This window comes from Solanum dulcamara, chromosome 9 (genome assembly GCF_947179165.1).
Source record: "Solanum dulcamara chromosome 9, daSolDulc1.2, whole genome shotgun sequence".
Lineage (NCBI taxonomy): Eukaryota > Viridiplantae > Streptophyta > Magnoliopsida > Solanales > Solanaceae > Solanum > Solanum dulcamara.
Genome location: NC_077245.1, coordinates 28,146,463 through 28,218,551, shown reverse-complemented (window position 1 = coordinate 28,218,551; position 72,089 = coordinate 28,146,463).

Sequence of the window (72,089 nt, the reverse complement as noted above, 5' to 3'; positions counted from 1 at the left end):
GTTGGGTTTGACTCACCCTCCATAATTTGCTACCTTGAACCATTGACAGGAGACTTATTTACTGCTCGATTTATAGATTGTCGATTTGATGAAACAACTTTCCAGTAGTTAGGGGTAGAGAAAAAGGAACCCAAAAGAGAAATTACATGAAAAGTTTTATCACTATCTCATTTTGATCCACGTACCTGCACATGTGAGCAGGGGGTCCAGAAGCTCATCCACGTAAAGAAAATAGCAAATCAAATGCCAGATGCATTTACTAATTTGCAACGAATAATTAGGTCACATATCCCTACAGTGAATGTGCCTGTCCATATTGATATCCCAAAGGGATCATCTACTAGTATCATAGCTTCTGAATCCCAAACATGCCTGAAGTGTGGTAGATCATTGGGTTCAAAGGATAAAAATCCTAGAAAGAGAAGCGTGAGAAATAATAAAGTTGATACTACAAAAGAACCTCCTGAAGAAGGACAATATTTGAGTAATCCTAATATTTCTGAAGAAATCAGTGAACCCGAGACTCAAGTGAATGAAGAACTTTCAATAAGTTCTAACAGTGATAAGATAAATTTAGATCGATCGAAAATTACGATGGATAATATTTTTGCATATAATGTTGTACTTGATCTCATGCAAAATAGTGAAAGTCTTGAGCCTAAATCCGTTGAAGAATATTGACGTAGATGTGATTGGCCAGAATGACAAAAGACAATTTGATCAGAATTAGACTCACTTGCTAAATGTGAGGTTTTTGGACCTGTAGTACAAATCCCTGAAGGTGTAAAACCATTTGGCTATAAATGGATTTTTGTACGAAAACAAAATGAGAGAAATAAAATTGTAAGATACAAGGCACGTCTTGTTACACAAGGATTCTCTCAAAGACCCGGGGTCAACTATGAATTCATCTGTTATGGATGGAATAACTTTTAGATATTTCATCAGTTTAACTGTACAGAAAAATTCTGAAATACATCTAATGGATGTAGTTATAGTTTACCTTTATAGTTTACTAGATAATGAAATTTACATAAAAATACCAGAAGGATTAAAATTGCTTAAAGCAAGTATTAAGTCTCGGGAGATGTGCTCAATCAAATTGCAAAGATCATTATATGGTCTGAAACAATCAGAGCGTATGTGGTATAATCGCCTTAGTGAGTACTTGATAAATGAATATTATATAAATCATGTCATTTATGTTGATGACATAAATCTCATTGGAACCCCTAAAGAGGTCTAAAAGGCGATTGAATATCTAAAGAAAGAATTTGAGATGAAAGACCTTGGAAAGACAAAATTTTGTCTGAGTCTACAAATTAAACATTTAGCAGATGTGGTCTTTATCCACCAATCTGCCTACACTGAAAAAATCTTAAAATGATTTTACATGGACAAAGCATATCCATTAAGTACTCCAATGGTTGTTCGATCACTTGAAGTGTATAAAGATCCATTTCAATCTCCAGAAGAGAATGAAGAACTTCTTGGTTCTGAAGTACCATATCTCAGTGCTATTGGTGCACTTATATATCTTGCTAACGCAATCAGACCTGATATAATATTTTCTATTTATTTGCTGGTAAGGTATAGTTCATCCCCAATGCGAAGATATTGAAATGGTATCAAGTATATTTTGCGATACCTAAAGGGTATCATTGATATAGGTTTGTTTTATACTAACAAAGGTTGTAAATACCTTATTGGTTATGCAAATGTAAGTTATTTATCAGACCTACATAAAGCTCGATCTCAGACAAGCTATCTATTTACACATGAAGGAACTACTATATCATGGCAATCTACAAAACAGTCTATTGTTGCTACTTCTTCAAATCATGCTGAAATAATAGCAATTCATAAAGCAAGTAGAGAATGTGTGCGGTTGAGATCGATGATACAGTTCATCAAAGAAAGATGCGGCCTGTAAAATGATGTCAAAGTACCCATAGTTATATTCGAAGACAATGCTGCGTGCATAGCTCAATTGAATGGCGGCTTCATAAAATGAGACAGAATAAAATATATTTCATCAAAATTATTGTACACATATGATCTCCAGAAGAATGGTGATATTGATGTACAAAAAGTTCGTTCAAGTGATAATCTTGTAGATTTATTCACAAAGGCATTCCAACATCAACTTTTGAGAAGCGAAGATATAAGATTGGAATGCGTTGTCTCTAAACTATCAATGAAGTTTTCATCAGGGGGAGTAAAATACACGCTGTACTATTTTTCCCTTATCCAAGGTTTTCTCCTACTGGATTTTTCTGGTAAGATTTTTAATGAGGCATCACTCAAGGCGTATTACCAAATGCGTGTACTATTTTTCCTTCACTAGGCTTTTTCCCACTGGGTTTTTCTTAGTAAGGTTTTAACGAGGCAAAATATCTATGGGTGTTCAAATTAACTATGTATATTATTTCTTGTAAAGTTTTTAATGAGACACATTTCACGTGAACATTCAAGGGAGAGTGTTATGAAAGGATACATAGACAAAATGTAGTGGATGCATATGTTGTGGGACCTACTTTAAAAGAAAATTTGTACCCTCCCCCCTTATCCCCTTATTTCTTCAGGCTATAAATAGCTTTACGCATAAGAAATAAATGATATTGAAAATTCTCTCTGATCTCTTTTTTTTTTACTATATTCTTTTTATTAATTTGCTAAATTAGTTTGTTTTATAACAAAAAGGAAGTGGTAAAATAACATGTTTGACTTGTTTATAAGCATCAGCCCATCTCCTTTGAGTAAAGACATTTAACAAGTGGCCAACAAGGTCAAAGTACAACAGCATGCATAAGCAATTATTTTCTGGCAAGTCATTTTTTCTACTCAAATCTACGGGAAGGGAGGACCCAACCAGAAATTTCAATTATATAACTAAAGTGACTTCTTATCTTGTACTCCCACTAATCCAATATAAATGAATTATTGGGGTGTAACACACATCTAAGATATTTAGAGACATTAATCAAAAGATAATTCGTTAATGTTACTCTTTAATTTGATTTTGAATTTATAAATGCTTCCTAAAAATAGAGATAGTCCTAATTTGGAATTTAAAAGTAGCTGAAATTCCCATTAAAAAGAAGGATATTATGGGGAAAAATTAATATATTTTTGAACTTTGAAATATTAATTCATTTTGGACCATAAAGAAACAACAATTCATTTATATTAGACTAGAGGAACTACCATTATTCTCACTACACTTCTCTTAGATCTGCCAATTGTAATTTAATTACTTCTTCCATTTCATTTTACTTGTTCATTTCAACAAATTAGGAGAGTTTTAATTTTTTTTTTCTTCATATTATCCTTAATATTAAATAGCTACATGAAATAATAATAATAGTTAAATTTAGAATTTCAAAACATCATTAATATACTTAATTTAGTAAAATATACTTCTAATTAAAACTTTTTAATAATAGATCAGCAAAAACAAAATAATATGAAAGGGAAGGAGTACCCAAATCTCATGCACTCCAACATAGATCTTTTGGTGGATTAGAAAATTGTTTGATACTCCAATAACTAGTCTCATTTTTCAATATTTCATGCGAAACATCAGTTTGGAACTCTTTCCAGTGTGGAAGTTATTAAAATTTGTAAGGAAAAACAACTTATGTTATGACAACGAATCATTGTGTTTATTGTATGTGCTTGAACTAACAATTAATTTTAACTTTTGGATACATTTTTGTCATAGGTTGGTACCCACCAAATTTCACTGATTTTGTTGGCAAGCAACAACCCCACAATAATATGTAAGACAGTGCTTTCCAAGCTAGCTATATTGTAGGATATCTAATTTTCACATGGGGAAATTAATTTGATCACAGGATACAAATGGGCACAATGTTATGTCTCTGTTGATTTTAAAAATATCTTACGATACTTCCACACCAAATTAAAAGAAATAAAAAACTATTGTGCCGGATTATATTGTGGGTAGTTGGCTTCTTTCAAATTTTTAACTGTTCTACTTTTATTTTAAGTTTGCTCGAAATTATCCACTTTCCTAAGAGAAAATTCAATTGATATATATATATATATATGAGTTTTTACGACCAACATTTTATATAAATGTAGCTAAAAGCTTTAGCGACTTTAGATGCAATGACATTAACTCACTTGCCCTAAATATATGTTCAACAAATAAAAGCTTTAGCGACTTTTATTGTAGTGCAAATAGAGAATAAAATGCATAAATTAAAACAAATAAACGTGCTTTGCACATTACTCCTTATCAATTATCATATAAAAAAGAACTCAGATGACTAATTCAGAGTCCCATGCCAACACTTGACTCAGGACTTGACCCCGACATCCGACCTCGACATCCAACACCTAAATCGGGACTCTACGTCCGAACCAAGACTTGTCCCCGACATCCAAACTCGACCTAAGATTCGACCTTGTACCCAACTTTCAAATCGGAATCTGACCACACCCAACCCTAACATCTGACACGAGACCAACCCCGACTTTCGACTCCTGACTCAGCTCGACTTTTGACTCGAGATTCGATCCTGATATCAGACCCTGGATCTGATTTGCAAAAGGAATCTTCGAGATTCGATCCTGACATTAGACCCTGTATCTGAGTTGCGAACAGGAATCTGATCTCAAATCTGACCTAGGTTCTGATCCTGGCTTCTAACATAGGACCTGACTCCAACTTTTGATTCGGGACCTGACTTCTAAATCAGGACCTGACCACTAGATTCGACTTTTGAATAGGATCTAATCCCCAATACTCGATCGATTAAGGACCCACTCTGATACTTGACTTGGGACCTGACCTCAACTCTTGATCTGAAACACGACTCTAAAACCCGACACGAAATTCCAACCTGACACCTAACTTGGGACCTAACTATGACACCCTAAAGTCTTTCCTCGATTTCTAACTTGGGATTCGACACTCAAATTGAGATCCGACCCTGATCCAACCCAAAATCCAGTAGTTGGGTCTTGAATCATCTTGAATTTAGGAAAAAAGGTTAATGACGGAATGTTGTATCAAATTGAATTGTTAATTGAACATTGCCTTTATTGAAAGACTCTATAATAGATAAAATTATCATTTACTATTTTTCTACAATAGACTAAATTGTCATTTACTATTTTCTTAATTATTATGCAAATATGTAGGACTTTGAAATTAATTAAGGTAATAACTATTAAATATTTACTCCTTAAGGATATAAAAGTTGCTCAACATTAAATGGATATTTTGGTCGACCAATATTATTAAACGTGTATAAATTCTCTACCCATAGTTTACTTGAAATAGATTTAATGTTAAGCTCATAGTATTAATAGGATAATATGTATCCTACAATATACTTAATTCTAATAGAAATATGTTTTGTTTAGTCCTAGTACAAAATTACATTTATACCCATTAACAATTTTTTAGATGAAGAAAATTTTAACTTAAAAGGGCAAATAAGTAAATTAACTTTTAGTGGATATTTTGGTCAATCAATATTTATATTCGTACTTTTATAATATATATATATATACAAATATTTAAATTATTATGATTTGTAATATTTTTTTCATCATTTTGAAAAATGTATGTTCCTCCTTATGTCCTTATTTGTCACGATTCGATTTCCAGGTCATGATGGTGCCTACTACGATCCACCAGTAGGCAAATAAACCCATATTCCTGAACTGCGAGTAATGGGATGTCAAGGTAGAAGACTAGCAATACAATCTAAAGCAGTAAAGAAATAATAGGAGCATACATGAACGGGCAGAAGCAACTAAATATATACAAACCAAAAAATCCCTCCCAGAACCTGAAAGTCACATGTACAGAGCTACTAGTAAAAAGAGTACAAGTCCCAAAAGTGAACCACGGAAACAGGGTTATCTCAAAAAGCACAAGACAGTCAAAATGTATATACAGAGGGAGACAGTTAAATCTAGGACGCAATGTGCTCACCCTTGCCTCCGATCACGACCGCAGTTGGCTCGAATCAGCATTGGTAGCTAGTACTCTAACCTGCATCATTAAAATAAATGCAGAGTGTAGTATGAGTACCAAAACAATAGGTACTCAATAAGCATCATAGGCCGACTGAGCAAGATAAGCAAAAGTAAACTGAAGTGGAGTAAAAGATAACAACCAAAGACAGGGCAAGAATTAAATATAGGTATGTACACGAGCGTACTAACAAATAAAGAGAAAGAATCTAACTAAATCCATCGGAATTCCATAAACCCAACGGGTATACTCATGCACAAGTAAAGAGTAACCACTTGCACGGACTCCTATAAGTCCGACAGATACAAGAATAGTTGAAGGAAAATGAACTGAGCCAAAAGGATTCCAATAATATCACCATTTTTTGGACTTGAACCAAACCATTTCCAAATCTATTATTATCACGACCCAAAATTTGGGTGTGATGGCACTAATCCTTTCTCACTGGACAAGTCAGCCTAACCCAATAATTGCAAATATAAAAGCGAAAACAGTTCAAAAACAAGTAATTTAAAGATAAAAGCGGAAGTCTTAGTCAACTACAAAATCCCCCATGAACTGGTTGTCACATGTACAAGCCTCTAAATACAAAGATATTGAAATAAATACGAGTTTCAAAACTCTGTCTCTCGAATAGAACAAAGTAAAAGTAAAAAGGAACAAGAAGGATCACCGGTATTAACAGCTACCTCTCAAATCACCTCTAAAAGCCTAGGATAAAAAGAAAACGGAGTCACAGTCCGGGCTATAAACCTACACAAGTGTAGTTATCAAGGAGTGAGTACCAACAATGCAGTACCTAGCAAGTAAACAACTAAGACTAAGCAAAGCTAATAAAATGCAAGTACTCACGTCATACAAACCGAACCCCTCAGACTACAACCTGCGCAAAAATCAGCCTAGTCTAACAACACAAGTATATATATATATCAATAACAGTACAACTCAAGTCTCAGTCAAGTCACACCAATAATTAGTATGAATCACGGGAATATTAGGGGTAATCACCTCCACAAATGGAAAAAGATGTATGATGCAATGCAGTGTAATGCAATGTCACATATAGTGATGCGTGCCTGTCCTAATGATACATATCCGCAGACTAGCAAGCTGGAACCAATAGGGGCCACACATGGACCATGTATCAATCGAAACCATTTCCCTTCAGCATAAATCATCTCTCACTAGAATTATTTCCCTTCGGCATTGCTGGAATGATTTCCCTTTGATATAAATCATCTCTCGCGTGTACCATTTCCCTTCGGCATAATCCTCGAATCAAATTCCATTTCAAAGTATCGCCAATGCAAATAGGTAATGTCCATGTAAAATACAATGATGGAATGATAATATCAACAAGTCACAACTTATATCACAACAACATATTCAAGTATTCACAGTAAGCCTAGTATCACTCATATCGAACACAACATGTTAAATCATCTCATTTGCCATCTATTACCCCCCATATTTATTATCATGTCTGATTAAACATCAAATAATCCTCAAAATTTCTTTATATTACTTCCAAACACGTAAAACACGAATGCATGATCTTACAAACTTAAACAATGGTTTTAAAATTCACTTGCCTCGATTTCAATCTCAAACTACTCCGAATTTTGAGCTTTACCCTTACGTCGATGTTTTGAATCAAAATAATCTATTTAAATATGAATTCCAACAAGAACACTAGTCTAACGATACCCAAATCAATATTTTTGAAAATCGGACCGAATTTGACTTGAAACACCCGAAAAAACCCAATTTCGTAAACAAATATAAAATCAAGAAATATTTACATAAAAATGATCCTTGAAGTATTTAGAAACTAATGTTGAAAATTAATTTGAATTTGGAGTTGAAATCAACCCTCAAACACCAAATTTTACTAAAATCCATGTTTTTGAGAAAACTTCCAATATTCGGATCTGAAATCCCAATTCAAATCTAAAATATTTCTTAAAAAATATCTTATCCATGTTTAGGAAAGTTCAAATATGAAATTTCGTCAAAAATAGAGTTAAAATCGATCTTGAAATTCTCAATTTAGCAAACTTTAACTTTATTAGGAAAATCCAAATTATTTGCAGTTAATATAATGAAAATAATCTATGAATCAATAAATTTATGCCAAAATCAGGTTACCCATAACAAAGGAATCCTGAATATACCTTTTTTCATCAAAAATGGAGTCCAAATCAATAAAGTCCCAATTTTCTCCAAGAAATTTGCGGATAAGGAAAGAAAACTACATGAAGAAATAATGACTAAATGTTTAATTGAGAAGAAATCTACAAGAATCACTCTATTCCGATCTCTGTAATTCTCAATATACTTAAAATACCAAATGAACACAGTATAAAATTTATATACCTCTACAACTATTATTGCACAAGAAAATTTGTAATTTATATTTTCACTAAAAGAGCCGTAAATCAATCATATGATAGAGAAATGACCCTATTCTTTTTTCTAACTGTCTTAAATAATAATATGGACCTGCTCCTTCAATCAAAACTCAATTTTGAACTAGTTTGCCCAGTCAAATATCATTTCTACTTAGTACACAATTATTTCATATTTTGCAATAAAAGTCCAATCTCGACTGAGCAAAAATGCACTAAACTTTGTAGATAAGTCCTACAATTCATGATCAAAAATTTAAAAGTTTTGTAATAATTTTTTGATATTTAAAACTAATAAGTAACTTTTTATTTGCCACAATTTGCTGAAACAGTGCCAAAGCACCCAAGAAGTTTAAAAACTCACCAAAAACTCATCCGGAACTTTTTAAACACAAACCAAATATGCTACTAGCATGGAAATGATATTTTGGACTCAACAAAACTAACGAATTTGAAATTCGAGGTCTTCTTGACTTGAAACTCGAAACGTCGCAACTAAACTAACTTACGCCTCCAAAATATCAAAACGAGCTTGAAACTTTTAAAAATTATAACGAAGCCCTTTGTAGGTTAAAATTACCTCATGAAATGATTGGAACCATCAGAAATCCAATCTGAGCACCCGAACCCCACATGTTGACCAAAGTCAAACTTGGATCAAACTCTAACTCAATTTCCAACTTCGGACCTAAATTCCACGTTTCAACTCCAAATTTGATTCCGACAACTCTCCTAGACGAATTTCCATATTTTGGAACTAATGGAATTGATAGAATTCCATTTCGAGACTCAAAAATCCATATGACTTCGAAAACCAAAATTTGACAACTTAAGCATTTAAAACTCATTTCTCTAGCAAAACCTCAATTTTCATAAGATTTTCGAAAATCAACTTTCAAACCCAATCTAAAATGGCTTGGGGCAATGAAGAGAGGGGTAAAATAATAATTTTATTGAAAATATCAAAAATGACTTTCAGGAACATTACAATTACCTCAATCAAAAGCTGAGAGAAGATAAAGACATTGAACCAAAGATTCATCAGGGAATCAGGAATTGAACCACATGTAAGCTGGACCACAGACTTCGATCGGATAACTGTACCTAATGAGTCGACACGAGTAAGCTAGACCACAGACTTTTATTGGGTAACTGTAGCCAAGGTTTGTACACGGGTAAGCTACACCACGGACTTCAACTGAGTAACTATAGCTAAGGAGCCTGATCCCGAGTAAGCTAGACCATGGACTTCAATCGGGTAACTGTAGCTAAGGAGTCGAACACAAGTAAGTTGGACCACGGACTTTAACATGGTAACTGTTGCAAGGTGAGTGAATCGAATTAGAATCAGCGACCAATCGTGAGTCATGAGGAGTACCCTCAAATCGAGTGCCATTAAAGCACCACTCCAGCCCCAACCAAATATAACCTGAATCATCAAGTAGACTCCCAAGAATCAAGAATCAAGCGATACAGGACCAATAGATGAATAGAGCATTATGAAGGTGAGGTTACAAGCTGTGTTACCACCTAGCTAAATCTAAGACTATCAGACTCAAGTCTGCTATATCAGTCTACTGGATCCTAACCATCCGAAATGACGTCGGAGAAGTTCTAAGGCCCGGCAGCACAAAAACGCACAAGTCTAAGGAAATCACTAGTCTAAGCCTAGACTAAGACCCTACATGCTTCCAAACATATAATCATATGCACCATATTCACCATAAGGCTTGGATGATCAGCATTAATAGGAGTCATGCTTACACAGTGCAACAATTTCTCGAAAATAACATCTAGGGCATCAAATCTTGGAAGTTAGCATGGTCGACACCGAAACCTCTCCAAACTCATATAATTCAAAATATAATTGCCTAAACATGCTCAGTATAAATAGCCTACCTGTAGGCCGACCGTGCATGCTCCAACTCATGAAATTGGAGCTTTTCCCTTCCGAACGGCTTCCAAATGCTGCCACACTATCAACAACAGAATAATAATGTTAATACGATCGTTATGAAAATAAAATTATCAAATTCAGAGACGGGCCAATTTTGGAGTAAAAAATCAGGGATTGTGGGATCAGCTTCATAATTCACGGAACTATCTCTGAGAATAGGATATAACTACTACCCCAGCTCATGTTCCACAAGGAAACACAATTCACACACCAAATCAAACCCAAACGTAACATGTACAAGTGATTAACTATCAAGCTCAATACATTAGGAACATAGGAAAAAGGGAAATAACCTCAAAACAAGCCTTAACTCCTAATTCTGGACATACAACAGGGTTCCACTAAAAAAAAACACAAGTTAGCCTTTTGAATAGCCCAAATCGCCCAAGAATTGATGGAGAAAACAAGGTTTGAAATTTGAAATGAAAATTGGAAAATGAGTCTTAAGAATAACCCTCAAGTGTCGCTTAAGAGACCACCTGGCGATTGCTTAAGTGACACCTACCTAAAAGGAAGGCATCACTTTATCGGCGACTAGTCGCTTTAGCGATAAGTCCTATTGCTTAAGCGACACATGTCCAAAAGGGCTGGTCGCTTTAGAGAGCTCCTGGACACTTAAGCGGCAATCGCTTTAGCGGTTAGGGGTCACTTAAGCGATGGCACCAGACATAGCTAGTACAAGAATGAGCTTACCATGCTAAATTCTTTGATGGAGTGTTCAGAATTTATTCGGAACCTCGTGCGTGCAAACGAGATATGCTACCCCACAAAATTCAATGTTTTAGACTTAATAGGGCTTTCAAAATTCCCATATGAGATCAATTTAATAAAAAGTGGGTCCCACACCCAAGTGTCATTTGATCCTATTTCCAAAATAGGCCTCAAGATTAGATCGGAAGCCTCAAGAAGCAAACGAAGGGTCATTCTAGACCAAAATTGACATTCTAGAGATAACCGTACTGTCAGAATTTTTATTTGAGTGCGTTTTCCAAGAATGTAGACCAAAGTCAACTATAGGCCAAATTTCCAAGGTAAAAGCGCCAAATGGTCTTAAACTCGTACCGATTGCCTCAGTACCAATGCCGACCATGCTACAAGCCTAATTTGGCCATTCTGGAGCTAATGGAACTGTTAGAATTTCATTTTGAGGTCATTTTACTATGGTTATGACCGAAGTCAACTTTTTAAGTTATAATGTTCCAAAACAGGAAAACGGGCCTAAAATCAAACGAACAATCAGGTGACTGAATAGTCAGTGCCAACAAGTCATAAATGAGTTGGGGTCACTACAAAAATGCTCTAAACAGCAAAATAAATGCTTAACTTAAAAAATGACCCGAAGGGTCATTATACTATTTATGTGGCACAAATGTAGCTTAAGAGAGTCGATCAAAATATTTGAATGATTTTAAATATTTTAAATTGTTAGTAGTTGTAAATTATAGTACTTTTATGTAATTTTTAAATAACATATATTATTCCTCATCCCAATTTATGTGGCAACGATAACATTTCTAAAGTATTGTTATATTGTGATTTCATTTTTAAATATATAACCGAATATTTAAAATTGTTACGTTGTGATGTGTAGTCCTTTTAACCTTATTTTTTTGTGTATATAATTAAATATTTTAAAATATTAATTATTATAATTTATAATATTTTAAACATAATTTTCAAATATATAATGAATTAAAAAGAAAAGTAAAATAAAGAAATATTGAGAGAGAGGAACTACAAGCACATAGCTCAAAAGACACGTCGTCTACCAACTATGTGCTTATAGCCTCTTATATATAAGAGAAGTAATATATCCCACCCTGTTAGTTTTTCTAAATTTTGTAATGATATATATGCCTAAATTGAAATAATAAGTTGGGTTCAAACGTCCTTATGAATTTTCACATCACAGTGCACGTCTTTTTTTTTCTTGGTAGGAAATATATTTTATATAATATATTAAAGCAAAAAGGAGTTGTTGTGAGCAACAACAATGTTAATATTATGGGCAGGGGCGGATTCAGGATTTTAAATTTCTGGGTACCACGTTGCTTTAAGCAGTAATCTATAGCAAAAACTCTAGCGTAGAGCAAGATAATACTTATTTATTAGCAAATTTGCACACAAAATTTAGATTTGTTCTGTTGGTCTAGTTAAGATTTTTACTTACAAGAGGTCCAGAATTCTAATCTACTTATTAACAATTCCTTTTTCAATAAAATCACTACCTATGTCTTGCATGATAAAAAAAGTTTTAAAAAAATACACCCACAACAGGGCTTGAACTTGTAATCCTATGGCAGTAAACCTAAGCTTTAACCACTGGCACCATAAGTCTCATTATTTCTAAGAGTGACATGTTTAATATTTATACTTTTCTTATAAATATATATACAAATATACATGTATATATAAATTTTCAATCGATACCAGGGGGTAGCGTGGTTGTAACACCCTGTATTATCCTAAGCTAAACTAGACTCAACGGCAATGAGAAAAGTTGAGGAAAATGGACTGTACCAGTTTCTATGAGTCAACCTATAACTCATAGAAGATTCTACAAATCATAGGATAGACTCGTAGGGTTGGTACTGAGGAGGAGGAATTTTATCAAGAGAGAAGGAAAGTAACTCGTAAGAATGAGTCATATAGCCTTTGTCTAAAACTCTGAAAATATAAGCCTCTGTACTTTTATTACAAGTCAACAGGACGACCCATTTATGAGTCGTAAAAATGACTTATAGAAGCACCTAACATTTAGTCTAATTTCAGTACTAGAAGGGCACGGCTACGAGGGAAGTTAATGAGTCATCGAAGTTCCTACGAGTCATAGAAATAACCTATAGAGAAACTTCAGAACTCATTATTGCAGGCTTCTGAGAAACCTGCTAGACGAGTCAAGTCTACGACTCATCGATTCTTTGATGACTCGTAGACCCGAGTGGTAGACCACCATTTTTTCAATCCCAGTTCCATGATCGAAGAGGATGACCCATAGAAGTTTCTACGAGTATATTTAGTTTTTAACAAAGGGTAGATTGGTCTTTGTTATTCCTACTTGAGGGAACATATGGATTTGTTATCTACTATGATGCATCCAGAGTTGGATTGAGCTGTGTGTTGATGAAGAAGGGAAAAGTGATAACTTATGCTTCTAGACAGCTCAAGATTCATGAGAGGAACTATCGGACTCACAACCTTGAGTTGGCAGCCGTAGTATTCGCTCTCAAGATTTGGCATAATTATCTCTATGGCGTGCATATTGACATGTTCATAGACCATAAGAGCCTACAGTATGTGTTTATTCAAAAAGAGCTGAACCTGAGGTAGAGAAGATGACTTGAGTTTCTCAAGGACTATGCTATGAGCATTCTCTACCACCCAGGTAAAGCTAATACTATTATTGATGCTGTTAGCAGGTTATCTATGGGGAGCACTGCCCATGTAGAAGAGGGAAAGAAAGAATTGGCCAAAGAGGTGCATAGACTTACATGTTTGGGAGTTCAACTTATTGACTCTAGTGAGGGTGGTATGATGGTTCAAAATGGGGTAGAATCATCTTTAGTTGTAGAGGTAAAAGAAAAAAAGATCAAGATCTCATTCTCCTCCAATGGGGTAGAATCATCTTTATTTGACATGTTTCATTTATGATTTATAGTTGCAAACATATGTCTATGTTATATCTTCATGTCAACTTGAGAGGGAGATATGAAGTGGTTAGATTAACAAATAGTCATTGATCTTAATGTATCAATTATAATCTTGCTTGAGAGAGGAGGTTTTGTAAAGATCATATTAGTTGTGTTAATACCCTTGTCTAGGCTCGAAAGAGCTAGCATGGATAGATGACTAGCGATCGAGAGATGCTTTTCATATGTTTGATTGAGCTTTGCCTATCCATTGACAATTAACAAAATTGAGTTATGCATTTACCCTTATCTGAATAATATAATTAACTACGCACCTACCTTAGGATTTTTTATCCAAATTCGTATTGCTTGTGTTGATATTGAATCTAATTAACTCTCCGAAGTTTGATAATGAAATTTACAGATTTAATTTATGTTGAAATTTTCTTGTTTTATGATACAAAAGTCTAGAACACATTCTTACTTCTTGATTGAAATTTATTCCTAATCGTTCCTTGTGGAATTTGACCCAACCTTATATATTAGGTTTATATTGCTAACGATCACCTACACTCTGAATCATAAGAAGTGTAGTTTGAGTGTTATCAAAATGGTGCCATTGCAGAGGAACAGTGATTAGATTTCTTTTAGTGAAATGGTTTGTTAGCTAGTTATTTGTAGTAGGACTACTTTACTATCGTTTGTTTGTTTTTGTCTTTGGTAGGTGAAGAAATGAGTGTTAATGGAAGTAATAGTGGAGACGTGAATGATGACATTGAAAATTTGCACGATGTGAATGTTGATCAAATGGGTAGTGCTGGAGCTATAAGGTTGCCCCGTATTATGGGTAATGCTATCTTTCATGTCACTTGTACTATATTGCAGCTGTTGCAAATGAAAGGGTTCTTTGGAGGCCTCTCTCACGAGGATCCTCATGATCATATCTGAAATTTTATGGATGTATTCAGTCCCTTCTAATTCAAAAACATATTGTAGGAGTCTATCCTATTATGGTTGTTCCCCTTCTCTCTCATGGGGAAGGCAACCAAATGGCTAGCAGAATTACCATGGGATTGAATTATCTCATAGGATGAGCTCACTATAATATTTAATGAGAGGTTTTTCCCACCGTCTAAGATGTTGGAACTGGCAGACACTATTTATAACTTCCAAAGGATTGATGGGGAGTCGCTACATGAAACGTGGCTTAGGTTTCAAAATTTGTTGCTGCAAAGCCCAATGCATGGGCTTCCTGAAAATATGTTACTCCAAATATTTATAACTTAGTGTTGATACGGTAAACAAGGGGGTAGAAGATTAGCTTGTTAGGGGTGGCCTTATGCACAACCCTTTTGCCATTGCCTCAGCTTACCTTGATGAAGTGACAATGATTAATCATGCTTGACGCACTCGAGAGAATCATATATCTCCTCTTCATGTTGGGATGACTAAAGAACAACTTGCAAAGGACCATGCACGGGATGAGAACATGGTAAAAATGGTAATCCAACTAGATTTTCTCTCCAAACATATTATAGGGGGAGTTTACAAAGCGGTGAATGTAGTAGATAAAAATATTAGAGTAAACCCAAAAGATGCCAAGTTCGACGTTATGTACAATAAGAAGGTGCAATTTCTAGCAAATTAGTCGGGGGTTCCCGACTGACCTATCTAAGGATAGGTGGGAACCAAGGTTAGAATGAAGAACGTGACAATGGTTGGATAGATAGGGATTGGCGCGATAGAGAAAATGCTTGGAGGGAAGGTCATGGCGATCATGATAGATATGTTCCTCCTTATCAAAAGCCTAAAAAGACTAGTGCTAATCAGGAAAGTTTTCGAATGGAGGATATACTTGCTAGAATTTTGAACAAAGTTGAATAGGTAGATAAGGTTTTGAAGGAGAAGAAATCTAATTTCTCTTCTTTAAACCAAACAATCACTTCACATTCAGTGTCATTTAAGAAATTAAAGCTCAAATGGGTCAGATTTCAGCTCATCAAGGCCGATGGGAGGTCTCCCAAATGATACCGTTGCTAATCCTAAGAATAACAATACACAGTGTATGGATATTTTGACAATAAGTGGCAAAGTTTTCGATGAGGAAGTGCCAACTAATGCAGTAATAAGTTCAACCAAAGGGAAGACTAGGGTATTCAAAAGTGATGAACTGGCCGAGGAGCTCAATAATGATCAATCTGATGAAGTGAAAGATACACCGATGGAGATTGATTTCAATGTGTCTCAAAAGTCCAATGCAGATGTTATCCTACTAGTGGTTTCCTCAAAGACACTTTCGAAAGTAAAACCTCTTTTTCCTTAATGTTTGAAAAAGAAAGATGAGGATGTCAAGTTTTAAAAGTTCCTCTTAGTTTTCAAGACTCTATCCATTAATTTTTTGTTGATCGAAGCACTATTGGAGATGCCCGGATATGCCAAGTTTATGAAGGAGCTTATGATGAAAAAACATAATATGAACTTCTAAACTATTGAAGTATCTCACAGTTGAAGTGCAATTACATCAAGCCACATTGTGGTAAAAAAAGATGATCTAGGAGCGTTTATAATTCCATGTTCCATAGGGCTATACCAATTTGCTAAGGCACTTTGTGATCTAAGTGCGAGCATAAGTTTGATGCCCTATGCCATTTTCAAACAGCTCAGGTTTGGTGAAGCCAACTACTATGAGGTTACTCATGGCCGATCGAACAATCAAGGATCCCATTGGTATTCTCTATGATATCTTGGTACAGGTTGATAAATTTATTTTTCCCATGGATTTTGTTATTCTTGATTGTGAAATTGATGTGGAGGTGTCCATAATTCTTGGTAGGCCATTCTTGGCTACCGGATGAGCTTTAGTTGATATAGAGAGTGGTGGACTGAAATTTTGAGTCAATGGGGAGGAAGACATATTTAATGTTTGAAAGTCAATGAAAAAACCTAGTGATCTTCATGTTATCTCCGTGATTGATGTTGTGGATAAAGTTGTGGCAAGTGTACAAAAAGTTTCTAATATTGGAGAGTCGTTAGCTGTGGTGTTAGTGAATTATGATGGGGAACATATTTCTAACTATGACGAAGTGGTGGCAACACTTACAAGTATTAGTTCCTTCCCCAAAAAATCTGTGCCATTAGAGACAGATTTGAAAAATAGGGACTCACCACCCGCCTAGCCTTCTATAGATGAACCTCCCAAGCTTGAACTTAAGGTGCTTCCGTCTCATCTTAAATATGTATTTTTGGGGCCCAATGATACATTGTCTATCATAATAACTGTTGATTTAGTTGAGGAGCAAGTGAATGATCTTGTGAGCGTGTACGAAAATTCATCAAAGCCATCAGGTGGACAATTGCAGATATTGTAGGAATCCATCCCGGTGTGTTTACACATAAGATCCAGCTGGCTAGTGATAGAAAACCTAGCATCAAGCATCAAAGGAGGTTAAACCCTCCAATGCAAAAAGTGGTGAAGAAAGAAATCATCAAGTGGATCGATGCGAGTGTTTTGTATCCCATTATCGATAGCAAATGGGTGAGTCAAGTGTAATACATTCCTAAAAAGGGTGGCATGACAGTTGTGTTGAATGAAAATAATGAGCTTGTATCGATGCTTCCGATAACCATTTGGAGAGTATGCATGGATTGTCCAAAATTGAATGCTTGCACGGAAAAAGACCATTTCCTTATGCCTTTCATGGATCAAATGCTGGATCGTCTTGCAGGTCGGGGTTGGTACTATTTTTTAGATGGATACTTCGGGTATAATCAGATTTCTATTGCTCCTAAGGATCAAGAACAAGACTATTTTCATGTGCCCATATGGAACTTTTGCTTTTAGGTGAATGCCTTTTGTGTTATTCAATGCTCCCGCAATATTTCAAAGATGTATGCTCTCCATGTTTGCCATCATGGTAGAAGACACCATGGAAGTCTTTATGGATGATTTTTTAGTGGTAGGTAATTAATTTGATGCATACCTTGAACATCTTAGTCCAGTGTTGAAAAGATGTTTTAAAACGAATCTTGTGCTAAACTGGGAGAAGTGCCACTTCATGGTGAAAAAAGGTATTGTATTGGGCCACAAAATATCGGTACATGGTATTCAATTCTACAAGTGAAAGTAGAAGTGATTGCATATTTGCCTCATGCTATATTAGTAAAGGGTGTCTAGAGTTTCTTTGGGCATGCCGGGTTCTATCGACGGTTCATCAAAGATTTTTCTAAGGTGGCCTAACCATTGTGCAAGTTGCTTGAGAAATATAGAGTGTTCGAATTTGATGAAGCTTGTATCAAGACATTCTTGTGTCTCAAAGAGAAACTCATTTCAGTTCCTATCATTGTGGCTCCGGCTTGAAGCATCCCTTTTGAACTCATGTGTGATGCAAGTGGTGTAGTGTTGGGGGCTATTCTTGACCAGAGAAAGGGAAATTTATTCCACCCCGTCTACTATGCTAGTAAGATATTGAATATAGCCCCAAAGAACTACACCGTTACTGAACAAGAGTTGTTAGTGGTTGTTTATGAATTTGAAAAGTTTTTTGCTTTGGGTACGAAAGTAGTGGTTCATACTGATCATGCTGCAATCCATTATTTAATGGAGAAGAAATATGCTAAACTCCAATTGATTCATTGGTTATTGTTGCTGCAAGAATTCGGCTTTGAGGTAAAGGATCGTCAAAGGTGTGAAAATCAGGTAGCTGACCACTTGTCAAGACTTAAATCGAATGTGGCTGTGTTTGAAGACCACGAGATTGAGGAAGCTTTCTCGAATGAATCGGTAATAAGGATATCTCACACTTCGCTTCCATGGTATCATACTTCGCCAACTTTGTTGCACGTGGGATTCTCCCAGATTATTTGAGTTTTTTGACAACGAAAAAGCTTCTTGTTTGATTCAAAGAAATACTATTGGGATGAACAATATTTGTTCATTTAATGTGCATATCATATAATTTGGAGATGTGTTCTGGAGGTGGAAAGTGAAGCAATCCTTAGAGCTTGTCATTGATCACCAGTCGATTGCCACCATAATGGGATCAGAACTACAGCTAAAGACCTGCAAAGTGGGTACTATTAGCCTTCTTTATACCAAGACGCCAATATATTAGTAAAAAACTATGATCAATGCCAAAGGCAAGGTGGTGTGTCTAGACGACATGAGTTGCCTCTTAATCTAATTTTGGAGGTTGAGTTATTTGATGTGTGGGGAATAGATTTTATGGGCCCTTTTGTGAGCTTGTATGGGAAAAAGTATATTCTTATGGCGGTTGATTATGTGTCAAAGTGAGTAGAGGTTGTAGAATTACTTAACAATGAGGGCCAAAAATGTGGTTCAATTTCTCAAAAGATACATTTTCACAAGATTTGGCACCCCAAGTGTTATCATTAATGATAGGGATCTCACTTTTGCAACTACATGTTTGCATCCCTATTGAGCAAGTATGGTATCTCTCACAGAGTTTCCATATCCTACCATATGCAAACGATTGGGCAAGTTGAGGTTTCTAATCGTGAGATCATCTTGGCACAGATGGTGAATAGAAATAGGTAGGATTGGTCTCGAAAGTTGGAGGATATCTTATGGGCCTACCAAACTACTTACAAGACACGATTGTCATGTCACCATACCAATTATTGTTTGGGAAAGTGTACCACTTACTGATTGAACTGGAACACAAAGCTCAGTGGGCTTTGAAAAACATGAACTTGAATTGGGAATCGACATCCAAAGATAGAGTTGACCAACTCCACGCTTTAGAGGAGTTTCGGCTCCAAGCCTATAAGAGTTCAGCTATCTATAAAGCATGGATGAAGAAATAGCATGATGATCACATCTTCAAACAAGATTTTGGAGTAGGTGATTACGTATTGCTTTACAACTCTCATCTCTGACTTTTTCTTTGGAAACTAAAATCCAAATGGTCGGGTCCTTTTAAAGTGCATGAGTGTTTGAGAATGGAGCTATTGAGGTTGAACCTAAGGAGGGTCGAAATTTCAAAGTTGATGGGCAATGCTTAAAGTTGTATTTTGATGAAGGCTTGAGTCTAGGAAAGATTGATGTGAATGCATATTCACGTTGTGCCACGATGGTAACTAAGGTGCTTCTTGGGAGACAACCCAAGTTTTAGTGTTTTTAAATAATTATGTGTTCATTGTGTAGGTTGAAGTTGGACTCTATAAAAGTGAATCAGTGGGCGAGTAAGGGATCATTTGGCGAGCCACCGAAACTGATGAGCGATCCCATTGGAGATCGTCTTCTGGGCATCAGGGCAACTAAATAATCCCTGGAAGTTCTGAACATTTAAGCGAGTTATAGTCACATTTGGCGATTTGCCAAGTTACTTAGGCGAGCCCTCGCGATATCGCCTTTTAGACTTCTGGAGGACCTCAAATCTCCCAGGTGTTCTGAAACTATTGGCAAGATGGTGCGCATGTTGGCGACTCGCCTAATTGTGTCGGCGAGTTCCATCGTTCTCATATAACTAATACCTAAAGGGTTATATCACATTCAGTGAGCACATCCCAGCTTGGGCGACTTTCCGTTCTCTTCGGTGACGTTAAGATATACTCGCTGAATTGAACTCCACCTAGAATTATAGGGTCTTCTTTTATTTAAATGCCCAACTCTTCAAATTTCAATCCTTCATCTTCCTACACTATTCACCTCCTCTATTTTCCTTATTTTAAGTTGTTTTCTTTCATCTAATTCTCATTTTCATTAGTATTTGTGTGGATTGCACCTTTGCACTCAACCAACTCTCTCTTTCATCAACTCTAAATTTTACAGGTGTGCTCTTTGATTTATATTCTATAGTATCTTTATTGATTGGGTAATGCTTTGAATGGCCTATATGGTATTAATTTTTTATTGATTGAGCATGTTTCTCTGAGGTTTGAATTGTTCTTCTACCGAGGTGTTTGTTCGAATATGTAATTAGTTGATCACTTGTTAGTCATGGCTTATATTTGCACATTTGTCTTGAATTAAAAGTATGGGTCCTTGGCTGATGAATGCTAGTGTGTTGTGTAGGGTTGATAATTTGGTTGGGGGTGAAGTCTGTGTAATCCCGAACCCATGAATTCCTAATTTTGCCCAATGATAGATGGGTGATTGCATTTTTAAGGGTAAAATTTGTCAAATTCGTGGTGAGTTGGTTAATTCTGAGGGAAGTGTGAGTACCTATGTCTTTGGGTATTGAGTGGAGTCCATTACTTTTGTGCAAATTGCATATGCGGTGTTTGAAATGCCTGTGGGGTAGGTTTCTATTCTGAAATTTGAGAAATGAGTATTTGTGGGCAGTTATACGAACTCATATATGTTCGCCCAGGTGTTTGGCGAGTCACTAAGGGTTGATTTTACTTTTCCTTATAGCTCTCTTTTGCTAGTTTTTCCTGAATGATTCAGCGAGTTACTGATGAATTACAGATGCACCTTGGCGGCTCGCCGTTATGAAGGTACCCTTGCATTTTTCCCCTGAGAAATTACGTTTTGGTGCAAAATCATTCTGATACTTTTGGCGAGATTATCTTGCCTACCAAAGTCGTTCATCATATCACCAACATGACAAAACCTTGCCCAATGTACCTTTATGTGGACCATTTGAGATTGGCGAGCACGACTGAGCTTGCCTTTCCTACTTCGACAATCTGTCTAGTCCTTTGGTGAGATTCAGCCTCTTTTGTTCCTTTTATTTTCTGAGCTTGAAATTTCACCTATTTTTTGGATAATTTATCCCCGATTTCTCTTTTGTGGTGTATATATAGTGTGCAGGAATGGCCATGGACAATCACTCGGTACGTTTTCTTATCGATAAAGTTTATGCACTACCTTGAATAGGGCCCAAGGTATCTCTATAAATGAACCATCCGAGCCTCATCGAATCACTCAACACCCACCTTGGCGTGTGAGTACGAAGGAAAAAAGGAAACGAAAATGTTAAGTGGTTGATAACTCCAGTTCTCATGAATCTTCATTCGATGATGAAATACCATAATGTAAAGATAAGGGGTCCACAACCCCAGTACATGCTAAAAGAATCTCAGCTTGCTCTCTTAGCTGCAGAACAGAGCCACGAGCGTTCCCTATTGTTGCTCTTGGATCAATGAATAGATTATAGGTTGCTAGTCTTTGTAAAATATTGGAAGAGGACAGACTTTCTACTGATGGAGTAGTCAATAGGTACCCGGATGTTTAGAGAACGATTTAGTTCCACCAATTTGAGCGGTTCACTAGAGCTCAGATTCCCTATGTCCCTTCTTGGGTCGAGAGTTTTGTGAAGCCTATGCAAATGCCTTTCCAAAAAGAAAGAAAAAGAAGATTGCAGCAGGCCTACTTGAAGTTGTTACTGTTCATGGAAAAGAGGTGAACTGGAGTCAAACTGATTTAAAAGGATGGCTGGCCCCATTGCTTTTGGATATTACTCCTCTGTGGATATAAGAAGGAGATGTGATCGAGAAAAAAAGACATTAATATGGCAGCTCGGTATTGGTTCGGCTTTATCAGTAGTACATTAATGCATAGTTAGAATGATACTATCTTGCGACATCCCAAAGTTTCTTTGTTGGGAAAAATCATTGCTAGGGAGGGCTTGAATTGAGGTGCATCATCATTCCAGAGATATTTTTGAGGGTTCGGTAGCAACAAATATCATTATCGTTCCTTGTTTTGATTACAAATTTATACAAGCGAGTAGGAGTTCCATTTTTTGATGCTACTGATGTGAGAGTAGCTCCCACATCATCCAGTGATATCCATTGACTTAAGGCGGATTACTTGCGTGATGTTGAGTCCAAGAGGAGGCCACCCCCGATTGATATTACATCAGTCGTTGATACAGAGTGTTTAGAGGCTGACACTATGCCTCCCAGTTCTGATATGTCAGGTCCATCATCTACCCCATCTGCTTTCATAGCTCCTCTAGCTAATACTACACCTTGACCTCCATTAACACAACCATGATATCTAAAATAGACAATGTAGCCCATTCAACTAATGTGAGAGCCTCGAGATTAGAGACTTATTTCCCCTCTATAATATTCACTGCAATTGAAGTTTCCCTTTATTGTTACAAGCTAAGGTATCTGGACGGTGAGCCACATTGACAAAGATATTGAAAAGCTAGTCACTCTCACCGCTTGAGTTGAGGAGAGTGAAAAAGTTTGTGTACATTCTGCTGTCTTAGAGTCCATTCAAACTGATATTGTTGGGTTGATAAAGGATGTGGATGAGCTTAGGTCCACGGATATTTCGATGTTGTAGGGTAGTGTAGATGCCTCTGAGAGGCACAGTTATGAGCTTCTGCCTTCTCAGGGTATTATTGGTTCGGCTGTCCCTCTAGCTTTCTTGGCCGAAACTGATCCTGTTGCTGGTACTATTATTCCTCTTGCTACTATGACTAGAGCTAATTTTGTCATTAGTGAGGATGGGGAGGAGCCTCTTAAGACAGATGAGATGGACTTGGGGTCAACTGAGTTGAGGGCCGAGGATACTTATGAGGGCCTTGCTAATTTATAGGATATGCAGTTTCAGGTAGTTGTGGCGCGGCTACTTGCTGATCCTTTTCTAGAGGCACCATCTCTAATTCCTTCTAGTGTGCCTCTACCACCTCCTACTACAAAGAGTGAGACATCGGGCACTGATGCCCCAGTTGAGGATGTTGCTGCGGTCCAAAGATCTCCTCAGGCTTAGCCTGACAAGGGGACACATCTCTCATTCTCATTTACTTCCAATTTTTACTTTTCGCATTGAGGACACTACTTTCTTTTTTTTAGTAGGGTGAGGGTACCATAGGTACCTAAACCAGTTGCTTTTAGTGATTTTGTGAACTTTTTCATTTTGGGTTGTAAATAATGTTTTGTTAAGTCAGTCGTTTGTATATATTTTATTTTGAAAAGTTGGTTGGAAATTTGTGGGTTGCACCTCTACTTAAATTGCTATGGTTATGTCCATTGTTCACTTGCACATTTGAGAATCAGTTTTGATCAATATCGATGACTTGAATAGGCTCTTGATGAATGACAAATATTGTGTGATCCCAATGAGGCCAAAAAGAGAACGCATAAGTCTTGTGTGAACTCTTGGAATCTCGTTGTGACTAATCAAATTTCAAGTGTGAGTCTTATAATGATTGGTGCATATGAGCTGAAACTATAAAGTTATGTTGGATGTTCATTGGAATGCCATGTGTGATGATATCTACTTGAAAGACATGCATGGTGACACCTAGAACTTGCCCCATTAGTCCAGTTGGTTGTGATCAGTGATTGAAAGAAATGATCTTAGGCGTAATTTCAATGAGTGAGCCCGAAACAGCCTTAATCTCTTGTGATCCATTTATGATTGTGTGAACCCAATTTGGCACCATTTGAGCCTAAATTTTTCCTTGGATGAAACTTATACCTTGACTACTATAAAAAAAGAGGAAATAAATGAGGCAAAGTGTTTAGTCTTTCCAAATGAGTAATGCAAAGGGAGGAGTCAAATGAATAAGGCAAAAATTTGAGAGTGACAGTGTTACAGCCCGTACTTTTGTACCTTGGAATTTCCTAAGTTACTTAAGATTCTTAAGTTTCTTGAAAGGTTCTTAAGTTTCTTGGAGCTTCTTAAATCTCTTGAGCTTCTTAAAAGTTACCAGGTGAGCCGGATAATCTATAACGCTACCAAATAACTCCAAGGAAGGGAGAATGAGATACCCTAAAATAGAGGATTGGAAATAGGGTCGTAAGAATCCGAAAGGAGTTGGAAACCAAATAATGAGTCATAAGACTCGACTTACTTAATTAAGCTACCAACTTGGAAATCTTACGTATTAAACTACTTGAGTACATACCAAGCTTACGTAATAAGGATTACATAGTTTTTAAAAACTCTATTTTGGTATAGTAGTTTTGAGCTAGTTGTTTGGAGTTGTATTGAGTAACGTTGAAGTGATTTGATTGTATATATAACTACTGGTTGTTGTTGGTAATATGGCTTCTATGATTAACAGTTGGATAGGAAAAGTTATAGGGGAGATGTTGCCCGATTTTTGGCAACTTCAGAATTAGTAATAAAATAGTCGAGGGAAATGGATAAGGAAATGGTTCATATAACTACTTGGGTGTAGAGTTGGAAATGGGAAAATGAAAGGTTATTAATCTTAGTATTAATTTCATGTTAAATAGGTTAAGGAGATATCGAGGCAAGCTGGGTTACGATTAATCCCTAAAGAGGTATGTGAAGCTACCTTCTTTCTCTTGGCATGTTTTTGACATGAATAAATAGAGCTATCCTTCTTTCCTCTTGGTATGCTTTTGACATAAGTATGATGCTATTATGCTATAATTATTCGCTGAGTCATGACGGGCTGGGTACGGTAAATGATGATTATGACACCGAATCCCATAAAGGGCCAGGTATGGTATATGATGATTATGACGCAGAGTCCCATAAAGGGACGAATATGGAATATGATGATTATGACACCGAGTCTCATAAAGGGTCGGGTACGGTATATGGATTAGACCGAACTTTCCTCAGCATTACTATATGATATGTGGATCGGGCCATTATTCCTCAATATTATTATATAATGTGCGAATCGGGTCGTACGTTCCTCGGCATGTACTTACTATATACATGGATCGGGATGTACATTCCACATCGCTAATAATACATATGTGCTTATAATGACAGAATGATGTAGATGGTACACCAAGTCCCCTAACGGGCTGGGCACAGTACGTGATGGTAATATATATGACTTTCTTTTATACGATGCGAGTACGGTAAATGGTTAAATGTTATACTTTCCCCTGCATCCCTACACCAACTGTAATTTTCTTATGATGTCTATGCTTTACATACTCAGTACATATGTTGTACTGACCCCCCTTTCTCGAGGGAAGAGGGCTGCGTTCATGCCCGTAGGTACAGATACACACTTTGGGGATCCGTCAGCATAGGAATTCCACTCAGCAGTTCAGAAGCGCTCCATTGTGCTAGAGCCTAGTTTTGGTATTAACCCTCGATGTATATATTTATTTGTTCATGGGTACGGCGGGGGCCCTGTACCGCCTTATGTTATTTTTCTTACTCTTAGAGATCTGTGGACATGTATGTGAGTTGTGTATGGGTTGTATATGCATGTATGTACAGTGGTGCCTATGATAAGCCTCGTCGTCTTATATGTTATCCTGCCTGTTGATGTGGTATAACTTAAATAGAGGACATATTTACTTACAGATAGCAGGGAAGTATGCGAGTGCCCAATTCAGGCATCCGTCACGGCCTATGGGGTTGGGTCATGACAGATACAAATGAAAAAAGGGTGATCCGTGATTTCAAAAGAGAAAAAACAAAGGAAAAAGTGAGATGTTTGAAATTGATCCATGCTCCTAGGAAGCTGAGTCACGAAACCAAAATGATCATACCTTGCACTCAGCCCCATTACAAGCCTTAAAAGCCCTTTTTGATCTTACATGATCTAATTAATTGATTGATTAAAAAATAAGGACAAGCCTATAGGTGGAATTATGCATGTTTTTGTCATTTTGAGTGCGATAGTAGTGTGTGATTTTGATATTATAACCTGTGAATGGCAAATTGAAAGTGTGGAATGAAATCATTTCATTGATGTGAGGGTATTCTAATATGAACATTGGACATAAATTTTCAATTTGGAGAAAACATTTGAAAGCATGGACTTGTATTGGGAAGTGATTAGTCATCATTTGAAGCCTTGAGTGCACGATTGAACATTGTATGCTAACTTGAACCTCGTTTGCACTTCTTGTTGTTAGTCGCAATGAGCACTATTTATAGTCTTTGGATTTGAACTGATTGTCTTCTTGATTTACTTGAGGACAAGCAAAATTTTAAGTTGGGGGTATTGATGAGTTGGGAATTTGGACTCATTTATAGCTCAAAACGCAATGAATTAGTGTCCTCTTTGTCTTTGTTATGTCCAAAATTGACTCTAAAGTGATCATTTGCAGATGAAAAGAGTTAAGGAGTAGGCATGGGCTAAATATTAAAGAAAAAAGCTAAAAAAGAACAAAATTGAGCAAAATGAAAGACGAAGCTCGCAAAGAGCTATTTGTGAGTCGCTTAATGCACTATAAGGTCGCCAATACTATTAGAAGTCAAGGCTAACAATTTAAGCATTTTGGTGAAAGAAAGACTATTCGGCGATCCGCCAAGTGAAGAAGGGCGGGTTGCGTCGTGCTCGCCTAATTGCCATTGAGAGATAAGAATCAAACAAACATCAAAAAGGCGAGCTGAGAAGAAACTTTACGACTCACCTACCAGTAAGGCGAGCTTGCCTAAGCTAGACCAAAGGATCAGAACTCCAGGGAAAGAAAGAGTGTGAAGAACTATGCAAGAGGTGAAAAGGGTGACTCGTCAAACTTGTTGGCAAGAGAGATCGATCTTGCCAAATTGGCGACCATGACCTGAAGGAGAAATGCTCCAGAAGGCGAGGAAGAGAACTGAAAGGCAACACACCGACCACTTCGGCGAGCATGACTAACTTCGCTGAAGTTGTCCCAAGTAACAATTTTTGCCTAAAGTTTTTCACACGTATAAATAGAGTTTTCAAAGGAAAATGAGATACACTTTTCACTGCTAAGACTCATAGACAAGAACCTTGAAGCTATCTTGGGGTTTTGATTCTGTTTTTGCGATTTTGGCTTTGGGCATTGTGATTTGAAGTTATTAACTTGCTGAATTGAGTGGAGGACAATTACTTTGGTAAAACTCTCTTTATTTTTTCAATGTGTAGCTAAACCCCATAATTCTAGGGGGTGGTTATGTAGTTAATTTGTTGATTTAGGGTCTGGGTTTTTGTATTCAGCTCAAGAATCATTAATTCGATATGGATTTTGTTGATTTGACATGTTTCATTTATGATTTATGGTTGCAAACATATGTCTATGTTAGATCTTCATGTCAGTCCGAGAGGGTGATATGAAGTAGTTAGATTAACAAATAGTCGTTGATTTGAATGTGCGAATTGTAATCTTGCTCGAGAGAGGAGGTTTTGCTAAGGATCAGATTAGTTGTGTTAATACCTATGTCTAGGCTCGAGAGAGCTAGCATAGATACATGACTAGTGATCGAGAGATGCTTTTCATATATTTGATTAATCTTTACCTATTCATTGACAATTACCAAAATTGATTTGTGCATTTACCCATATCCAAACAATATAATTAACTACGCACCTACCCTAGAAGTTCTTTCTACCTTTTACAACCAAATTAGTATTGCTTGTGTCGATATTGAATCTAATTAATTCTCTGAACTTTGATATTGAAATTTACAGATTTAATTTATGTTGCAATTCACTTGTTTTACACTACAAAAGTCTAGAACACGTTCTTACTTCTTCATTGAAGTCTATTTCGAACAGTTCCTTGTGGGATTCAACCCCGGCCTTATACGTTGGGTTTATATTGTTAACGATCGCCTACACTCTGAATCGTAAAAAGTGTAGTTTGAGCGTTATCACAAATCGCCTAATCAAGTTTTTAAGGTGTGAAAATAGAGAAATGGACCAAAACCCCGTCTAAACCCTCCCATATGTCGAAAAAGCGACACATGGGTTGCTTTTGTGACCACATGGTCGCTTAAGTGAAGCCTGATGTAATGACCTGTTAGGTAATTTTGAGAACGAGCCCTCCTCCTTTTATAGAAGACCCTTTTCGTAAATTTAAGTTAAAATTTTGGACCTTTCGGTAACTTTGATTAATTAGTTGAGGGATAGTTTTAGAGAATTAATTTAATTGATGGGCTAAAGTGTTAATTTATTTAATACCCTATACCACTTTTCTTATATTTATTAAAATAGGTTAGTAGGATTTGCAAATTTTAATACATAATTTGTTTGAAAAAGGAATTTATATATATAAATATATATAATCTGATGGCTTAATTCCATTAGATGTAACGAGAAAAAGAGAACAGCGACACAGAAACGAACACAAAAACTGAAGAAAAAAAATACAAAGGAAGAAAGAAAAAAAAGGGGAAAAGAAAAATAAAGGAGAAGAGAAAAATAGGGATTTTCATTCCAAAGCGTCAAGGTAATTATTCTCATCCTTTCTATTAAATTTTCATGTGATTATGAACATATTTTTAGGCTATATTGGTGGAGAAATAACGCTGAAATAAGAAAATATGACCCTAGGGTTCTTCACATAAAATCTTAATTTGGGGGTCGAATAACAATCCGTTTTAGCTAAAATTTGATATGTAGTTTATTTTATCATGAGTGAACATAATCGGAAAGAAAATTTCAGATTTGACTTCAATGACTCGGGATGACTTTTTGACCTAATTTTTTATCTGAAAATAAATATAGAAATATGGGTGTCATTGGATTCGTATTCTTATGAAGATTATGTATTTGAACAGATTTTGATCGTTAGGAAACGTTACGAAAGACTCAAGTTTTAAAGTGATTATTCAATTTAATTGAGGTTTAACCCTAGTTTTGAAATTTAGAAAATATGAGAATTGACATGTTAAGTGGCATCAAGATTAGAAACGTGTTTATAGATTTGCTTAAGTTTTTGGGTCTAGGCTAGACTTATGGTAATAAGGGTGTTTTTAGTTTTAAAAATCTTATTATGATTATTTATTTGACTAGATTATGTTGATTTGGAGGCCCAACGAAAAGGGAAGGCTCAAGTCCTAGAGTGATTGCTTGATTAATTAAGGCAAGTGAATTTCTAAACCTCAGTTTAAGCTTATAGATACTTGTATTTCCGTGTTATGTGTACTAGGGAGTAATGAGAATTAGACTGGGTTATTGACTGTATGATTGGCCTTAAAAATGGAGATGAGGGGTATAAATTGGTGATCTAATGACATGTATTGGTGGAATTGATATGTTGTGATTATGGATTTATTTTGGACATGTGAAATGACTATGTTGATATGAGATAGGAAAAATTATTGTTGTTGTAATGTTATTATCATGAATTATATGAACATGAATTGATTGCATTGGTTCTGACATATTGTGTTGAGACTGCAAATGATATGAAACAAAAGGGATCGGGCCACACGCTCCGTGGCAGGTATTAAGAAATAAAGGGGTTGGGCCACACACTCCGTGGTAGGATATATATATTCAGGGGACGGGCCACACGTTCCGTGGCAGGTTACATGGACAGAAATGTCCCCCATGGGTTCCAGACTGTAATTCAGCGGATGTGTACCGATAGGACAGACATGCATCATCTCATTGCATTGCATCAAATTATGTTGATATTTGTGAATTCATGTTTACCCCTTTATTTCTCTGTATATGCTAAACTTGAATTTATATGATTCATTGATGAGACTATTGATGAGTATTCGTGGACTGTATTATTGTTATTATTGTACAAGTGTAGAGTTGGGCTGGTTTTATGCAGGTTGTAGTTAAGGAGTTTCGATTGGGAGGACAGAAGTACTTGTATCTATTGAGCTTTGCTTAGTTTTAGTTGTCCACTTGCTGAGTACCGTGTTGTTTGGTACTCACCCCTTGCTTCTACACTTGTGTAGGTTGTGAGCCCAGACCTGCTTGATCTCCTACTGTTTTCTACTACATCCGAAGCTATCATTTCGAGTGTTTAGGTAGTTGTTACATCCATCTAGCAGACACCTCTGACTCTTATATTATGTTTTAGTCCTATTCTAGAGACAAAGACATTGTGACTATATTTTCTTTTGTACTTCGGTAATGTATTAGTGGCTTGTACACGTGATAACCAATCTTGGGGGATTTTGAGGTTGTTTTAGGTGTTTTTTATTAAGTTAAATTTTGATGTATGTCTTTTTCTTCTGCATCTACTTTCCGTTGGGTATTAGGCTAACTTGTTTCAGTGGGTAGAGATGAATGCCATCACACCCGTATTTGGGTCATGACACCTGAAAAATTTGCTTCTCTTCTTTTTGCGAAGGGTCTCTGCTAAAGAGGAGGTCGCTAAAGCGACATCCCCTTCGCAAAAGTGAAGGCACCATATATCAGCAACTCCAAATTCCACAAAGTCACAAAAGTGTCCGAATTGATCCTCAGGTTTCGTTCGAAATCCTGTACACACAAACAATATATGCTACCATACGAAATTCAACGTTCCGAACTCAATGGAATTGTCAAAAATCAAATTAGAGATCTCCTTGACCCGAAATTTAATAAGTCGCAACCAAACTAATTCTAAGCCTCAAAAATACCAAAACGCCCTTAGAGCTTTTGAAAAATACACAAGAACTCTCCCTAGGCCTAAAATTATCCCTCGAATCCAACAGAGTCATCAAAATTCAATTCCCAGTATCTGAACTTTGAATGTTGACCAAAGTGAATTCTAAACTCAAAAACTTAATCATTTCGAACTTAGGACCTCAAACCCTCGATATGATCCCAAAACTGATCCCGTCAATTCTCTTAGACCAAATTCCACATTTCGGAGGTGATGGAATTGACAAAATTTCATTCCAAGACTCAAAAATCCAAATGACACCGAATACCACTATTTCTCAACTTAAGCCTTCAAAACTCAAATCTTTCCAAAAAACCTTAACTTCTCACAGAATTTCACTAAACCAACTTCGAATACTGATCAAACATGAATTGAGACAAGTATCAAAAGGGGTAAAACGATCATTTTATAAAAATTACCAAAAATAACCTTAAGGGTCATTACAATTATTAATACTACTAGTAAATTTATCCGCGCTTTGCGCGGTAATTTAAAAATAAAAAACAACTAAATAATTAATGTGGTATAAAATTAAGAAAATAATTTTCTACTCACCAAACATTTCTTTATTATTTTACCATAAATTATTATGATAAGTATAAGAGGTTATAGAAAATATATTTTTATACATCATATTTCAACTATTCTCTTTTTCAAATTAAAAATTTAAAACTTGAATTGATTAGTAAAAAAATTAGGAATCAATAAGATACTGATTTGAGTATTTACACACGTACGATACAAAGGGCAGAAAGAAAAAAAGAGAGTATTATTATGAAGCATAAAAAAATCAACTTCTTTTGAAGTTGAAACCAAAAAAAAAATGATTATAAAATTATCTTTTAAACATATGAAGAGTGAAAGTTTTTGTCAAAAGTTAATTTAATTTTCATTAATTGTCATGTCAAGCCTTTAGATGTTTGCGTTGCGAGCTTTGACCTAAGAAACAAATAGAGAAAAATAATAAGAGAGTTCGGGTTTAGTTATGAAGATCACTTTTTATGTTTTACTACAGTAATATATTTATATCGATATGTTTCACTTTTTTACTTTAAACTTTCACGTTTTCACTTAATTTAATGTTTTTGTCGAATAAATAAACTTTTGAAATTGATGAGTTTTTGTTGCGCTTATATTCTCTTTATAACTATATTACAATAGAAAAATTAATTATTTATTTTTGATAAAAAAATTGTTAAAGAAAAATCCAATAAAGTAAGTTGGTAAACTAAAAGAGGAGTAATAAACAGGAAAAAATAAAAACTCATTGAGATACAATTGTTATAGTGAGTGAGATGACAAATCATCGAGTATTATAACTTTGGGATGGAATGTGTCTTTCATAAGAGCTATATGCTTAAATTATAAAACAAAAGAAAAAAGAAAAAAGTGATTGAAAACTCATCTTCTTTCCCAGATTTCCATGAATTCCTTCAAAGCCCAGAAATAGAGCAACTAAGAAGACCCTTAATCTTGTTTCTCTGGATCTTTCACTTTTTTTTGTGGTAGAAATATTCTTTGATTCTTCTTCTTTTTGAGAAAAATTAAACTGATTTGTTCGGAACTTTCGGACTCGCCTAGCCTATGACTGACTGGTTCGAGCATCCGATCTATGGAATCATGCCCCTCAATGCCGATTGTCCGTTGCCTCGTGTGGGTATGAGTTCCAAAATCTGCCTCGTTAATGGCTTTTGAATGATTGTTTTAATTGAAGATGATGTTTTGGTATTGAGTTTAGCAAATCTAGTGGTTGATAGAATATCTACGGGGTTTGGGGACTATGTATCAAGCAACACGAACAACGATGTTACTGTCAATTTGTAATTTTTTGCCCGGAGCGTTTTCTTGTTAATTGCTTGTCAAAATATGGTAACGTTAGGACTCTGGTGGTTAGCTAATGAATATGATTAGGATGCCACAGTGATTTGTGATTATTAAACTAGTATGAGTCTTTAGTTTCTAACAGAAGTAATGAGGGGGTGCAACATTTGAGTCTATGGTTAATTATCAAAGCATGGGTTTGTAACCCTTTTTTATGAAAAAGAATTTCTGTTACGTCGCCCAAAGACGTATCCCAGAAAATTTACATTGGATTAACTGTTGGCATAAGCTTAAGTGTTGCAATTATCTGTATCATAATTTTTTTTACATCTTTTGATTCAAAGTTGCAACTGTTGAAGTTTGGTAAAATTGAAAAGTTCTCTCTCTTAGCCCAATAGGTGTGATTATGGGATGATATTTTTAAAAAAATTAAAGTGAAAAGGTCAAAAAATTGAGAAAAAAACGTTCTTTTTCAAACGTACTCTACCATGACTCAAACGACGCAAAACGTTCTTTTTCAAAAATGGCAAATTAACTTTGTAAGCAAGTTGACACGATTTTTTAAATTTTTTTAAGGGAAACACGTGTCCATTGTCATATTTTGTCCTAATGGATATTTATTGTCCAAGTTGTCATACTAGAAATAATTGTTAGCCCTATTTTTAATTGAAAATAAATATTTGTTGGCCCATTTCTTTTTCTTTATACTAATAAAATTATGATTTGCTAACCAAGTAGATCTCCTATATTTGTCACTAATATTTCCACTAAATCTTATGCTTTTGAATACGTGATAATTTCCAATCTATAATGAAGATCTTTCAGTCAGGCGGAATTTTAAATTTAAAAACATGAAAAATGACAAAACGATAGTAAACAGAATATTTGAATGATATCTTCTAACAATTGGAAATATGAATGATGTTGGGGGAGAATAAATAGAATAATTTACACGGCCGGTACGTTATATTTGAATATATATTCTTTCAGTTTAGAATATTTAAAATTATTTCTATTTTAAATATATTCATCAAAGGTATTTATTTTATTTAACAAAAAAAATACATACTTTTGGAGCATGGCGATTTTTATAATTCATTTATTTTCATAAAGACAATATCTTCTTCCTTCTCAAGAAAAATGTGGGATTTAAATTAATTTGATGTACAATCACATGAAACGTGACTTAGAGACTACTCAAATTAAAGTCATCAAATGAATTATTATTATAGATGCATAATTGTGTCAGGTAGGAAATCTTATCAAATATTTGAGGATATTTTTAAAAATAAAAGAAGAGGCTGCAGGATACATGCGACCTCGAAGATTATATTCATGGACATGCAACATCAAAATCATTTTAATATTCATTAACAGACAAGAAATAAAGACGTACCAATTTTTGTTATTTTAGCAAGACAAAAGGGGGGTGAATTGTGTTCTCATCGATTTTCACGAGTTGAAAATTTTGGTTCTATAATATCAGTAACATACACATAAATTAAAAATAAAATACAGAAAATAAAGTATACATACAATTTTTTGTGAAAAACTCCTTGTTTAAAGAAGTAATTTTTTTTTTTTTACATAAATAAATTTTTTTAGATTAATAATTACTTTTTTTAGGATATTTTTTTTAATTACTATCTATAGTATATTTATCTTAATTAATAACTAAAATCACCCCATTCCCCCCCCCCTCTCTCTCTCCCTCCCCCCCACCCCCTTCCTCATGCTTGTTCTTGTTTTTTTCTATCTATTTTTCTCTTTTTTTTTCTTTCTCTTTCTCTTTTTCTCTCTCTTTTTTTTTAAAATAATAATTAATTATACTAATTTAAAACTAATTTAAAAAGTATCAAAGTTTTTAGAATTCACATATAATACTTATAAGACATTTGTATTAAAAATATTTTAATTATATATTCACCACATTTATTGAAAGATGCCTATAATATATATCATAAATTAATTTCAAAGTGTATTTTAATTATTGTTTATTTTTTTCTCTTATTAATAATGCTAAAATATATGATTGTATTATAAATATTTTAATTATATATTCACCACATGCATTGAAATATGCCTATAATATATTGAATTCAAAATCTATTATAATTATTTTTTATTTTTCTCTTATTAACGGAATATATTATTGTATTAAAAATATTTTAGTTATATATTCACCACGTACATTGAAACATCTCTATAATAAGTATAATATATTGAATTCAAAATGTGTTACAATTAGAATTCAATTTTATACATTGTTATGAATTCAATTTTTGTTATTTCAATAAATATAATATATTTTTAATAGCGTAAATTAATTTGAATAGTACTAGAATGCTTGATATTCACATACAATACTTATAGTACATTTATATTAAAATATTTCTGATATATATCTACCACATGCCTATAATAAGTATAGTATATTGAATTCAAAATGTATCAAACTTATCGTTTATATTTATTTTTTTATTGTGTTAGAAATGCATTATATATGAGTTAATATAAATAATTATTTAATTTAAAAAATAGTAAAAACATCATTTTTATAATATCCAATTCCAAATTAAAATAATTAATTATTATTTCTAAAAATAGGAGAATGAGAAAGAGAAAAAAATGGACAAAAAAAAGGAAAACAGGACAAAAAAAGAAGAGAAGAAGTAGAGAGAGAAAACAAAAAGAGAAGGAAAGGAAAAGAAATAAGAAATGGAAAAAAAAGAAGAGAGAGAGAGAGAGAGAGAAAAGTAGGGGAGAGAAAAAGAAAAAGAAAAATATTTTTTACTATATTATTTAAGTAAATGGGCCTAAAAAATCATGATCTACCTTCGTGGGCTTTACCTCAAAACTTCACTAACTTCTCAAGTAATTAATTTAAATTACAACTCAAACAACCAAAATGGTCATAAATGTCTCCGATACCTTTCACCTTTTTTATTGGTACCTTCCACCTTTACAATCACCCAATTATAACTAACTCCTTTAAGACTAAATTCCTAGTCTAGAAAGCTAAAACTAACTTCAACAATGCAGATAGGTCAGAATAAAAGATCAAAGAGACTCAAACCTAACCAACTCAAGGACTAAGCAACAATTTTCTCATGAACAAGTTCTCTTGTAGATCGATTCAAATCACTCAAAGCACCTCCTCATGATGATTGTTATTTTACCAAGAATATAATAAACTATGTAATTGAGTGAATAACGTAAGTCAATGGCATCAATATGATGCTTTAGATTGATCGAAGTCTTCTACACTTTGTTCTCTTAAACCAAACCTAGTTTGGTTAAGCAATCCAATTCTACTTGGACCTGTTTTTCTTATTTGTTTCGACCTATATATACATTTTCCTTTTTCCTTTTTATGCAAGTACAATAATATTTTCTTGTTGATCATGAATTCTTTGACGCACACATTTTGCTCTTAAACCAAATGTAAGTTTCATTTGTGGCTCACTGTAACGCGTTGAAAATTTTCATGTCAAGACCCGAACCATTCTTCATAGTCGTATAGGCTTAAAACCGATGAATACTAATTTCATATATGAATTGGGATCAATTTCTAAGTATTTGAAGTGTATTATATGTGTTTAGGGGTCTTAAGGGACCTCTAACACCAAGCCAAGTCCAAAGAACTTCCACCGGCTAAGTTTTCGTACGAGTCCGGAATGAGGTCAACTTCAAATGACCATATATCCTAGAATATAACGAATTGGGTGGACCATGACCTATCATATTAAATGTCTTTGAGTCTTCTTTCCAATGCCACCAAGTTTGCCTCATTCCGAGTTCGGCGTTAAAAGTTATGACTATTTTACGATAAACTATCACTGCAGAAATTTTGGCCTGGCGCTTCAGTGGCGCCTGACGCCACTATAGCGCCCGAAACTAGCCTCAGTAGTTTGGGTGCTGGCGCGGCGCGCCAGCTATCGCGCCAGCAGGGTTTTTAGCTCATTTTCCAGATTTTAAGGTCATTTTAGTCTCTTCTTGTGTTTTAAACCAAAGTGAAGTCGTTTTGGGGACTAAATTTACCCTATCTAAAGATCCTAAACCTTCTAACTCTCTCATTTTCTCACAATTAGACTAAAACACTAAATCCTCTCCTCTCAAAGTTCTCCCAAGGGTTTCAAGAAGAAAACCTAGGGTTCCAATCAAGGTTCTTCAAGTCTCCATTACTCTCAAGTTTGCATTTGGGAATTTGTTCTCCAAGGTATGTGGGTTTTCATCCATGGGTTCTTCCACCCATGAAGCCCAAATATTTTCTCAACTTAGTATACCAATTTTAAATAATGAAATCCTATGGTATTTTACATAATGGTTCCAAATGCATAGATTATGGTATATTTTAAGTTATTTACTCTTATTGATATATATGTATATTGACTCCTAATTTCAAGTGATGAGAAATTTTATGGATTTTCATACTACAATTTCAAATGTATAGATTCTTGAATATTTGAAGTTTGTTTGGCTATGTTGACTTATGGTGATCCTTATTTACATGAAATGGATGGTTTATCAAGGTACTTATATGAAGGTTTGAAAGGTAGTTTTAAAGTGCATATGGTGGGTTGTTTTTAAGATGTTTGATTGGATGCATTCATATCATTCTCACGCATACAAGTATCCTTTAAATGTCTTTGAAGGTCTCTTTTTGAAATGAACCCACCTAGTTTCCTATAATAAAGTAAAGTTGAAATTAAATTTGACTCTAATGAATGTTATGAAGTAAATGTTTACGAAGGAGAGTCTTTATGAAATGATTGATTGATAAAATGGCTTCTTAGCCAAGGAATGGATTCAAAGTGAAAGGATAATTCTCACATAGTTGAATCAAATGAAATATTTAATGAGCTATTCCACCGATAATGATTTGATGTCTAAAGTTATACAATGCTTGTGTTATTATGATATTTAAATATTATTCCGTGGGATTGACCTAGCACCGAATGTAGCATGTAGATGGGGACTCGACCTAAGGGGTCCTTAAGTAAAGTCTCATGATGCATTAACTATGCGCCAACATAGGAGCCCTTGTAGGCTATTTAGGCTAGTGGATCCACAATAAGCCAATAACGTTAAAGTTAAAGAATGCTAAAGTTGACAGAGTTCTACCCGGCAAGTAGTCTCCCCGTGCCAACATAGGGGGTTATGTTGGATTCCATGTAATAGCTCTCATGGTCTTAAATGTCGGTTAAGGTCACTTCCCCACAAAATGAATGTTTTAAGGTTTCTTATGATGATGTCTAATGCATGCATTCATTATACACATTTCTTATTCATATTCCTCTTATGTTCTTCATTTCATAGCATACTCACATACTTAGTACATTCAAAGTACTAACGCATACTTTTGCCTACATGATATCACCATGTAGGGACCGACGTCTCTCTCCGACCTCCTCCACGCGGCTAGCTCGGGTCGATTGAAGGTTACTTATGGTGAGTTCCCATGTTCCTGGAACAACCTCCTTTATATTCTAAGCTCGTGTTTTGTAAAATATTAAAACTTTTATGAAGATATTTCTTGATACTATTTTGAGGGTGAGCTGGGGACATGTCTTAGCCCCCGCCAAGTCTATTAGTAGAGGTATGTTGAGTCATGAATGGAAAATGTTTTGAAATCGCTAAGGTCTATTGTTCCACGATATTTCCCTTAGTCCCGATTCCCTTTTTATTTATTGACTTTCCGCTTGTTATTGTATGCCATTACCAATGAAATGCTTAACGAATGCTAAGAGGCTTGGGTGAGGTACCTCCGGGTGTCTCATTCGCCGTGTCACGTCTAGGCCCTAGGCTCGGGTCGTGACACTCACGTAATAAAGTCAGTTTCATAAATATTAAACGGCTAAATTAATAGGATGTTATGGAGAAATGAATTCATATTATAACTCTTTTTCCCTTACGTGATGGAGAGTGATTAACAGAAGTTGTAATTCCCCATATAATTTATTATGGGTCCTCTCTCTCTCTGCCTGTAAAAGGAGAATAGTGTACTCCATCCTTATATTCATTAAGAAGACAGAAAAGAAAAAAGAGAGAGAAAAGAGTAAAGAACAATTAACAAAGAACACTTCCACAGCTAAGTCAAGAAATAACATAACGTATTTAGGTTTGTTTTCTTGACTGTTATGTTATGTAAAAATTATGTAGTTCAATAATCCTGAATAATTGAAAGGATTCATTATTAGATTATTTATGTTTTCATAACCATGTGGTTTCAAGAGCCAGGTTGAGGAACTAATAATTTTTCATAAAAGTAATATTTTTCTTTAATTAGAAAAGATGATGGTTTCAGGAATATGAACTTGGCAAGTTGTTTCCGTCTATTTTATTTATTACTTATGATCCTTTGGGGTTAACAGTGAACATGTGACTTGTTAGAATCATATATGAACTACATATCTCTGTTTTTAATGAATGTAATATATTATTTGGAGTATGTTGTGATTGTACTTGATGGACTCATAGTGCAATTTAAATATCTTTTAATTGGTCTACTACATTTCTAAAGGGATTATACACATAATATGCAGTGACTTAAAAAAATATAATAAAAATTATCATTTTGTATATTTCTTGAAATTAAATATATGAGATTTGTTAATCACCAAAGCGGTCAAATCTTTATGAATACATAATTTCAAAAGAATGATTAAACATAAATTCAATTACTCATTAGTTTTGATGCTTATAACCGATATAACTCTTATGGTGAATTGAAGTTTTTTGGTTATAAGACATTTATGGATCACCCAAAGGTTGATTGTTTATTTTTTTATAACTATTTAACATTAAAGAGATAATTTAGATGCATCGTTAGTTTTGTTTATTTATCCAAAGATAATGAATAGTATTAATTGATGCATTTAAGTTTATCAAATTATGTTAAATTTACTTGTAAACATTATTATGTCTAAATTTATATGTTGATGTTTTACCCCAAGGAGGACATCAATATACTTTTAAGAATATATAAACCATTTTTTAATTTGATAGTATGCTTAAATTCATAACTCAAAATATTAACAAAAGCGCATATTTTATGTGCAATATTTGCTCTCCATTCACACTCTGCCTCTATTACAACCTTTAATTGTGTTAACTTCTCAGACTGGTGCGAACAAATCAAATTCCATCTCGGAGTTTTAGATCTTGATGTTGCACTTTACATTGAAAACCCAACTGCTATTACTGAAACTAGCAGTGTTGGACAAAGGTCCTATTATAAGCACTGGGATAGGTCTAAAAGATTAGGCCTAATGTTCTTGCGAATAAATATTGCGGGCAACGTTAAGACTACTGTTCCGAAAACTGAGAATGCAAAAGAATTTCTGAAATTTGTGGAAGAATCCTCTCAAACTGCTGATAAGTCTCTTGGTGGGACACTAATGGGTACTTTGACCATCATGAAATTTGATGGTTCACGTACCATGCATGAGCATGTCATTGAAATGACAAATATAGCAGTAAGACAAGTCTTTGGGAATGAAAGTGGAACAAAATTTCCTTGTACAATTTATCAATAACTCATTACCGTCTGAGTATGGTCCTTTCTAAATGAACTGCAACACCATAAAAGACAAATGGAATGTGCATGAATTGCATGGAATGCTACTTCAAGAGGATATAAAACTAAAGAATCAAGGAACACACTCCATCAATTTTGTAAGTCATCAAGGAGCTCAAAAGAAAGGAAAGAAGCATGTTAAGGAAAAACAAAGACAACATAATGTTAATGAGTCCTCATCTCAAGTACGTAAGAAGGAATATAAGGATGATAAGTTTCGTTTCTGTGGAAAATCTGGACACTTTCAGAAATTTTGCCTGAAATGTAAGGCATGATTCGAGAAGAAAGGTAAATTTTGTTCTTTTACATGTATCAAATCAAATTTAACTGAAGTTCATAATAATACTTGGTGGATTGACTATGGTTGTACTATTCATATTTCTAATACGATGTAGGAATTACTTACAACACAGATCATGAATTAGAATGAAATATTTGTGTATGTGAGGAATAGAGTGAAGCGTCTAATTGAAGCTATCGAGACTTATCGTTTGATCCCTGATATTGGGCATCACTTAGATTTGTTTGAAACTTGTTATGTACCTTATCTTTTAAGAAATTTAGTTTCTTTGTCTAAGTTGAATAAGACTGGATACTCTTTTAATTTTGGTAATGGTTGTTTTAATTTGTTTACACAAAATCATCTCATTGATACTAGTACTCTTTGTGATAGATTATACAAATTAAATCTTGATAATTTATTTACCGAAATACTTGTAACTTTGCATCATAATATTGGAACTAAGCGGAGTTTGGTGAATGAACAATCTGCATACTTGTGGCATAAACGTTTATGTTATATATCAAAAGAAAAACTAGAAAGATTAGTTAAGAAAGAAATTCTTTCAGATTTGAATTTTATAGACCTTAATATTTGTGTGAATTTTATTAAAGAAAAACAAACAAAACACACAAAGAAAGGAGCCACAAGAAGCCCACAAGTTCTTGAAATTATACATACTGTTATATGTGGTCCTTTTTATATCGCATCATTCAGTAAGGAAAAATACTTTATCACTTTTACTGGTGATTTTTTTACATTATGAATATGTTTATTTGTTGCATGAAAAATCTCAAGCGATACATGCTTTAGAGGTATTTATCAATGAGGTAGAAAGACAACTAGATAAAAAGGTGAAACTAATCATATCAGATAGAGGTGGTGAGTATTATGGAAGATATAATGAAACTGGATAACACCCTGGTCCATTTACTAAATTTCTTGAAAAGCGTGTCATATATGCTCAATACACAATGCCAGATACACCACAATAAAATGGTGTTGCAGAAAGGTGTAATCGTACATTAATGAATATAGTTAGGAGTATGTTGATTAATTCATCCCTCGTTCGCTATTGATGTATGTCTTAAGGATTGTCGTTTAATTACTAAATAGGGTTCCTAGTAAAGTAGTTTCAAAGACATATTTTGAACTATGGACTGGTAGAAAACCTAGTTTAAGGCACCTACATGTTTGGGGTTGCCCGACAGAAGTTAGAGTTTATAACCCACAAGAAAAGAAACTGGATTGAAGAACAATCAATGGTTGCTTAATTGGTTATCCAGAAAAATCAAAGGGGTATAGATTTTACTTTCCAAATCATAGTATGAGAATAGTTAAAACTGGAAATGCTAGGTTTATTGAAAGTGATGAAGTTATTGAGAGTGAAGAACCACGCAATGTGGCATTTAAAGAAGTTAGGGTACATATTCCTCTACCCTGCACTTCTTCTAAAATTGTTGTTCCTGAAGTTATTGTAGAAACTAATAATCAACAAGAACAACAAATCAATGCTCCTGTTAATAGCAATGAAGTCATAATTAATGAACCTATAGTAGATGAATAACAAGAAATAACATTAAGAAAATCTCAAAGACAAAATAGACCTACTATTTCTGATGATTATTTGATATATCTACACGAGTCAGAATTGATTTGGAAATTGATAATGATCCAGTTTTATTTTCTCAAGCCATTGAAAGTAAGAGTTTGATAAATGGATAGAAGCTATGAAAGATGAGTTGAAATCTATGGAACATAATGAAGTTTGGGACCTTGTTGAATTACCTGAAGGTTGCAAAAGAGGTGTAAATGAGTCTTTAAGACCAAATGAGAGTCAACTGGAAACATTGAACATCGTAAGGCTAGGCTTGTTGACAAAGACTTCACTCAAAAGGACAACACTGACTATAAGGAGACATTTTCACCTGTCTCTAGAAAAGATTCACTCAGAATTATAATGGCTCTAGTAGCTCATTATGACTTAAAGCTACATCAATGGATGTGAAAACAACCTTTCTAAATGTAAATTTAGAGGAAGAAGCATATATGAATCAACTTAAGGGATTTTCTATTAAACGAAAAGAAAACATGGTGTGTAAATTTAAGAAGTCAATATACGGACTTAAACAAGCTTCCCGACAATGGTATCTTAAATTTAATGAAATTATTGTCACCTTTAGATTTAAGGAAAATACTGTCGATTGGTGTATATATCTAAAAGACAGTGGGAGTAAGTTTATTACGTTAGTACTATATGGTGATGACATCTTGCTTGGTACTAATGATCTTGGTTTGTTGTACGATCCCAAGAAATATCTTTCTAACAATTTTGAAATGAAAGATATGGCGAGGAATTCTATGTGATTGGAATAGAAATATTTTGAGATAAATCACAAGAAATGTTGGGGTTGTCTCAGAAAGCCTATATTAATAAAGTGTTAGAGAGATTTTGAATGAAAAAATACTCATCAAGTCTCGTTCCAATTCAGAAAGGAGATAAATTTAGTATCAATCAATGTCCAAAGAATGAATTGAAAGGTAAGCAAATTAAAGATATTCCTTATGCATCAATTGTTGGGATCCTAATGTATGCCCAAACATGTACGAGACCAGACATAAGTTTTACTTTTGGGATGCTGGACCGTTATCAAAGTAATCCATGAATGGACCAATAGAAGGCTGAAAAGAAAGTATTATGATACTTACAAGAAACGAAAGATCATATGTTCACTTATAGAAGATCTAATCATCTTGATGTGATTGGGTATTCAGATTCAGATTATGCTGGTTGTGTAGATACAAGAAAATCCATATTTGGATATTTGTTCCTGTTAGCTGAAGGAGCAATATCATGGAAGAGTGCGAAGCAGTCTGTTATAGCTGCATCCACTATAAAAGTTGAGTTTGTGGCATGCTTTGAGGCCATATTTCAAGCTAATTGCCTGCGGAACTTTATTTTAAGACTTGGACTAGTCGACAATATTTTCAAGCCGCTAAAAATTTATTGTGATAATACTGTAACTGTTTTCTTCTCAAAAAATGATAAGTATTCAAAATGTGTCAATGAAATTGAAATACTTTTTGGTTAAAGAAGATGTCTAGAAATATAAAGTGATAATTGAACATATTATCACCGAACTTATGATTGCTGATCCTTTGACGAAAGGATTTCCACCCAAAATATTTGTTGAACATGTTGAAAGAATGGGTCTTATTGATAGCAATGAATAAATTTATGTAAATATTTCATTATGTTTATGCAATTGACACTGGGATCAACTAAATATATGTTTATGTTATTATATGTTTTCTCTTGTATACATTATCTTGAGAATGATGATGACATATTTTAGCTTAGGTGAAGATATACTATGCATTATGATTGGACTATTATGTATTTAAAGGTTGTGTTGGGTGATAGACTAATATTGTAGTACATAGAAGGAATTATATCGATAGGTGATATACAACCGCCATGACTCACATTAGTTTATTTACTCAATCACAATGAATGATATTTCTAATAAAATAAAGATTTGTCTTTAAAAATGTACATAATGGATGAGATAGTTATTGAAACATTACATGAATGAGCCTGTGCCAAGTGGGAGAATGTAAGTTTCATTTGTGGCTCATGTAATAAAGTCATTTTCATAAATATTAAATGGCTAAATTAATTGGATGTTTTGGAGAAGTGAATTCGTATTGTAGCTCTTTTTTCCTTACGTGATGGAGATTAGTTAAAAAAAATTATAACTCCCCATACAATTTATTAAGGGTCCTCTCTCTCTGCCTTTAAAAGGAGAATAGTGTACTCTATCATTCTATTCATTAAGAAGCCAGAAAAGGAAAAAGAGAGAGAAAAGAGTAAATAAAAATAAGAGTAGAGAACAATTAACAAAGAACACCTCCGCAGCTCAGTCAAGAAATAGCATGATGTATTCAGGTTTGTTTTCTTGACTGATTTATTATAGTTTATGTTATATAAAAATTATGGAGTTCTATAATACTGAATAATTGATAGGATTCATTATTAGATTATTTATTTTTTCATAATCACGTGAAATCCTAACACCAAATTCCTAAAAGAATTCCACTTGCACTAGGAACAAACATTACTTCTTAGCTTATGATCAACAATCATTTGAGTACCTGATTCTTTCAATATCTGTATAATACTTTTACAATCCAGTATCTCCAAGAGATCTAATGATTCTTCTGTAGTTTTTTGCCAATGATCACTAATTTTAGTTCTATTCAATAATTTTCTACACAATTATAAATGTAATTGAATCTGTTATAATAAATTACTTATCATTTATTAAAAATTATTCATTTAATAGTGTTACCAATAATTAACTTTTAAGTCATGATTTATTGTAAAATCAAGAACAAGATTAATATAAAGATAAAGATAAGAATGAAAAATATAAGAAAAGATAAATAATATAATATAATTTGAATAATATAAGATGTCTTTCTTTTTCATTTTTAGTACCTCTAGAATATAACTTCTCATTCTTTTTTTATAGGATTACATAGAGACAGATAAGGAGATGTAGTGACCTGAATCGTTGTTAGGTAAAAAGGCACTTCATGTGAAAGCAATTGGGATGATGTGGCGGGAATTTCATAAATTTTGTGTGTTCCAATCTAAGGTTGTCCCTCCATAGCGGGTTTATTTTTGCTATGGTGGCATCATCACTATAGAGGGATCATCGAGATAGAAAGTTCGAAGCGTGAATTATTTTATTTTCCTTCTCCCTTTCGGTGGTTATATAGATAGGGGTCACCCTAAAAATTCTCAAAAAGCTTCTCTAGGCTTGGGAATAAGGGAGAGAAGGAATCTTACCACAAGAAGGGTTACAACCCAAGGATTTTAGGCCTGCCTCTGACGTTTTGCCTCTCGAAAGTCAGAAATTCTATTGGAGTTCTTCACCAGCTGCTTGGTGCCCAGGTAGACTAGGTTTATTACTGAGTAGTTATAAATCTTTTCTCATTGCATATTATATTATAGATAGATGAGAGATTCATGTCTAGGCCTTCATGCATGGAGTCTAGATGGCAGAATGTGTTGTTATTGTTGTTTAGGGAAGGAGTGTACTATGTGTGTTATGATTATACTATGACTAGAAATATGTGTCTAGTTCTTGATTGTTAATCTTGATAATGTTATCTTCTATATTAAAGTTAGTAAACCAGAAATGTTTAAGATGAAAATAAAGAAACAATATCTAAGTCCACAGAATTCATTGTGTGTCCTTAAGAAATTTAATTCTCTCACTGTACCCGAGGTTATGAATTATTTACTCACAAGATAAAATCGATAGAATATTAAAAATGTAGCGGTACCTCAAACTTCTTTAATTCTAGTGAACTCAAAAACATCAACGTAATCACACAAACACACAACTTTTATTTGTAAGAAAATATATATAGAAGAGGGAGGGATTTTCGATGTTGAAAACTGAGAGGAGGCCCCTCTATTTATAGCCAACAAGGGTAAAAACTCACTTGTTCAGAACAGTCTCATATGTCCAGAATAGGAAAGCTTTCTTTTGAGAATAGAAGTGTCTGTTCGGAAGGAATAGGTTCGTTCCAAATATGCGAAGGGAAACATCTGTCCAAAAGGAACACATCCTTTACGAATTCAAGAATTTCAAGTTCCATTTATTAGTTAAGTTGGTAATTATTTAATTTCATAAATTTAATTAATTCATTTAATTAATTATTTAATCAATAATTTTGAATTAATATTAAGAAAAAGGAAATCAATTAATGACATTAATAAATAATTTTTTTCTAAAAAATTATCAATCAATCACATCATTTTCCATTTCCAAAGACAAAGCCAAAGCCGAAGTTGAAGTTGAGGCCGAAGCCGAAGCCGAAGCCGAGCCAAGTGAATGAAAACGACGACGACGGCGTAAGGGAGCACCCTCTACTTAACCCTTTATGAGTTAAAGGAAGTCTTTTCTAATATAAGGACAAGACCTTTCCTTTATTCTACCAATGAGGGAGAAATGACTTTTAAATTTTCCTTTATTTGGTTCCCCCATATTTCCCAATTTTTATTTTCCATTCACGCTACACTTTAAACTTCACTTAAACCCAACAATCCCCCACATTAATGGGGAATGACTATTATTTAAAACATATTCATGAAAGAATTATGTGATTCATAAGTAAAGATTAATTGCATCTAGATAAGTAGGTTTTCCTTTGACCTTTCCATAGTGAACATACATCGGATATACTCGATCAATCGGTAGATTTGATATCTTTGAACCGTCTAGATTTGGTGTATACCTAGACAACATAAGTAATACAATTAACCTTTTAACTATTTTTGGTTATCATTATTTTATTTGTTTCAGCCATTAACACTTTCTGGTTCATAAGTGCGTAGAAAGCCGATCTTACCGAATTCTCCTTGAAGCGGCTTACACTTCACACTTTCATAGGTGATATCTAAATGTGTTATCTCGTAGAAACACCATTTGATGTGCCATGTATCAAAGTTAGATATCATTAAAAGGTCCTAATGCCTTATCTTGTTGCTGAACATTGCTGAATCATGAGAATGGATCACAAAAATTATTTTGACAAAGTTGAACCATCATCAATGACTTTGTGTTTGATCTCCTTGAACCTAGATCTTGGGATCTCTAGTCTTCTAGGTAGAGTTACCTCCACATGATTTGTCCACGGCCATAGTCCCATTTCCTTTGATGATCTCTCAACTCCCTCTCTAGTTAGGCCTTTTGTAAGTGGATCCAGCATATTATCCTTTGACTTTACATAGTCAATTGTGATAATTCCACTAGAGAGTAGTTTCCTAATGGTATTATGTCTTTGTTTTATGTGATGAGACTTATCATTATATATAACGCTCCCAGTTTTTCCTATTATACCTTGACTATCACAATGTATGCATTTAAGAGCCATTGGTTTGGGACATAATGAAATATCTTCTAAGAAATTTTGTAGACATTCTACTTCTTCACCGGCCTTGTCTAAGGCTATGAACTCAGACTCTATTGTAGAGAAGGATATTCATGTTTGTTTGGATTATTTACAAGATATCACTCATCCACCAATGGTGAAAATGTATCCACTTGTGGACTTAGGTTCAGTTGATACATTAATTTAGTTTGCATCACTATATCCTTCAATAACTACTGCATAGATATTATAATGCAAAATAAAGTTTTGAGTGTATTCTAAATACCCAAACTCATTTCATTGTCATCCAATGATGTTGGTTGAGATTACTAGTGTATCGACTCAATTTACTTATAGCATAATCTATGTCTGGTCGTGTATCATAATTAGCATATCATCCACATATAAACAAATAATGACAACTTTATTTGGAAAGTTTTTAAAGTAAACACATATATCATACTCATTAATCTTAAATCTATTTGCTAACATGGTTTGGTCAAATTTCACATGACATTATTTGGGTGCTTGTTTTAGTCCATATAGTGACTTAACAAGTTTGCACATTTTCTTTTCTTTACCAGGAACCACAAAACCCTTGGGTTATTCCATATAATATTTTTCCTCCAATTCACCATTTAAAAAGTTATTTTTACATCCATTTGATGGATTTCAAGGTTATACACAACAACAACTAGTGCAATTAGTATCTGAATGGATCTAATTCTAGTTACAAGTGAGTATGTATCAAAATAATCAAGGTCTTCTTTCTGTCTAAATCCTTCGACGACAAGTCTTGCCTTGTATTTATCAATAGTTCCATCAACTTTCATTTTTCTTTTGAAAATCCATTTTGAACCCAAAAGTTTATTTCGTGGAGGAAGATGTACCAATTCCCAAGTATGGTTGTTCAAGATTAAATTAATCTCACTATTGATAGCCTCTTTCCAAAAGTATGAGTCCGCGCAGACATAGCTTCTTTGAATGTTTTAGGCTCATGTTCAAGAAGAAATGTTACAAAATTAGATTCAAATGAAGTAGATGTCCTTTGACGTTTACTACGCCTTGGACTCTCTTTACTAGGTACATTCTTCGTTGGTTCTTCTCGAGGTCGTTTAGATCCTTCACTAGATAATTCAAGTTTAGCTTTTATATGGATAGATATATTCAAAGAACCCAACGTTATCTGATTCAATTAATGTATTGTAATGAATATTCTGATGTTTGGATTTATGAACCAAAAATTGACATGCATTACTATTTGTATCATATCCAATGAAAATACAGTCCACAGTCTTAGGTCCTATTGTGACCCTCTTAGGTTTAGCAACTTGGATTTTGTCTAAACACCCCACACTTTGAAATATTTCAAGTTTAATTTTCTTCCTATCCATTTCTCATATAGAATATACTATGTTTTGCTATGGGGAACTCTATTAAGTATTCAATTTGTTGTAAGGATGGCTTCCCCTCATAAGTTCTGTGGTAAACCTGAACTTATAGGTAAGACATTCACCATTTCCTTTAAAGTTCGGTTTTTCCTTTCTACAATTTTGTTAGATTGAGGTGAGTAAGGGTAGTAGTTTGATGGATGATTCTATTTTCCAAACATATTTCTTCAGAAGGAAATTCATACTCTCCACCTCTATCACTTCTTATCATTTTTATCCAACTAATTTTCAACTTCAACTTTTGTCACGATCTGACCTAGGCCCTAATTGTAACACGACAATTGAAACCCCGAAGAGGATCCAACCAAACCTCTTGTACAAATCATAAGCATTCATAAGGTAAAGTAAAAGCGGAAACATCATAAGAGAGTCTAAATCATGAATAAAAATTTAAGAACAACACGTGACAACATAAGCTTGAAACATTTGTCCAACTAGATGTCTCTACTCATGAATATGGGAGGAGGCTAAGACATGTCCCTAGCTCACCCTTAATATGAAACATAGCAAAAGTTTTTGAAAATAATAAATAACTTGATAACTAGTCCCCGATAAATGAGGACTCACCACAACCGCTGGATAGGAAAGCTTAACTAGCCACGTAGATGAGTGTCATCTTCAACCTCGACCCCTACATTATGAGACAATGTAGACAAAAAGTATGCATTAGTATGTTAGAATGTACTAAGTATGTGGGCGTGACATGCAACGTAAATCATAGAATGCAATGGTCAAGCAAATCACATGTTAAGATGAGGTAAGTAAAGACATGAGAAAATCATATTGACCAAAGCATTTAAAAAACATGATTTAAAATCATAGTATACCTAAGAGATCATACATTTATGGGATAGGAACCATAACCGACAATAAGACCATGTGAGCTATAACATGGAATCCCGTTGTCTCCCCATACAATGAAGAAATAGGGGAATCTACTTGCTAAGGTAGACTCTACCCCACTAAGAGGGTCATGCATATGCTATACGTGGATCCACTAGCTAGGCTACGAAGGCAATCCTACGGTGACACGTATTTATGAGACAAGATTTTGTATAAGGACCCCGTACTTCGAGCCCCCACCTCAAATCCACATTCTGTGCTAAGTCAAATCCCATGGAATACGTACATAGCATAAAAATTATAATTTTACATATCATAGTCATTATCATAGGTTTAAAATTATGGAGTAGCTCATTTTTATAACATACTTGTAATGTGAGAATTGCTCTTTCATCATTACAATCATATTTGCATAATTCATATCATTTGGCCTTAGTTCACCACATAGGGCCCTAAATCACCTTACTTCATAACTTGCGTGAAAATCATCCTTTGAAACATACTAATAGTCTATGATCATAATTGAAATACATAATCATAACTCATACTTGGAAATGCATGATCATAGCTTATACTTGAAATTTAGGTCAGACATGAATGCATGATCAATTGATTTGAAAATCATGAAAATGACTTGAAAACATGCATGATCATAAACTTTATATCAGCCCATACATAACTCATATAGATAGTATCATTCGAAAGTATAATTGAAAATACTCATAATTTTTATCATGAATCCTAGAGATCAAAATAGGAGAATTCCTAAAAAAACTCTTCAATTTAATGCAATAACCATCAATTTATATCAAAATAGACTCATGATCACACTTTGAATCATAATTCATGCAACGGGAGTAGAGATCATAAGACTCATAAAATACCATACTTTAATTTGATAGAAAACTTGAGAAATTGATTAGGCTTCATGGATGAAAGAATTCAAGAATCATTACCCACATACCTTAAGTGAGAAAACCAAATAATTTGAAAGAACTTGAGAATTTTGATGGAGAGTTTGAGTGATTTTACTTGAAGTCTTCAATGGAGTCCTTGAGAGTCTTTTATAGAGAGAGAAATATTTGAGTAGGTGAATTATAGAAGAATGAATAGAATTAGAGGTTTAGGTTAATTTATAGAGTTGAATTAGGTTCTAAAAATATCTAGGTTCATTAGCTAACAATTTAGAGAAAAGTCTAAAGTGTCCTTACTAAAAACTAAATTCGGCCAAAAACACACTGCCAGGTCTGCGACGCGGAGACAAGCAAGTCCACGATGAGTACTTGTCGCGCACCTCACTAGTTTGTGCAGTTCCTTGAGATCTATCTTTCGATCTACGGGTCCTAAAAATCCACCAAAGCTATTCTCCTGTAGGTTTTGACCCCCTGATCAATATTATGAACTCGAATTTTCCAAAAAGTTTAAGGATAATACATTACATGGTGGCCTATTCCCAAGGCATTCTTAAGGCACTTGTGAGCATTTTGAGGGATGTTACAGTTTTGTATTGTCTAAATGCTTCTATTGCTTCATCCTTACTATTTGACAAATAAAGATAACAGTATCTAGTCTAATCTTCAATAAAAGTTATAAAATACCTTTTTCCACCACGAGTTGGTGTTGACTTCGTATCAAAAATATCTGTGTGAATCAATTCTAAGGGATTGAAATTTCTTTCAACAGATTTGTAAGGATGCTTAGCATACTTAGATTCAACGCATACTTGGTATTTTGATTTATTGCACTCAAAGTTAGGCAATACATTTAAGTTGATCAATATTTACAAGGTTTTATAATTGATATGTCCTAAGCGTGAATGTCATAAATGATTTGACTCAAGAAAGTAAGAAGAAATTTGAACTTTATTATTATCAACAACCATTACGTTCAGTTTGAAAAGGCCCTTAGTGAGATAGTCTTTTCCTAAATACATTTTATTCTTACTAAGTACTACTTTGTCTGAAACTAGAATGCACTTGAATTCATTTTTAATTATAAGACCGGCAGATACCAAGTTCTTTCTATTTTTTGGAATACGATAAACTTTTGTTCAAAGTTACCACCTTGCCGGATGTCATTTTCAGAAATACTCTACCATATCCTTCAACCTTAGCCATTGCAAAATTTCTCATATAGATAGTCTCATCAGGTGTAGTAAGGGAAATAAGTAGTGAAGGCTTCTCGAAACACACAAACATGTGACGTGGCTCCTGAATCAAGCCTCCATTCTTTGGGATTTCCTACCAGGTTGCATTCAGTCATCATTGCACACAAGCTTTCAACATTCTCATTTGTATCTACCTTGTTGGTTTGACCTTTCTTCTTTTCCTTCTTGGGAGCACGATGTTCCATAGTCTTATGTCTAGTTTTTCCACAGTTATGACAATCTTATTTAAACTTCTTTTTACTAAGATAGTTCTTTGGTCTAGAAGATTTTTTCCTCCTTTTTGATTTATTTGGACTATCCTCAACAATATTTTCTCCCAAAATTGTTGAGTTTCCTCTAGCCTTCTTCTCGGCAGCCTTGTTGTCTGCTTCGATCCTGAAATGAACAATCAAGTCTTAAAGAGTCATATCCTTTCACTTGTGCTTTAAATAATTTTTGAAGTCTTTCCATGAAGGAGGCAGTTTCTCGATGGCAGTTTCTCGATTAATGCCTCTACTTGAAATATTCCATTTATGATCATACCTACAATGGATAATTTAAAATCAATAACACATTCAAAAATTTTAACAATAAAACTATTGAATTTTATCATATCTTTTGTAAGGAGATCATGAATAATGACTTGTAGTTCTTGGACTTGAGACATGACAGTCTTTCTATCAACCATCTTATGGTCCAAATATTTTGCAGCTACAAACTTCTTTAACCCTGCATCTTCTGTTTTGTATTTCTTCTCAAGAGCATACTAGAGTTTTTTAGAGGTTTTACAAACACTAAAGACGTTATACAAGCCATCTTTCAATCCATTGAGTATGTAGTTCTTGCAAAGGAAATCAGAAAGTTTCCATGCTTCAGTCACAATAAAATTTTTATTTTCAAGAGTTTCTTCCTCTACCATAGGAGCATCTGCATTGACAAACCATTGTAGACTGAGTGTAATCAGATAGAAGAACATTTTCAGCTACCACCATTTGAAGTCAATACCGATGAACTTTCCAGGCTTTTTTGCAGTAGCCATTGCTGTAGAAACTGGTGTTCGACTAGTTGAAGGCATTAGGCTTGCTTCAAAATTGGATATATTTGTATCTTCCATTCTATTTGACAAAATAAAAGTAGTATTACACAACAGAATGACCAAATAGGATATTTTCTTCAATTTGATGAAGTTTTTATATTCTTCAAACTAAGAAAAACAAAAACTTAATTAACTTGATGAAGATTTTATTTCTTCAAACCAAGTTAATGACTAGAGTAGAAAGTCTTTCGATCTTAGTCTCTAGCCCCCAAACAGAATAAAAGATGAAGCAGAAATATACAACTTTTTTCTAGTTTAACGATGAAGTTTTTATATTCTTCCAATCATTAATTGAATGAACCTTAAATACTGATGAAGTTTTTATATTCTTTCAAATCAGTATTAGATTTAGACATAGTAGAAAACCCAAAAGGTTTTAAACTCCAGAACACTCAAATACAGAAAAAATAAATTCCTTAAGCTTGTTATTTCCTGTATTAAAGTTAGTAAATCAGAAACGTTTAAGATAAAATTAAAGAAACAGTATTCGAGTCCACAAAATTTACCGTGTGTCCTTAAAAAATTTAATCCCTCACTATACCCGAGATTATGGATTATTTCTTCTTAGGATAAAATGGATAAATGGATAGAACATTAAAAAAATAGCAGTACCTCAAACTTATTTAATTCCAGCAAACTCAAAAACAACAAGTAATCACAAAAAGATACAACTTTTATTTGTAAGAAAATATATGCAGAAGAGGCGAGATTTTCGATGTTGAAAACTGAGAGGAGGCCCCTGACCTGTTCAGACTCACCTGTTCAGAACAGTCTCATCTGTTCAGAACAGAAAAGCTTTTATTTTAGAAGAGAAGTCTCTGTTCGGAAGGAACAGGTCCGTTCCAAATCTGCGAAGGGAATGTTTTAGAAGGAATACATCCTTTTCGAATTTGAGAATTTCAAGTTCCATTTATTAATTAATTTGGTAATTATTTAATTTCGTATATTTAATTAATTCAATTAATCTGCAAATTAATTAATTAATTATTTAATCAATAATTTTGAATTAATATTAAGAAAAAGGAAATCAATTAATGAGATTATTAAATAAATTTTATCTAAAAAATTATCAATCAATCACATTATTTGCCAAAGCTAAAAACAAAGCTGAAGCCGAGGCCTAGTCGAGCGAGCGAACAATGACAACGGCGCGAGGGGGCACTCTCTACTTAACCCTTTATGATTTATAGGAAGTCTTTTCTAATATAAAGACAAGACTCTTCATTTTTTTTACCAATGAGGGAGAAATGACTTTTTATTTTTTTTCCTTCATGTGGTTCCCCCACATTTCCAAATTCTTATTTACCATTCACACTTCACTTTAAACTTTACTTAAATCCAACAGATAATTCCTATTGAGATGGTTGGTAATTCTTTTGATATTATGTGAAGGGAAATTGCTGGGTTATAGAAAAATCTTGAGACTTGTGGTAATTTTTGAGAACAAAGGCATGCTTATAAGAGGGTCCATTACTGGTCTATGGTTATATATAAGTATATGTATATATGTGTGTTCATGTGAAAGCCCATGTGAATTAGTTGTGTACCACATAATCAGGGAATAACTATTGAATGTGAATGACTTCATGTTGATTAGCTCATACAGTAAGCCTGTTTAATTTACTTGTGGCTTCAAGTATGGTTATTGCATTGTGAGTTGTGATATGTGATTTCCTGTGAATTGGGTTCCATGACGGTATAATTGGAATGGGTGCTACACCGATACAATTGAATTGGGTACCGCCAATACACTAACTATGTTTGAGATCGGGTATCACGTTGGTACACTAACTATCATGATCCAATCTAGATCCTAGACGTGATACGATGATTAGAATCCCTCAAACCAAGCCTCTTAGCATACATGGCGTGACATGAGATAACATGAACTCAAAAATAAAGTTAAATGCGAATTGTAAGTCTTAAAACATAGGAATCTCGATAAAAGAGAATTCAAACCATAACATGTGAAATGAACACAAACATACTAGTCTAGTTCGATATTTCCTCTACTACTTAGATGGGAGGTAGGACAAGCCCTAGCTCACAAAAACTATAAAATCACATAGGTCTGAAAGTAAAGAAATGACATGCATGGCAGGTTCGCCCTTGAATAATGAGGTCTCACCAAAATAAGAAACTCTAAGTAGAAACCCAAACTAGCCATAGGGATGGGCAACAACATCGTGACCTATATTATGAAATAATAAAGGCAAAAGTATGCGTTAATACATGGAATGTACTAAGTATGTGAGAAATATGCATAACATAAACAAAAGAGCATGATAGGAATGAATATGAGATTCATGACCAAAATCCTTGAAAGGCATAAAGTAAATCATAAAATCATGAGATAAGATCAATGCATCATAAAAGACATCATTCAAAAGCTTGTAATAAAACATAGTCATTTTGTAGGATATGGACCATAACGTATAATAAAACCATGTGAGCTATAACATGGAATCCGGTGTAACTCATACACTGAAAAAGGAGAGGCTACTTGTCAAAGTAGATTCCATATCATTATCATCATCAGCTATACGTAGATCCACTAGCAAAGTATTTAAGATAATTCTACGAGGGTACGGAGTTTGGGACTAGAGATTTTTACTAAAAACTCCCTTAAAAAGCCTCCACTTCAATACCTCTCGGTGCTTAGTCAAATCCCGATGAAATAGATAAAAACCAATTATCATCATGTTATTAGGAAAGGCAATAAACATATACCAATCCGCATCATAAAATCATGTAAGAGTAGCTCCTTTCAAATCATGATTCATAACAGAATTCATACAGATATTTACCTTTCTAAATATGTAAATCATAATTTTATTTATATTATGAGAAAACCTTTCACAATTCATTGATACATACTTGAAAATATCCTTAAAATATAATTCATCATCTTCGTAAAATATGCATAACTCTTTCATAAATTTTATGATCATTATTCATAGTTCATAGGTGGAAATCATAGACATAATGCATGGGTCCATAAAAAATTAATTGAAAATAGTATATCTTTGTAAATTCATGCATAATAAAATAGAATAACATCCATTGAATTAAAATAGAAAGGACCCATGAAAAATTGACATGAAACCTTCATTGGGTGAAATTGAACTTGAAAAATAGGAATCTTTTGGGACTCAATGGATGAAAGGAATCCAATTGTGAATTACCACCTACTTCAAATAATTAAATCCCTAATGGAAGCTCTAATAATAGAGACTTGAACTTGATCTTGTTCTTGACTTGGATGGAAAGCTTGAGAGGAAACTTGAGAGAGAAGAAATTCTAACTTGGGAGAATCAGAGTAAGTAGGGGTTTAAGAGACTTCGAAATCATATATACTCCCTTAATAAAGCCAAAATGGCAAGTTTTGGAGTTCAAAGAGTGGATAATGACTAAAATACACCTTGGGAATTAACTATCACAACACCTTTCACGAACCCCTATATGGTTCCTACAAGTTACCCAAACTGTATAAGTGTCCATGGAAGGGAGAAGAATATGGGATCCTGAAGGTTGACATCCACGGGGTGGTCTATGACCCATGAAAGCTTACACGGGTCGTATAACCTCTCGTATAACTCCCTTATCCAAAGTTTCTTAACTTTCCTAGGCTACTTTTTTACGGCTGACTCCTACGGGCCATGTAATTTTGTATGTTTCGTAGGAGGTCTCATTCAAACACTAGGGACTTGAACCTTGTTCCAACCTCAGTACCCCTTCTACTAGGGCCTTGTATGGATTGTGTAAGCTTGTACAGTCCATATAGGGCCTCATATAAGTTCTTGCGCTAACAACTTTTTGTTCTTTCTTTTTCAACTCACTTTCTGACTTTTGAGGTATTACAATATCTTTCCTTTGAAAATATTCATCTTCGTATAAGAACCACACTAGTGTGAATAGAGTAGAGAAAGAGATCTAACAATCCAACATGAATACAAATCATATCATTATGTATCAAACCAAGGAGTAATTAACCCCTAGATATAACATGATTTTAAAATCAATTTTATGAACATAAATGCATATGGAAACATGAGAATGACTGAAACACATGAATTTGAAGGAGTGAACATGAGGAAACTTAGTTACTCAAGCTAGAACATAGGTAAAAATACAAGGTTAGTGAGACATTATATCGACTTCGGCTTCCTATGTAGCACCCTCAACTAGTTGATTCCTCCAAAGGACTTTCACGAATGCAGACTCTTTATTTCTCAACTTCCAGACTTGGCTATCCATAATCTTAACCATAGCCTCTTTGTAAGATAGACTCTCTTTCACACTTATGATTTCCAATGGCACATTAGAAGTAGCTAGGTGTGAATTCCAGTATGGCTTGTTTTGGATGATGTTCATTGTGCTAGTGCTTGAGATCTTAGTGGCTCATCGTAACCATAGGTTTGGCTTGGTAATGCTCGGTTGTAAGCTGGAGTGGTTTATCTAGTTAATATGTCATTCCTAGAGATATTTCTCCTCTTATTTGATTTTGAGATATTTCTTGATTCCTTCATTTTATGTTTAGCGGTAGGCTTGTGTTGTCTTATTGAATATTATTATATTGATGGATCCAAGGCCATGTTTGAGGAGAAGTTGGATCTAAGGTTAGTTTCTTTTGTCTTGGTAGCGTGGTATATTATGTATTGTATTCTGATTGCATGTACCTTGATTAGATGCTAGTGATGGTATGCTTTGCATTTGGTTGAGCATTTTTATGTTTTTTGTGATATCATCCCGGTTAATTCATTGGATTTTTACTACTATTTTTGAGAAGGCATATTATCACCCTTTTACTATTTTTAAATTGGTTTTAGCGGGAGTCATACCACCGGGATCACTTTGATAAACTATTTTTTGAGACTTATAAGGCATCGAAGACGTAATCCTTTCCTACTGGCAACATTAGAGGTATTTGGATGCACTCAACTTTTACTTGACTATCTGGTGTGGCATTGCCTTTTTCCCCATTGACTTGGCTACTCACTCCTTAGGTACCACAATGGAGATGTTATATGTCTAATACCTGATTCGGCCTTAGGCAGTGTATACTGACTTCCCGTATCTCCTATGGGAACCTATGGCTGTGAGTATCACTGTATCTAATAAGGGAGCTGTATGGGTCCTAATTGGCAAGACAAGGGCCAGAGTGGGTCTATACACTTGGATATTGATGATTTATGAGAGCCACGATTGACACTATTGATACTATAACTCCCGATGTATTCATATACATCGTCTATCATCAGTATAATTATTTGTTATCTGGTATTTCTGATTTTATGGGGATCAAGAGTTATGTTAGTTGTTTGTATTATGCTTATTGTATGTACCGTCCGGGGGTATGGGCATCCGATTGTTTATTGTTTGATTATAATTGTGTTTACCATGTGTTGCCTTGATAGTTGGTTAATTGTGTAGCTTGTTCAGGACTTATGTTGGTACTCCCTATTAGGTTGAGTTGGATTAGTCCTTAAGTGGTTATGTGTTTAGCGGTGATTGTCGTCTTTCTGCTCTTGATTAGTTGACTTCTGTAGTACTTCCTTATTGTATATAGGTTATTGGCTAGCTCCAGGTACGTTTTTTGACTCATTTCTTTTACTCCATATGATTCTGTTTCTTCATTCTCATTAGCAGTCCTTCCTGCTCCTTCATTTTTGTATTACTTATTCTATCTTGTTATATCTCATGTGTAGTTACTTGTGTTGTACTTACCTTATTTATCTGTTGTTCATACTTGCTTTATCTATGGAGCGCAGTCGGCCTATGCCTACTGAGTATTATTTATTTGGTACTCATACTACTCTTCTGGACCTTGCAGATCATAGTACGAGTTATCGTTGGTGATTTGCATTTTGTGTAGAGCAACTTGAATTCGGGGATTTGGTGAGCTCCCAGCATCTGGAGTTGCCGATTTCCATCTATTTTGGGCTAGGACTAGTCTCTACTTAGTTTTCGAAGACAGTCTGTACTTATACTTATATTGTAAAAGCCTTGTATTGTCCTTTTGATTAGATGCTCGATAATTGACTGATGCTAGGCCATGGAAATGGTTTCTTGTATATTTTTCTATTGATTTTTCTTTTTTTTTATGGCTATTGGTATCTTGTTCCTTTTGGTTATCTTCCGCTTGATAGTCCATTGCTTCTGGTTCTGGGCTATGGGTTAGGTTTATCTATTGGTGGGTTGTAGTAGGTGTCATCATGACTCGAAAAATCGAACTGTGACATTTACAAAATGTTTTTTGTGATTAATATTTTTAATATACTTACTCTATGTAAGAAATACACATTTTTAATCTTAATAATCAAGAATTCACCTTCCATAAAAAAATTAAAAAAATAGTAGTCTAGCTGAGACATACATAGACATAAAAGTAATAGTTATAATCAATATCATATATTAATTTATTGAATGTGAAAGAATATCAGTTGATCAAAGTAAAAATTCTAAGAAGTTTAGATTATAGATAGACACGAAAATGGCAAAGAAATTAAACTTATTAAATTTGAAATAAATTACTAAAGAAGAAATAAAAATACTAAAGATTACATGCAAGATACAATTTTTTTAATTTATTTATGGGAACAAACCCTACACGAGGCTCCCACCTTTCGTGCACAGTCAGGGGTTGAGCAGCACCCCCAAGCCTTATCATAAATAAAAATATAATAATACACGGAGGGGGACATAAACCTTATCTCTGAACTTAAGATGGTTAATACGTTGGCTAACCTACTAAGGTCGACCAACTCATCCCCGATACTACATGGAAAAGCGGTAAACCTATGAGAGGACTCCTCTTGATATAATGCGATTAAGAAAAACGTAAATGAGGGAGACTCTCCCCTTCCATGTAAATACGAGAAAGAAACCTACACTAGTCCTATTCAACTAAGCTACATTCAATACATAGATGAATTAAAGAAGAGAAAGTATACGAAACTTCCAATTTCCATGGATCGAGATCGTTCATGTCATTTTTGTCCTTCTTAATCTTTTCATACCAAGTTTGAGTATATGTGGTACTGTATCCCTATGGATTGTGAGTTGAGGACTTCATGTTGGCTACTGCATATATGCAGCTTTAGAGTATTTATTGGATGTTGTTGATATATGTTGTATGTTGCATCTGTTGTAGTTGAATGTTGCTTTAGATGATTGCATCCTGTAGAGGTCCATTCTTATGCTGCAGGTTGTTTGGTGCTGTTGTTGTTGGAAGATGTTGAGACCTCCAACAGCTCTGCATTATTGGATCTTCCACTGTAGTATATTGTTGTTTGGATAGTATGGTTGGATGTTACAATTTCAATGAGGTGTAAGTTGGTGTATATCTGCACAAAGAAATAAACCATAAAGGATCTCCTAGAAGTGGATCATGTGTTGCAGGTCTGAGCTGCTGTGGGCTTGTTGTGAGCTAGATGAGCTGTTGTGGGCTTGCTGTATTTCTTTTTATTGTTGCTGTTTCTTGGAGTATGAGGATGTTGGATTTTGGATGTTGAATCCTTCCATTTCTGCACAAACTCTGCAACTTGAGCTGATGGAGCCAAATCTGGTAGTTGTTGATTGTTGTTGAGTGTTGTGCATCCTATCTTCCTGCACAGAAAATGCATAAAGAAGGAAAGAAAGACTCCCATTGTTGTGTGATGTTCCTGATGAATATTTCCATCTAAGGTGCTGTGAATGCACACTTCACAGCTACAAATTGATCTGTGCAACTTGCACTGCAGCACTTCTGAAGTATACTCTTGATGGTCCAACCTGCACAAAGAGACAAAACACAAAGGATCTCCCAGAAGTGGATCATGTACCTGCAAATCAGAAACAAAGGACCTATTCTAGACCTTACTACAGGAGGTAAGTTAATTATTCTAGGAACGCTATAAACTAGGGAGACTCTTCCTTTTACAATGGTCCTAACCATAATCTTCAAAGAAGCTATAACTATGAAAAAAGAGAGCCAGGTTGAAGAAAAAGAAAAGGTTAGAACTTTAACGGTGCTAATCATGTAGGTTGTTTAATCCTCTTCAGCTTCCTTCTTCTGAAGCCAGGCATTTCTAGTTTTTCTAGCTTGAGATATCCTCTGGTTGCATGAGGGAATTGTTGGTAAGTGTAGAACTGTTGAGTATTGGTCCCTTTCATCATAAGGCGTGGTCTGACTCTGAGAAAAGAAATTCCCAGCAAGTTTTCCGAAAGCGAACTAAATGGAATTGTTACTTCATGTCTATGTTTGGCTAGTGTATCTGCTGGAAAGTTGGCTTCTCTGTATACATGTTTGCATTGGAAAAGCTCCAACAATGCTACCAGCTCTTGGAGTTCCTGAATGTACTTGATCATGCTCCATGGTGGCGGTGGCCTCTGATTATTCCTCAGCCATCCTACCACAAGTTCAGAGTCAGTTTCTAGTATTACTCTATTGTATCCATTTTGGATACACCAAGTAATCCCTATTACTGCTGCTTGGACCTCTACCTGGTTATTGGATCCTACTCCAAGGAGAGTAGAAAATGCATATATCAGCTTGCCATTATGATCTCTCAAAATACCACCAGCTCCTATCTTTCCAGGATTATTTATGGCACTTCCATCAGTGTTAAGTTTTACAAAGGTAAGAGGAGGTTTGTTCCATTTGACTTGAATCACTCTAATATCATGTTTGCTGTTCTCCACCATGTCCATAAAATCTCTCCAGTTATAAGGCACCTTAATATGAGGGAAAGCAGTAATGGCCAACATATAAAGGTCTTTGACAATAGAGAAAATAATTCTAGTAGAACTAGACTTCTTGCCCCCATATTTGCATGCACACCTATTTTTCCATATGTTCCAACACACAAAAATAGGGGTAGATTGCAACATTAGCTTATGGATATCATTGTTAGTCTTAAGTAACCACCATCTCATCATTAAATTCTTTAATGAAGTGCATCTGTGCTGCAGGTCCCAACACCCTGAAAAGTGTCTCCAGATAAGCTATGCTAGGTGGCGTGAGGTAAAAATATGGTCTATATCATCAAGGCCAGGCCTATAACAACAAGAACATGTAGCTGGTTCAAAACCAAAGGTTACAAGCTTGTCATTGGTAGGCAATTTGAATTTGAAAGCTCTCCATAGTAGGAATGAAACTTTGAAGGGAATGCTCTTGTGCAAAATGTTGTTGTTGGTGGTTGTTCTGATTTTTTTCTTCCTTATTAGGTCTCAAGAAGATGCACAAGTGAAATTACCATGGGGGGTAGGTTTCCAATAGGCTTGATCCTGCAAGTTAGGATTGAATTTGATATTAGTGCTGAGAATTTTGTCAACTAACTGTGTAGGAGCCTTCTGTCTCACTTTGTCTTCATTCCAACACCCATTATCTATAAATTGAGATACTGTAGTGTTTTCAACCTAGGAAGAAAGACATTGTGATAATCCAAGGGTCCCACCCCCAACCAATTATTCCACCAAAAGCTGCAACTCTCTGAATTTATACTCCAATGAATATGAGGTTCTATGTCCCCTTTGTTCTTCATCATGTGTTTCCATATGAGAGACTGCCCTGTGGCCCACTTCTTGATCACTGGATGAGCTCTTTGATAATATTTTTCTCTAAGAAAGTCACCCCACAGTGTCCTCTTGGATCTAAATAGCCACCATTATTTGTACTGCAATGATAAACACACATCATCTAGATTTTTAACTCCAATACCACCCTCTTCATAAGGAAAGCTTAGGGTATTCCATGAAGCCCAGTGATATTTTCTTCTTTCCTTATCCCATCCCCAAAAGAAATCTGCAATGAGACTTTTGATTTGCTTCATAGTGGTAGTAGTAGGACATATTGTAGATAGCAAGTGGATTGGGATAGATTGTAGTACTAATTTCACCAAGGTTGCTCTGCCTCTATAGCTCAGCACTTTAGTCTGCCACCCTCTGATTTTGGTTAGAACTTTGGACACCATACTTGTAAAGTATATGAATATCTGGCCTCCAATGTATAGTGGACATCCTAGGTAAGTAATAGGGCCATGAGTACACCTAAATCCTGTGATCCTGCTTATTCTATCAATAACATCTGGAGAGGTATTAAGAGGAATCATGAACTGACTTTTGTACTTGTTGATTATCTGGCTTGAAGTTGTTTCATAAACCTTTAGAGTCTTGGTAATAAGAGTCGGAGAAAAATTGGTGGTAGTTGTGAATATGATCACATCATATGCAAAGCTCAAGTGGTTTACTTGAGGACCCTTTCTTTCTATATGGAATCCAGTATATAGGTAATGTTGGTGAAGATTATTCAGCATCCTGGACAGAACTTCAGCTCCTATAATGAATAAGGCAGGTGATAAGGGGTCTCCTTGCTTGAGACCTCTTGTAGAATGGAAACAACCATGTCTTGCCCCATTAATGATGAATGAATACCAGTTGTTAGACATAATCCTCCAAATTATATCAATAAAGACTTCTCCAAATCTCATCTTCCTCATGACCATGCAAATGAAGGACTAAGAGACCCTATCATATGCCTTGGCCATATCCAATTTGATCACTACATTATCCCCAATCTTGGGCCTTTTAATAGTGTGAATAATTTCCTATGCCAACATTATGTTTTCAATCATACTCCTACCTTTAACAAATCCTGATTGATTATCAGAAATAAGTTAAGGTAGAATAGAAGCAATTCTGAGACAAAGAAGTTTGGAAATGATCTTGCTAGTGAAGTTACTGAGAGAGATGGTCCTATAATCTGAAAGTTTGTTGGGATGTTCAACCTTAGGGAGTAGTACCAGACATGCATGTGATATATACCTGGGGATGCAGTGACCATTGAAGAAATAATAAACTAACTTCAACAGATCCTCACAAATTATATCCCAGCATGAGTTGAAGAACTTGCCACTTATGCCATCTGGCCCTGCAACTGAAGTAGGATTCATAGAAAATACTACTTCTTTCAACTCATCTTTGGTAGGCAAGGAGTGTAGCATCTTATTCTGCTGATCATCAACCAGCCTGGGGATACATTTAAGCACATCTTCATTGATTTGTTTCTCCTCAGCAGTAAAGATGTTCTCAAAGTGTGCACAGGCTGCTTTTGCAATATTGTCATCACCCTGAATTGAGTTACCATGTTCATCACTGATCTGATGGATAAATAATCTCTTTCTTCTCCCTATGATAATGGCATGGAAATACTTGGTGTTGGCATCCCTATCTTGAAACCAGTGCAGCTGTGTTTTTTGTTTCAAAATAGCATGTTCCATCTTCAAATATATGATATACTGGGCATTTATCTGATTTAACTTAGCCCTATTATCTTCAGAGTTGTCATTGATAATATTCTCTTCAGCTTGTCTCACTTGTTCCTCAAATTGTTTAACTGAAGCAAATATATCACCATACTGATTTCTGGACCAATTGCTAAGAGTATTAGAAACTCTTTTCAACTTTTGATGAAAAGTTCTCATAGGATTTCCATATACAGGTCTTTCCCAACAATCTTTAATAGTGGCAAGGAAGTTGTCATTGTCTACCCAACAGTTCAAGAATTTGAAATACTTGATAATATTACTTTGTCTTTCAATGCATTCCAGCAGAAGAGGACAGTGATCTGATCCAGTAGAAGCTAGATGATTAAGAGTAATCACAGGCATGGACTCCAACCAAGCATTATTGACCATAGCCCTGTCAAACCTCTTCCATATTCTAGCCTCTTGATCTCTATTATTACACCATGTGAATTGTTGTCCATGAAATCCAAGATCAGTGAGTCCACAAGCTTCTATGATACTAATGAACTCAAAGCTCTTGTTCATGTTGTAAGGTTGGCCCCCCATCTTCTCTTCAACATGAGTAATTACATTAAAATCTCCCATGGTGCACCAAGGTTCCTCCATACTAGAGAATTGAAGCATCTTGTCCCATAATTCTCTTCTCATATAATCTTTGAATTTAGCATATACAAAGATAATGAGATAGTGGTTAGGCCAAGCTGCATGACTGATGTTACAGGTAAGCTGCTATTCAACCTGATCCATAAGATTGCACACACAGTCTTTATTCCAAAATAACCATATTTTGTTGTTGGAGTTGGACATGGCATTATCCATACCTAACTAAATTCTGTAGAAGTGGAGTTGTGATTTGTTGGAGAAAGGTTCCAACACTGCAATCAAAGAGAGCTTGTGGTAGTCTTTCAACCTTTGTAGACTGTCTAAGGCACCTTGAGTATCAATACTCTTTGCATTCTACCAAAGTGTACTAATCATCAAAGTTTATGGGATTTAGACCTTGTGTTGATGTTACTTTTGTCAGCAACATTATCAGATCTACTGATGGTATTTTGCTTACTCTTGTTCCTTTTTTGCTTACTTTTTGGTGATATACTATTCTTCTCATTGGCTTGCTGAGTTTCATTTTGTAGTAGAGCTTCCATAGTGCATCTAAATGCTTCCAGTTGATCTTTCTTTTGTGTTTCCTCCCCTTGGTCTGGATCATCCTTATCTTCAGAATGAGTGAATCTATATTCATCATTCAGGTCCTCTAAAGTATCTCCTTTGCTAAGCATATATCTCTTATTGGATGTATTTTCTATTTGTAAAGGGGTCACACAAATCCCTGCTTGTTCTGGCACAAGAACATAGTTCACACTTGGTTGCCCTGATTGCATCTTCTAGATAAGTTTCTTTTTAATAACATCCATTTTCTTCTTGCTAAGAGACAAGGTGGACTTGTTGTTGAGGATCTGAGTATATGTACTGTGGTTTGTTTTACTGATATTAGGAGTTTGATCCTCTCCCATATCTTGTTCAGTAACCTGCACCTCAGTTTGTTGCTTCTGACCCTTGTTGACCTGAATATTAGCCACATTACCCTGTACTGTGTCATTGGGATTGTTCCTTCTGAGCTTATCTTCTTCTTGGGGATCAAATTGTTGTTCTTGTATCCTTGACCTGCTTGCATTTTGAGGAGTGGTTGCAGAGGATCTATAGTCTTTCCTATGGTCAACCAACAGAGATTCCCTCCTCCTGGTAGCCTCTTCATGCAGATTAGTAAGTTTCTCCTGTGTTCCCCTATCCTCAACCCCACAGCCTTCTTCAGCCAGAACAACAATATTGTTTAACACATTTAAATTATTGGGGGAGCCATGGGGGTGTGGGATTATTAAGTCAATACCTGTGCTTTTGGCATTGTTGCATTCCACCATATTCAAATCAGTATTTGGTTCCAACCTAGCAGCAATATTATGATCATTTTCCTTGTCTGCAGGTCTGCTAGTTCCAATCTGCTGAGTGGGATTATGGGGAATGGGATGTACTATTCTTTGGGGAGGGGGTGGTTGACTCTGGACTCCAGATTCAACATTACAAGTTTGGACATTACAATTATTAAATTTAGAGTTATTAAGCATACCTGACTGCTGCTGATTTCTTCCATCATTGCTGTTGCTGATATTATGTTGTGAGGTACTGAACTTTGCCCTTTTGACTTGAATACTTGTGTTTTATGCTGTTGTATTTGATGTTGTTGGTGTTGTCCATATTTCTTGCCTCTTCTCCTTTGAATTTGCCACCCTACAGGCTTTTGATCTCTTTTTTCAGCTTTAGCCCTGTTAGTGTTTTGTTGTTCCTTAGTGTGTTGGTCTTCTTGGTTCTGTGTATCCTTGTTCCTATCAGTATCATGCTGCAGTGCCTTTCTCTTATCAATGTTGGTCTTGTCTGTGTTTCTTACATCTTCTTCTTGATCTTTGTTTTTTCTTATTATCCTCATCCCTTTTTTTAACAGTACAAACATGGATGGTGTGACCTTGATGCTTGCAGTAGGGACAGTAGTCTGGCACTTCCTCATATTGAATGGATTGCCACCTGCCATTTCTATTTTCATCTTCATTAAAACCCATCCAAATATGCTGGGGTCTTTGTTTGGTTAGATCAATTTGCACTTTGAGTTTTGCTACACTACCCCTTATTTTCTTGTAAGTGGCCAAGTCCAAGAACAAGACCTTTCCAATTGGAGACAGTAAAGGGGTTACCACTTTAAGACGATAACAGTGCCATGGTAGTTTAGGTAAGATAACCCATATAGGAACCAGAGGGGTTTCTTCTTCAGGCTTGAAAGTGGGAGTCCATAGTTGGAGTCTCATAAGTTGCCCATTTATGTACATTTTTCCTTTGGACCATACAGTAGAGTGATCATACTCATTGTCCAAGTCTATGTAAAGATGTCTAGAGTTAAAATGAGTAAGTTTCACTCCTCCTCTAAGTTCTGTTTGCAGGATGAATTCCTTTCTAATGGTTTCCATTTTGGGCATGGTGTTGGTAAATTTACCTACTAGTGTATACTTATAGTCAGTGGCTAGGTTCACTATGAAATCTTCTTTTGTAAATACCACAGCAGAATATCCCTGTTTTGTAGTAATTTTGAGAGGGGTAATATCAATATCATCAGCTTTCATAGCCTCTTGAGCTCTCAGCTTAGTAGCTAAAGTATGAGGGATGACAAGATTAGGAGGGGTGGGTATATTAGTATTAGGAGGCTTATTTTGAGTGACAATCATGTTAGTTCTATTCACTTGGAGTCTAAGAGGCTCAATTCTAACAGACTTAGTTTTCACTGGTTCAAAGTTGTTAGAGACTATCAAAGGTTGGTTATTGGGAATGTAGGGAGTATGTTTGGCTTGCTTATGGGACTGCTTCTGGACACTATGATGGTCTTCTTGAATTTGGCCCTTACCCTTTTGCTTAGTTATCTCAACAGCAACAGTTTGAACACTAGGAGGTTGTTCATTTATACTACCTTTAGCAGTATTCAGCTCATCACAATCATGGATATCATCCAATTCTATATGCTGCAACATAGAGTTGTTATGGATAATATTTTGTTCAATTGCATTCGATTGCAATTGAACTTCATTAGTAGAAGAATTCATTCTATTCTGAACATTTAACTTAGTAAAGTTAGAAGACTTACCTTGTGATCCTTGAAATGTACTTGTGATATTCTGAAAACCAGGATCATTTCCTGAAGTGTTGTGATCAGTTGCAATGGTTCTATGCCCCAAACTCAGGTTCTGCTGGTGATGATCATTGTATGTGTGATCAATACTATTTGTTTGAGCCTCTTGACATTGAACATTACCTTGTTGTTGAACTTGATCGTGAATTAATATATGAGCCACTGCCTCAGTTCCACAACCATCGTGTTCTTCATCTTGATTGTCCTCTCGACGACTTTTTTAATTTGAACTTATTGGTGATGATTCGAGGTCCCTGGTTTGGCTGGGAAGCTTCACAATACCCTTAGGAACATTTTGGCATTAGTCATTCATCAATTGGTTCGCCGGAGCTCCGGCGACTCCACAGTAGTCTTGACGACTTTTCAAACTTGAGCTATTTGGTGAAGTTTCGAAATACCTTGAGTGGTTGGGGAGGTGTGCATCGCCCCTGTGGTCATTTTGGAGTTGGTCTTCCACTATAAAATTAGTCGGAGCTCCGGCACCACCATTATTGGCAGTGTTGCAGGCTACATTTGAAGAGCTAGGCTGTAATTGGAGCTGACACTTGGTGCTAGGAAGATGTACACGACCCTCAGGAATAATTTGGTGTTGAGTTTGGTCGGTTTTGGTTGCCGGAGCTCTGGCGCCGCCGTCGATGTTTTTACCGGCAATGGGTAATCCAGTGAAGATTGAACTCATAGCTGCGTCTTGGCCTGGTGAGCAAACCCAGAGGGTCCGGTGGCCCGAATGTCGCCGGAGTCCCTTCGAATATGAAGCGCAACTCCGGCGACTCTGCGTTCTGTCTCTCAGAAATCGCCTGATGAGCGTTCACAATTGGTGTATTGTTTTCATCCAATTTTTGGACTGTAGATAGTCCAAGTGATGAAGATTCATCTTCTCCAGTTCTTTTAACTTGAATCAATCCACGACTTTGCAGATATGTAATTTTTAAAAAAATCTGTAGCTCCTCTTCAGTGACATGAGAATTGATCGCTTTATTGTTTGACTGATTCAAGGAGCTATAGTTGGAATTAGAAACTGTAGTAATTTGCATTGGATTCGTATCGACGGGATCTTCGATCCCATCTTTCGATCGAAATTTTTTGGCGTCCGGAGGTGAGTCCACCCACATTTTCATTTTATGACTAAATTGCCCTTCCTTGAGAGCTTTTGCAAGATAGAAGTTTTAGAGAGAGGAAAAATTCAAGAAATGAGAAAGTTATCATGCATGCAAGATACAGTAATATTAAATTTTAATTTTTTGAAATAAACTTATTTAATAATAGATGATGGAATTTCTACATATAGTAAAACAAAAAGATTGATTAGAAAGTACAAAGAAAAAAATAATTAGGTGTCTTAGTCACCGCAATTTTGTTTTTTCTGTTCAATAGCTATCTTTTTTTCTTTTCTTTGAATGTAATATATAAAATTATTAATGATTGACTATTAAATCTGTGTGAAGCACGGGCAATAATACTAGTTAGATACTAATTTAGAGTAAATTTATGTATTAACTAAGATATGTTAAAGTCATTATGTATCAGCATATCAATCCTAAATGCGACGATCTCCTGCATCGCATAAAATTGTGTTGAGAGTTGCGTTGACTAACAGTTGCATTTGTAGACCAATATTAATCCATTTGAGAATACAGTATATATTTTAGTTCCTTGCAAATATTATTGATATATATCTCAACGTTCAAGATGGAGTTTTCACCGCTGTGAATCACACTAAATTCATGCCTGATGCAAAGATGAGAGGAATCAATATAGGTGAAGTATTGAAGTAATCCAATAATTTTGGGAGATGACATATGCATTAACACGAAGTAGCTTTACCTTTAGAGTCATATATACTGTTTTATCTTATCATTCTCCCCGAAGTAAACAAATATCGAAACTTTAAGATATATTACATGTTGGATAGATCTTTAATTTTAAAAAAATGATAATTTTTTTTTGACAGATTCAGGAAGAATAAAGAAAAGATACAAGAACGTACATGATAAATTATACTCCTTCATTTCAATTTATCTGTTCTATTCTGACTTGGCACAAAAATTTAACAAGATGGAGATGAGAAAAGTTAAAATTAAAAAATTGCTATCTCGTCAATAATAAAAACTTAATACAATCAAATAAAATTATCAGTAATGGACATCCCACATGCACACTTTCTCTAAAATTAAGAAACTCAATAAGACTAGTTGTGACCTAAAACACATTTACAAGCACACGTTATGTCCTTTCAACACTGGCAATGAAATGCGCGTTGAATACTAATAATTGGAAAACTTCAAGTTGAAGAAGTTTGAAATTGAACAGCAAGGTATTCAAATAAACTCAGATCAAAATGGATGGGAACATCATCACCAGAGCTTCAGAGAGATAGACTCAAGTATAAGCCTTGGATAAACCAGAAACTAAAAAGTAATACCGATAAAATGAGGCATACATCAGACATTAACTACTAGAATTGATATAAAAAATATTTTGGAAATTGAAACTACAAGAATTGATAAAGGTTTTAATCAATTATTATTGGATTGTCACTGTTTGTACCCTCCACATTTTCAGGAATCATTCATTTGGAAAATCACCTCTGAGAATCTGAAATCTGAATTCAATTTTGCTAGTATTGCACTCTAACAGTTCAAACACAAGTCCATCCCCCTCTTTTAGATTGTTATCATCTGTAAATTTTCTCCACCCAGTGCTAAGTTTATAAGTATATTTGGCTCCACCATAAAAAAGATTCCACTTCTTTCGACCACAAGTACGAATTACAGGAGTTCCAGCAGAAGGAATCTCTTTGTTCATTTTCTTGGGTAAGTACTATCAAATATTCAGAGAAATTCAATAACATAAAAGCCAAGAGTCCGGAAGAATCCAAAGTGTGTACATATATATTATTTTTTTGAACCTAAACTTTAAGCCTAGAAACTAGGACATCTAATCTTGAATTCACCATTACAATTTTTTTTTTGTGGTTTTCCACCTGGTATCCGATATCAAGGAAATATGATCTCTACAATTTAAAAAAAGAAGAAAACCTTTTCAGATCTATTATGCATAAAAATGATATATCTTTTATGTATAAAAATGAAAATCTAGCTAAGAGAAGTTCGTAAAGGGATAGAAACCATTTCTCCATCCACTACCCATAATCCCACTATATTCGGTCCACTCTGAAAAGTCTCATATTGGTGTAAAAAGCTTCCTAAGGCAACTCCATACCTATCACGAAACCTCTAGTTAGGAATGAGAGTTACCATTACAAAGAATCATCTTTGAACAAAAAAATGGGGGCACTTTATATAAAAGTAGGAGGGGAAAAGCTGTAGATGGGCTTGACACTGCTCTTAGTGAGAATTATATCAACATATAATTTTTTAGAAAGTGGCCAATATTCATCATTGTCGATTTCTACACTTTCGGTGCTTACAATCTTGGTGAATTTACCATTCTGGTTTGAAACATAATTAGAAGATGATCCGTTCTGAAAAATAATCAAAGAATCATGTAAGCTTTAAAACCTACATGCGAGGTCGAAAATTGAAATAAAGAAAAATAGAATTTTTTTTTTGTTAAGAATGATGCAAATGTATCTCCATTGCCTATTAATCAGATGATTGGAGTTCTTGTTTCAATTTGATTTAGTTTACAGAGAGTACACAAAATCTCTTGAACTT